Below are 61,247 nucleotides of genomic sequence, written 5' to 3'. Positions count from 1 at the left end.
AAACCTGATTAATTTGTGAACATCCTGGAGCTAACATCTATTTACCTGGGCACCCACAAAACCCTAGGTGTTAACAAATGAAGAATTAAAGCCTTGAGAAATGAAAGAATAAAGGAAGGACCCAAACAGGTGCTTTCTTCAGAGCCTAACCAAAGACATCTAGGGAGAAACGACCTTTGCTTTTCTAGACAAGAGGCCTCCAGCTGACCCCCATCCTACACTGCAGGCGCATTTCAGCCCATCAGCGGGTAGGGCAGCCGCCGTCCGTAGTCTTAGCGTCTTCCAGCCCCCGGCCCAACCCGGAGTCTCACTGGCTTTGGGCACCCTCGCTTTCGACCACCAGCAGCACCACCAGCATCGGGAGGAACGGCGGCATCGCGCGGGGTGCCCGGGACCCCCGGGGTCGGAGGGAGGGCGCCTGGGCTGCAGGCGGGCGGAGGGCGCGGCTGGGGCTGGGCGGCGCGCGTACCTAACAGCCGCGCGCTCACGTCAAGGTTTGTTTCACAATCACCCGGGTGTTCTGGCCGGGGCTCCGGGCAGCCGCAGGGGAGCCTGGAGACCGCGCGGGGCGGCGTATGAGCTGCGGCGGCTGTGGCCCAGGGCACCTCCCTCCGGCTTCCCGAACCCTGCCCCGTCCGACCGGAGAGGGAGGATGGAAACACCAGCCGCGCTCTGAGCCCCTCCAGAAGATAACACTTTTCCCGCCACATCGGCTCGCGGTCCACGAGTCCATCTCCCAGAGCGGGGCCGAGCGGAAAAACGAGCAATGGCGGATAACCTGAGGAAACTGGTCTCCAACGAATCTTTAAGATCGATGCAGAACCAGCTAGAGTCCTGGCTGAGGCAGTACAACGTGAGTCAGGGTGGGAGACCCCCGGGGCTCGCCCCTCCCTCTAGTTCCTCGCACGACCCTCGGCGGGGACTTCTTAGCACTGGTCTCCGGGTGGCCGCTTTGCCAAGTCCCGCGGTTGTGATGCCTAACTAGGGCCCAGCATCGGACCCGCATCGCCGGGAAGGAAGGAAAGTGCGGGTTCCCCTTTCTCCGTGCGAAGCGCGGGACTCGGAGTCTGGGAAGAGAGCACGCATTTTACCCAGCAGTAGCCAAGGACGCTGGCGGCCCTAGCAACGCGAAAGCCCTGCGAGCCGCCGGGGTCTGGTAAAGACTGCCACTCTCCCACCTATCCCCTCCGCCAGCAGTCTACCCTCATACCCCCGACTCGAATTATTATTATTATTTTTACTACATCCCTCCTCTTGCCTTTCCTCAAGTCTCCCACGCTGGGGATAACTTGTGGTTGTATCAGGATGGATTTTTATAAAAATACACCCAGGAGTTAGTACCCAGAAATCAGTGAAACGGGCAGTTGTTACTGTTGCGGGTTTCACTTGTGTTCTGGTCAGCATGGCAAGTAAGGCACAGTTTCAACACCAGGGCAGATTTCAGAAGGCCTGTTGCCAAGGCATGTGTAAGCCCATATTCTCTCATCAAACCCAGAAGGGTTCTTCAAATCTCCTTAATCCCCACTCCCACTCCAGTTCCAGTTAATCTCCACCACCCAGAGAGTAGAACTCCAGTGCTGAATTTTGCTTCGGTTGGTCTGTCTTAAAAAGGGGAGTCCTATTTTCACACAGTAAGTAGAACAGGGAGGCAGAGAGAGCTGGGGACACGGAATCAGTCCCCCTAGCTTCTAGGTCTGGCTCTGCATAGAACTAGCTGAATCAACTTATTTAAACCTCTGGGTCTCAGTACCTCCCCTGCTAAATGGGAGACTGGAATTAGATGATAGGTAAAGTTCCTTTTTAGATCTCAAATTTTTGAGTCTAGATCAGCTTGTTTCTGAAATTCTACCAGGAAAAATGCAACTGGTTGCTGTCATGAGTCCCTGGGCTTTCCTATCCACCCTCTAACCAGGGCTCCTGGGAGGAGGGGAGCTCAAAGCATAGCTACAGCTTTCTTCTTAGCCTTCCTTCCTAGGGTTTACCCCCTTCGCGCACATTTAAAGAACGAGCACTGATTATTCCTTCTCCACCGAGATTGCAGGAAAACTAAAATTCACCTCTAGCACAAAGCCTTGGATTCCCCTTAGCACCTACCTTTAAAAGTGGCTACTTGTTACCTAGTCTCAGAAGGTTGAGAATAACAAGTCCTATACATGTATTCACCCTTCTTAAAACTCCCTCTTACAAGAAAAAATGTTTTTCTTGCTTGTGGTCTAAATTAACTCTGAATATTAAAAAGTGTATTCAGTTTGTCACTAGACAATATTTAACACAAATGATACTAGTAGTGGCTGGACCAAATTAAATGATTGCTTTGAAAATACCTGTAAGTACTGAGAAATGCCAAAGTTTATTGCACTTTCCCTTCTCACTGACACTGGTGCATCCCATTCCTCTGTTCTCACTGAGACCATTTTAATCTAGATTCTTCACCTGTCCCACCCCGCCCCCTAAAACACACACACACACACACACACACACACACACACACACACACACACACACACATGAATAGTAGAGACTGCACTCTAAGAGATAAATGGCTTTCCAAATTTTGTGGCCATTCCCTGGGCAACATCATTTCTTCTCAACTCTTTGGCGTCTCTGTCACATTTGACTCTCGACACCCCTATTCTTCTAAGGCTCTAATAATTTGTCTCCTTGCCTCACCCACTCCCCCCTTGTAACTGTTCTTCAAGGGCCAGACTTTAGAAATCTTCTCTTCTACCTCCATTCCTGCTTCATCTCTTACTCCTATGCTGATCATCTCATATCTATATTCAGGTCCTATTCTCATCTGAGCTCTCTCTTCTCCAACTGTACATTGGACATTTTCAGTTGTGCTATTGTCATCTCAAAGTCAAATCAGCCTAAGACTGACCCTAGCCTCTCCCATGCCCCAAACACCAACTTCTTTCCTAACTTAATAGTCTTTATCATGACATACTCCACTTTCTTCTCGCCAGCAGAATCTGTGGGTACCAGTTGTAAATTCGTGCAGAACCTGATCACTTTCCACCACCCCTGCTGCTGCCACCCTTGTCCACCTTTGGTCATCTTTTATTTGGATCATTAAAAAAATAACCCAAAGTGATTCTTCTAAATGTCAAGTCAGATCAGGTTACTCCTCTGGCAAAACTCTCCAAACTTCCTGTCTCAGCAAAAGAGTTCCTACAATGGCCATCCAGCTCCTATACAATTGTGGTCCTTTAAATTCTGTGATGTCATCTCTTACCCTCTCCCTTGCTCAACCACTCCAGCAATACTGGCAGTCTTAGAGCAAAGCTGTCCAACAGAACTTTCTATGATGACAGACGTGTTCTGTATCTATATCTATATCTATATCTACACCTATACCTGCACTGTCCAATATGGTGGCCATTGGGCACTTGAACTCTGGCAAGTGCAAACGGAGGAACTGAATTTTTTTTTTTTTTTTTTGCGGTACGCGGGCCTCTCACTGTTGTGGCCTCTCCCATTGGGGAGCACAGGATCCGGATGCACAGGCTCAGCGGCCATGGCTCACGGGCCCAGCCGCTCTGCGGCATGTGGGATCTTCCCAGACCGGGGCACGAACCCATGTCCCCTGCATTGGCAGGCGGACTCTCAACCACTGCGCCACCAGGGAAGCCCTCCAATCCAATTTTTATACAGCTATACAGGGGATCGTTTTGCGGGGGCTCCTCATTCCCCATACCAGTGATTCTCAACGCAGGCAAAGCCCTATGCCCTGGGATCGTGTTTTTAAAACTTACCCATAGAAATGAATGCATTTTACATCACGACATAGCACACATACACCCTTATATAACTGAAGTAAAGGTTCATAAATAATTCTTCTCTTTAGTAATTATGATATACTCTGTTTTCTTTTTCATTAATTTTTTTAGGGAGAGCTGAATGAGACTCACTAAATCAATATCACTTCCCATTAACGTTGTGGTCTTGGTGACACCTACAAATCATCTAGAAAGCTTTTTAAGCTTTCTAATGCCCAGATCCCACACTAGAGCAATTAGAATTTTTAAGAGTGGGAGCCCACAAGGCTTCTCGGGTGAAGGCTTTCCTGAATCTTCCTGGCTTCTTACCACTTCCTCCTTTGAGCCTCACCTCTGAATTCCGGACCGCCCTTTATTATAGCAGGCAGTACTCGATTTTGCATTCATTTACATGTTTATCTGAGACTATAAATTCCTTGGGGGCACGAGACTATCTTGGGTCCCTAGCACCCAGCACACCGTAGCCTCCTCCATAAAGATTTGTTGAGAACGTAAATGCATGAGTGAAGCAGAGAGTAAACTATCTTCTTTGGCTTCCTCGTTCTTCATCCTTCTTTCTGGCTGTCCTCTTATTTCTTACTGCTCTTGCTTTGTTTTTCATTCACTGGCCCCTCTTCCTCAGCCCACTTCTGAAGCAGTCAAATTGCCCTCTGCCCCACCCTCAGCCCCCTCCCCACTCTCCCCTCTCCACGGGCCCTCCTCTGTGCACGTGGCTTCCATTCTTCCTCTGCTGGAGGCTTCCAGAGCCACACCTCTAACCTTCACCTCTTTTCTGAGATCCAGATGACTTTCCAACGGCTTTTGGTAAAGCTTCGTGTTAGAGAGCTCGGCTCCAGTTCCAGAAGCTGCAAGGATGGGTTTAGTTTCCAGCTGAACCACCATGTCTTCCAAATTACTTAAGAGCTTTGTCTTCCTCATTAGTGAATTCGAGATGATGGATGGTGTCCAATTTGTAGGGTTGTTTTGAGGATTAAATGAAACGTTTAAACATGTATTTAAAGCTCTTAGCACAGTGCCTGGCTGGCAAAGGGTAGGTGCTCAGTAATGGTTACATACTCTCACTGGACTTCTCTATCTTAAGCTTCTTCAAACCCTTTAAACTGTCTGAAAACAGTATCTTCCCTCTCATACCTCTTACCTGTTTCCAAACATCCTGACTTCCTCCTCAGGTAATGCTAGAATCAGTGGGACCTTGCCTGATACAGATGTAATTTGGGGGCTGGGAAGGACTCTTAGGGGACCCTTGTCATTGCCACAGCTCTCAGCATCTCTCAGCCAGACAGCTACTACCGTCTCACAGGACTCGCTCTCTAATCCAAATTATCTGGTCTGTTCCTGCCAGAGTAATTCTTGTAAAATCAAAGCAAATCTTCCACTTGCTCCATTAAACTTTTCAGTGATGGGATAAAGCCCAAAGCCCTTCATGTGGCAAATAAAGTCCTTCATTACCTGGTTGCTGGACCCTGAATTCCCTTCTCCTGTATAGTATGCCTTACTGTTTCTTGCCTTGGTACATGATGTTTTTCGTTTTGAAGTGTCCTAACCTCTTACCCTCACCCCTCACCAGAGTGTATCTTGCTCCCTCTATAGCTCATTGTCTTCCTAGAGCATTTAATAAACGCTAAGGGAATTATTATTATTATTATTTTTTGCGGTACGCAGGCCTCTCACTGCTGTGGCCTCTCCCCTTGCGGAGCACAGGCTCCAGACACGCAGGCTCAGCAGCCATGGCCCACGGGCCCAGTCGCTCCGCGGCACGCGGGATCCTCCCAGACCGGGGCACGAACCCGCGTCCCCTGCATCGGCAGGCGGACTCTCAACCACTGCGCCACCAGGGAAGCCCTAAGGGAATTATTTATCTTCTGTGTGTTTCCCATTCTCCATCCTGGCTTCACCAGCTGGTGAGCTCATTGACAGCAGGCAACTTTTTATTTTTTAATGTAGTTTTGTTTCCTGAGCTGCCAGCCCAAACCTTACAAATGAAAGGAACTCAGTGATTTATGAATGAATGAGCTTTGGAATTAGGAGACAATATAATTAGTTCATATCCTTGCTCTAGTTATCTTGTGGAAGTAATTGTTTGGTAGAATACTGTGACTCTATTGCAGGTTGAGTGTCTTGTGCAATGCTTTGTGTTAGAAACAGCAGCATGTTGTAACATGTCTTGGGATCAGGAACTGTCTGACGTGGTATATTCTCTTCTGTTATTTAAGTCATGTGTACAAACTCATTTGACAAACACTGAACCCCTGCTTTGTATCAGGCATTGGGCATAGCACAGGAACATATAGTAATAATACTACAATAATGCTAACTATTACATACCTCCTCTACTCTGCACCTAAGTAAGCTGGTGAGATCAACCACCTTCTAAATACGAGTAAATGGAAGTTCATATTTAAAATGTCCTTTCTAAGAGAAAGAGCTAATAAGTGGAGAACTAGATCTGAACCATGGTCTGCCCTATTACTCAGTTCATTGCTCCAGTCAGTTCTGTGTAGTGACTCGCAGGTACCAACTGTTGAACAACTTTTGCCTTTAAGGTGCGGAACGTGCATTTTTTTGGATTTAATTCTCTTAACACTCTGCAAGGCTTTATCCCATTTTCCTGGATAGGAAATGGGATCAGAGAGGTTAAATAACCTGTGCAGGATCACACAGGACTGTGGCAGGTAGCAGAGCTGAGGTCCTCAGGTCTGCTTGACTCCCAAGCCCCTTCTCTGTCCACTTAGCGCATGGCATGATCTAGCCAGAGGGCAAATGGCTGTAAGTGGGAAATTGAAGTTCACTGTGGTAAGTGCAGGGATAAAACAGCAAGGGCAAGGAGCTGCTGGTTCAATGAGGAAGGAATGGAGAGAGCTGTTCAGACTGTGGATTCCATATGTTCTGATCATGTCAATATTATGCTAAGTCACTCACTTGCTCACTCATTCATCAAATATTTTGAGCCCTTCGATTTGCTATGGATACTAGTGATGATTGATACAAACATGAGAAAGACAAAGTCTTTAAAAAAAAACTCAGTCAAAACCAAACCAGGGAATTCCCTGGCAGTCCAGCGATTAGGATTCCGCACTTCCACTACAGGGGGCCCAGGTTCGATCCCTGGTCGGGGAACTAAGATCCCCCAAACTGTGCAGCGAGGCCAAACAATAAACAAACAAAAGAACCCCAACCCAACCCAAACCCAAACAAAAATACTTAGTCTTGTAAGGAAAAGGGGATAGAAAGATGAGACAGAAGAAGAAATGGCTACAACAGAAATCAATGCTACAACAGAGCTAGTCCCCAGGTACCGTTAACCAGGCATGGAAGGCAAACCAGCAGCTTCCTCTCAGTTACAACGAGTCCATTCCATCTGGACTGCTTACCAGGCCTCCTGGGCCCTCCAGGATCTGTCCTGCCAACCTCTCTGACCACCTGTCCTCTGCCACGTGTACTACTTCTGGTTCAAGTTTGCCAGGCTCCTTCCTGCCGTTGGGCCTTTGCCCTTGCTGTTCCCACAGCTTGGCCTGCTCTTTCCCTGGTGTTCTGCATCCGGAACTTAGCTCCAGTGTCTCGTCCTCAGAGAGGCCTCCCTGAGCGCCCTCCTCCTCCACTTTGTCACATCATCCAGTCCTTCTCTTCTTCCTCCCGGCATGAATCATGATCCAAAAGTCACTATAGTTTAGTAGTTAAGAGCATGGGCTCTGAAACCAGGTCTCAGTTCCGGCATTTTACTAAAGTAACCTTGGCCATGTTATTTAACCTCTCTGGGTCTCAGTTTTCTCATCTGAAAATGGGGATGATGACAAAGGCCCTCCAAATCTCCTAGGGTACTATAGTGGGGTTAACTGAGTTTACGTATGTAAAGCAGTAACAGTGCCTGGCATTTAGGGGGGGATGTAATAAAGCCATAGTGAGTGAATCGCCTCATTTTCATTCATCAACCCAATACATATTGAGTTTGAATACAGACAGACAATAGAATGCAGGTCTGGGAATGCAACAGTGGACAGGCCAGGCATATCCTCTGTCCACAAGAGCTTACTGCCTGTCTGCACCATTTCCCTTGTTGACACAGATCTGCATTTTACTTGTAAACTTTTACCTAGAGGTCATCTGAACCTTTCCCCTTCATTCCAGTTTCTAGTTCCCACTTCCTGCCTCGGGATTCGTAGTACCCAGAAGGTACCCCCTGCAAGTGCCTTATTATGGCTTGAGGTCACACATAAATCTATGCATTTTTACACCCACACAATTTGTTGCTTGTAGTTGCGTTCATTCCTTTGGAGTTAGAATCAGTTAGAGGTTTGGCTAACGAGGAATTGGTGAAAGGTCACCAAGGAGATGAGAAAAGCAGAAAAAGAGCTGAGAGGTCTACCTCTTAGCTTCTTCTTTCTGGGGACAGACTTTCCCCAAGTCTGCCTAATTTCTTCTCACCTAGATTTCACTTTGTCTTGGAAGCCTTCCCTGACTTTCTAAGACAATGGGCTCTTGAATAGACCTTGTGCTCATCCCTATAGTAAGACTTCATTCCACTGCAGGGTAACTTGTCTACTCTGCTCTCTCTCCCACTTGTCTGGCTCACCGTATGGCCTGGGCCATCTTTTTGGTCTTATTCTCCATTGTATCCTCAAACCAGCAATACCTTCTTATTGTTAGCAAGTAGTACCCTTTATGCACGTATTGAACTTAAGTAGAGGGTAAGAACCAGTAAAGTGGGTAAATTAGGAGGCAGTGATTTAAATTGTGTTAGAAAAGGACTATTTACTTTTAAAAGAAGTTTTTTCAGGGTTCCATTGAGTAGGGAGTCAGGGTTATTGCTATAGAAACAACCCCCAAGTTTCAGTGGCTTATTGCCCACCAAAAAACTTTCTCAGTGATGTGACAGTTCAATTCAAGTGTTCAGTTAGCAACCTTCTAAATCCTGTGGTCCACCATCCCTTATGCCCTTGGGGTCCTCTGCATTTGGCTAGTAGACGTGGGGAGAGAGGAAGAAGACAATCATTGAGGACAATCACATGACTTCCCATCCCTAACAGGGACTGGTTTACACAGCTGCACCGACCGCTAGGGAAGCTGGGGAAAGCAGTCTAGTGGGTGCCCAGGAGGAGAGGGAAGTGTGTTTTGTGAGCACACAGCAGTTTCTGCCCTGGGAGCACACCAGAGCCAGCTGGTCCTGTGTAAAGTGAAGTGCTTGATCACCTGCAGTGGGTCCCAGAATAAGGAAATTGCACTGATGTCTACTGCTCTGGCTTTGCAGAAGAACTCATGTGATCAAAATCTAAATCATTGCCTCGAACTCATTGAACAAGTCGCCAAAGTGCAGGGACAACTCTTTGGGATCTTCACTACAGCAGCCCAAGAAGGTGAGAATGGCCCATGCATCCCCGTCTTTGCTTTCTTTTCTTTGTCCCTTCTCTGTGCTCTTTGACTGGGTTGCTGTGGTTGGATTTCTCTCGCTGACCTGATTTGTGGATTCTTCTAGGAGGACGTTATGATGGTGTGGAAACAATCAAATCGCGCCTTTTGCCTTGGCTGGAGGCCTCCTTTACTGCCGCTTCCCTAGGAAAACCTGTCGACAGCAGGGTCCCCTCTCTACAGGTAGGGATGCTAAAGGATCCTCCTAGGTGTTCAGCACCTGATCAGGCTCTGGGGACTCAAACATATGTAAGACATGGTTTTTACCTAGTGAGGGGCTCAACTCTAGTTAGTGAATTGAGACATGTGTTGAAAAGGTGAGTTTCTATATACAGTAATACGTGGCATAATGGATTAAGCTTTCTCCTAAGACAGATCGGCATTAAAATCTCAGCCTTGCCTACTTACTGGTGGTATGGCTTCAGGCAACTCAATAAGCCCCTGCTTCCTCAGCTGTGAAAAGGTCCTTGTGATGGTCTGCATCTGGGACATTGCTGGGCCCACATTAGGCACTAAATAGTAACTTTTAAACAACAAGTTAGCCACCCAGACAGGGTACCACCGGGCGGAGTCAGAAGAGAAAGAGATCATTAGATGGGGGAAAGCTCAGTATTCTGAAAGAGTAAAACAAAACTACTTGGAAACTTCCAAGATAAGAAGAAAACTCAATTCTGGTAGATCGATCATGAGTGTCATCATTTGTGGTTGATATTGGTGGTTTCCATGCGACAGTGGCAGTGTTTTAACAGTTGAGGACCAGACTGGAAAGACAACGCATACTTTGCTTAAGGCGCTGGTATCACTATGTCTGGATAGGCAAAACATTTGTAACCTTGATTTTAAATGTTTATATGGATTTACATAAAATCCTTTCAAAAACTGAACCATTTAGAGCAGGCCGTTCTAAGCAAGAGGGCCTTATGAGGTAGTGGCCAAAGCACTCCTGCTTAGAGATCACTGGACAGAATCCTAGTCTATCTTCTATGGTCCTGTGTAGGTTGTCCAACCTGTTAGGTCTCAGTTTCCTCATCTGTTATATGGAAACAATGCTTTTGCTGACCTAACAGGGTCACTGTGAGAGTTAAACGTGATAAACCTGCGAAACAACTTACATGTAGTAAGGGCTCTGGAGACATCAGCTGTTGTTAAACAAATTTTTATGTGGGGATTTTCATATGCCTCTTAGATTTTTGCCCCCTGTGGATGTTATTTTGGGTATAAAGGTGTAGGATGATATTTCACTGTCTTTTTTAAAAATCTGAGGTATCATTTACCGGTAGTGAAAACCATAGGTTGGTGAATTTTGACAAATGGATATATTCTTGTAAGTCACACCACTATTGAGATATAGAACATTTCCATCACTTCAGAGCATTCCCTTATGCCACTTCCCAGTCCCCTCCTTCCACCCTCAGGGCAACCACTCTTCTGATTTTTATCACTCTCCATTAATTTTGCCTGCATGGGAAATTGATGAAGATGGAACTATACATTACGTCCCTTTTGTACTTGACTTCTTTTTTCCAGCGTAGTGTTTTTGCAATCTGCCCATGCGGTTTCATGTATTCAGACTCTGTTTTGATTTGTGTACCATTCCAGGACACGTTTGATAAGGACGGACGTAAAGAGTTTGGCGCTCGGGATCGGGACATACAACAATTAGATGCTGATTTGAATGCAACTCGTAATCAACTCAACCAGGTTCAAGACGAGTAAGAGGAATGCAAGTTATTTTCTTCCAAAAAGAATTGCCTGTTCTTAATTTTTAAGTTTGAAAGGAGAATACTGGCTCATGTAAAATGTAGACATTTGCAAATAAGTCATATGATGTGTGTATATGTGTGTGTGTGTGTGTGTGTGTGTGTGTGTGTGTGTGTGTGTGTGTGTGTATGAGTTGGGAGGCAGTGTCTTTGAATTTGGGGACAGGATTCCTATATTACATTATGATCCCTAAGACCCTGGTCCCCTTGGCTTCATTCCTGGGGCTCCTCCTTTTCCATAGGCCCACTATCAGTCCATATGTATGAAAGAGAAAGATTGTTGCATGAAAATCTAACTTTGGGGAGGAAAATAAGAAAAGAGGCAGAAGAGGAAGGGTTAAAGAGAGTGAAAGATCAGGTAAAGAGAAAAATTAAGAGAAAGAGAGAAAAAGTAAGATGAGGCAGCCTGCATCTATCTGTCAGTTAGAGGTTATACACGCCTAACTGAGAACCATTCAAGATTTTGGAATAACTTTTAGATATAAAAATGTATTTTTAAAAAGTTAAGCAATGTCTGGCAGTAACAGATCTCAGATGTATGCTGTGTGCAAAGCCAGGGTAGCAAGTTCAAGGAATCACTGCAAAGAAAATTGCAAACTTTGGGTTGTACTTGAGGGAGATAGACAGATGTGATGCAGCTGCTTTTAACATATCTAATAAAAATCCATCAGTAAGGTGTTTCTCCTACCACAGCATTGCTCCATGGCTGACATGTAGAGGATGGCAAGGGATTCTTTTGTCACTAGTTAAGGCTTGTGATGGAATAGGGTATGGCATTCTGCCTTGTTCTCTGATTAGATTTCCTTCTAAGGAAAACATCTCTATTGATTGATGTAATTTTGTCCGATTATAAAAGTAATACACATTTCCTTTGTCAAAATGCCTATAACAAATAAAAGTATAAAGATGAAAATCAACTGTTAGTTCATGCCTGTTAACATTTTGGCATATTTTACTCCAGACATTTTTCCTTTCTCACACACACACACGGTAACAGGGTTACCTCTACACACTCCCATTCATTTTTCCAACTGGAACCACTGTCAGTGTGTAGTTTTACAGCTGCAGCAGTCAAAATTTACAAATGAACTGTGCAAGATGCCTAATTCCTCTGAATTCGTATGACTTATTTCAACTAACGTCAACTGATTTGGAGAAGGGTAAGAAGGAACCTTAAATCTGCCACTTCTTTTCTGGTTTATCGTAGTTTGTTTTGTGTAAATATTCAGTTAATTCCAAGCTCTGTTCGGGGCTGTGTTTGCCCTTTCAAGGGGTCTCATTGTCCTCCTCCTTCCTTAGACAGGCATCTAGGGGTGAAGGGCTGTTTCCGTGCTCTCCTGGTGATGGAGGAGAGGGGCTTTTTGTCTTGTACTGCCCTCTGGGTTCTTGCTGCCTTGGTTCTACCTGGGCACTGGAGTCTTGCGCTGATGGGTGCTGAGTTGTGGCTCATCTGGTTAAGTTTCCTCACGCATTCGCTGGCCCCTGCTGCTGCCTCCATTTGCCTCTGGTTGTGAGGCAAAGCTTCGCGACTTGCTGATTCTTGTTTTCAGTCAGAATCCGTAGGAGCCAGGAATTCCTACTTGCCTCTCTTGTCACTATGGCTGTGTAGTTACCCATCAGGGGCATCATGGACCATAAACGAGAACTGCACGCTTTTTTTAAAAAAGCTTTTTATTTGGAAATAATTTCAAATACAGAAAATTTGCAAGAATAGTACTAAGAACACCCATATACCCTTTCATATGCCCCTTGTCCTGTTTGCTTTATCATTTTTAATTAATTAATTAATTAAATTTATTTATTTTTGGCTGCGTTGCATCTTCGTTGCTGCATGCAGGCTTTCTCTAGTTGCAGCAAGCGGGGGCTACTCTTCGTTGAGGTGTGCGTGCTTTTCATTGTGGTGGCTTCTCTTGTTGAGGAGCACAGGGTCTAGGCATGCGGGCTTCAGTAGTGGCGCACGGGCTCAGTAGTTGTGGCACACGGGCTTAGTTGCTCCGCGGCATGTACGATATTCCCGGACCAGGGCTCGAACCTGTTTCCCCTGCACTGGCAGGCGGATTCTTAACCACTGTGCCATCAGGGAAGTCCCTGCTTTATCATTTGTATGTATACTTTCCCTATCTGTATACACACTGCCCTCCGCCATTTGAAAGTTGCACACGGGAAGGTGCTTTTCCCTTTTGCTTTTCCCTGTTTTTGTTTTTTAACCCATGTGTGGTTCATGTTCCATTTTTTAAGGCATCAGAAATGATGGAGGCTGTTCCCCACATTCTATGGTAGCCAGCTCTCTCCTCCACTACTCTGCCTACCTGTCTTTAAATCCAGGGTGCTACCTAATGTGGAATGAGGGGCCCACCCCAGGAGGTTCCCATGGCTAACCCCGTGGAGACCAGTTTAGCTGTGACTCAGTTCCAAAGGTGCAAATTCCAATAGAGTGTTGAATGGGGACAGGTTTGCTCAGGTCTGACGAGCCCTAGACAAGGGAAGACTGCTGGATTTTATGTTGGGACTCTGATTAGAAATCTCACCTGTCCTCATTTCCTATATCCAATCTATTAGAACATCCAGTGGAATCTACCTCCTAAACGTCTCCCACACGTGCTCCTTTCTATTCTACTACCACTGCCCTCATTCAAGTCGCTGTTACCTTTTGCCTCAGCCAGTTGCCTTCCAGCTGGCTTCCCTGGGTCCATTCTTGCTGTACTACAACCCATTTTCCACACAGCAAATATAGATATACTTTTATTGTAGCAAGTCACCCCCTGGCTTAAAAGCTGTTAGTTGCTTCTTTTAGTACTTAGAAAAAAATTCTAAATTCCTTCCCAGGGCTCTCCCAGCCCTGCGTGATCTGACCCTACCTCTTGCTCCACCCTCATCTCATGCCAAGTTCCCCTCACCTAGTCTTCTGTCTACTTCCTCACCTCGAGGCCTTTGCCTGTGCTTTTTCAGAGAAATGGAAGTCGTCTGCTGGCTCTTGGCATGGCTGGCTTTTTCTTGTCCTTTAGGCCTCAGCTTAAATGTGACTTTCTCAGAGTCTGCGACCACTATACATTGAATGGTCTTTCCTCTCCCTCTCCTCTAATTCTCTTTCACAATCATCTAAGAATAGCACTTATTGCAAGTTGGAACTTTGAAAAATTTGTGTGAATATTTATGATCCAGTAGACTGGAAGCTCCAAAGGGTTACTGTCCTGTATCGCTATTCTGACACTTGTATCTCCAGCATCTAGCATCGTAAATTCTCTATAACTTGCTCAATGAATGAATAAATCCATAACAAAAAATAAATATGTTAGCCTGCTTAAAACAATGCTTGTCACATGAAGGTATCTCCTTTCTTCTCTCTGTATATCATCCAAGGGGGACAAGTTCGCATATATATTTGCCTGTATATATATGTGCTCACACATGTATGCCATGTCTCGAGAGAAAAAAACCTGATTACTGTTCACACTCTTGTTTCTTTCTTGGTCTATTTTCTTCTTTTAATTTTCCACAGTTTTCTCTTGATAAAAATGTTCATTTTCCCATATATACTTTAAAAAATCTGTAACATATTCACATTGAAATTAAATCACAGCAATTTCCTTACAATAGCCAGCATCCCTATCGTGAAGTTATTGCTCCTCTGGTTTTATTTTAGACTTCAGACATTTCATTCATGCATTCATTCATTCAGTTTTTCCGTTTTTTAAAAAAATCTATATGACAGGTACTGTTTTGGGAGCTGGGGATAAAGAGATGAATAAAATAAAATCTTTGCCTTCAAGTAGTTCACAGTGTGTTTGTAATGAGATTACAGATGTGAACAAGTGTTGGAGGAGCTCAGGAGAAGGGAAGACAAACTTTTCTTGAGAGTCAGGTGTGGCCTTTGGAGAGGCACTCATTGGATGAGTGGGCGTTTGTTAGAGGAGAAGGGGATGAGATGGAATTTGGGGAAACGCACACCACCTCCTGCATTGCCTCATCGGATCTGTGCGGAATTGATAGGGATCCTGCTGTCCCATTATTTCTCAGTCTGCCTCACTGTATAGGGAAGGCCAGTGTTTGACCTTCCATGCTTCCATCCAAGTGTAGGGAGGAAGACTGGTGTGAGTTTGGATAACAGTTGCAATCTCTTAGCTACAGAACTATGTGATGAAAGATACTTGGTGTTCCAGGGATGCAAGGTCAGAGAAGTCCCAAAACCTTTGCCAATCCGCAATCTCTCACTGTACTAGGACAACCTCATTGAGAACCATTGGTCTTCATCCAGTGGCATCCATCACATTCTCATTTCCTAAAGAAATAGTACGATTTATTATGATTTGTCTACAACGAGGAGAGTCCTTGAAACTAACAAGGACTAAGCTAGTTGAAAACTCAGGAAAACTGTGCTCAATTAGTGGTGGAAGTCAGAGGCAGGAAGACACGAAGTACTTGGTAGTCGAGTGTAATTGTGGAGGACTTTTTTATAGGCGGGCAAATAATTTTTCTATATTTAGCAAATCTGGGAAAATTAAGTCAAATGCAACTCTACAGTGCAAAGTAATAAGAATAGGTATTAGTATATTACAGAAAAATGGAGATTTTATAGAGAGGCAACCTGGGGATTCGGTGTAATTAGAGCAGATGAATTAGGAGGGTGAGAAGGAGAAACTGAACAAGTTTGTCTTTTACATTCTAATAACAGTAATTATTACCTAGCCTTTTAGAGGTAGTAGCTCTGTAATTTCTTTGTGTTTGACATCGAGGAAAGATGCTAGCATGTTTTTGCATACTAGTGTGCCATGATATTTGTAATATCATCTAATTGAATGCAGATGTCTTATAATTCGATGTTGTTTATATTGAATTTATATCATACGGCAAAAGTTCCCAAGAGAACCTATGCCTTGATTTAGAAAGTCTGCCAATTTTGGAAAATCTGTCTTTAGTTACTGATTTCTCTTACAGTATGGCTGAAACTGAAAAGACTCTTAAAGAAACCAAGAACAGATCGGCCATATCCCTTCTGACTGCAGCGGGGGAAATAAATCAGCTAAGAAAGCAGTAAGAAAAAAAAAAATGACAGGATTATTGCAGGCTGCTGATTAACCTTTGAATTTAGCTTTTTTTGGTGCTCCATTACAATACGAAAGAATCTGTCCATAAAGAGGAAAGGCAGCAATGTTTTTATTAATGTTTTATATATTTTTCTTACTACAAAACAGTACTTATCCACTATAGAAAATCTTCAAAGTACAACATGGTAGAAAGGAACCTTAGCCCTCATAATTCCAGAGCCAGTTACTGTCACCATTTTCTATTTCTGTCAATTAGTACATTAAAAATAAAGTTAAGACAACAAAATGTAAGTATACGATTGTGGACCCCGTTTTTTCATTTAACATTATTTTTTTCTATTACTAAGAAAAAATAAAGCAGAGCTTAGTCTTAAATAGGTACATCATATTTCCTCATTTGGGTATTTCCCTAACATGGAATATTTACGTTGATGCCAATTTTCAACATTGGAAATAATTTTTTGTGGCCAATCTTAGTTTAAATTTCAGATTATCCTCTAAAGATAAGTTTCTAGAAGGGGAAAATAAACACTGATCCTTTAAGAGTATACTTTTTTCAATCTTAACTTTGATTTTTCTTTCCCCAAAAAAGAGCAAATGGGAGTTGCAGTAAAAGAAAAAAATATATATATATGTATATATATATATATATACACATATATATATACACATACGAACATACATACCTTTCTATTGCCTTCATACATGTTCCAATTGTTCTGATTTCTTCAGGAACATCCATAAATTTTAGCTTGGAGCACTAATCTCATCTCCTAGTTAACATAGCTTCTCAAATTCTTTGATCATATTACTCAGCAATTCCCTATCGCACCAGTTCTGTTCTTTACTGTCTCTAGGGCAGCTTTGAATTCTGCTATTGCATTTTTAGCTTTTCTACATCCTTCTTAATCTTACGCCTTCCCTTTTCTTCTTACACCATTGTTATTTTCATCACAGCATGTTCTCTTCTTATGGCTTTTGCTCCCTTGTATGATGGCCATACTTCTTTTTATTAATGAGGATGCCAGTTTTATTTCTAAAGCTTTACTCCTTTCCATAGTAGTACATTATTTTCATAGGTCCACACTTCTGCTTAGTGTTGTGGATGTTACTCAATTTCCACTGCAGTTTCCCCCCACATTCCATCTGTTCAGAGAATAGAAGAGCTAGTGAGAATAGATTATCTCTTTGACCAGCTTCTGGACTGGGTTTTGGAGATCACAGGCTTCCAGAGTTTTGTGCAGTGAAGCCGTCCAACGTAGAATAGTATGTCTCTGCTTTGCCTCTGCAAAGACTTCATGACTCTGCCCACTCTGCTTTGGCTAGAGGATTTGCATGCCTATCTTTTCTTCAGGAGCCTTTTTCCATGCAAGCTACAGACATGAAGTGGCACCCTGACCCTGGCAATTCTGCTCTTTGTTCAATTTGTGTTTGATCCTATGTATTTCCATCCGAGTTTCCCAGGGCAATAACTGCACACTAAATAAAGCAGCCTCCTTAAGTAGGCCAATTGCCGTTTATTACCTTTCCTCCATCCCTCCCTTTCTCTCTTTTCTTTCAAACCTTTTTTTCTGTTCAGGCTTACATCTCTTCAAGCCCAGGAGGAATCTCGCCACAGACACTCAGAGCATAGGAGCTCAGAGAAGCGGGGCTCCGAGCGTAGGAGAGAGGAGCTGCGGGGCTCGGAGCCCCAGGGCTCGGAGCAGATGGGCGCGGACAGGTGGAGCGTAGACCAGCGGAAGGCAGAAGCGATATGCGATTATGAGAAACAGCTCCGAACGCTGAAGGACGAGATAGCTGTTCTGTCTGCTGAAAAATCTGTACTCCAAGGAAGGTCTGACAAATTCTCACAGATCTTTTCATTTAAGCTCCTTTTGTTGAGTTAGTCATAAAAGCCTGGCTTGGAAAAGGAAAAAAGAAAAAGAAAAAAGAAAAAAAAATGATATCCTGAGCGCGAACCCCAATAATATGGAAAACTTTGAACCATAGAGGGATTGTTTTCTCTAACTTCACCCTTCCATAGAGAAAATACCTCGTGGATTGACAATACTTGGGCACTAATTAATTTCGGACTGACATTGAAGCTTAAGGAATGAAACTAAGACGTGCCAAAGGAAGGTTCTTTGTCTTGTTACCAGATTTGAGCGCCTATAATGCAAAAGGTGGTACCCATGTTGAAAGACTGTTCCATGATAGGGGGAGGGTCCTGTTCTCTGAGTTCTAGGAGTTCTCTCGCCAGGATGACCAACTGTCATTTCACAGGGTATTGCCTTTTTTACATCTCACTTTGTTTGATGGAATGAGTAGGTAAGGGAATGTGAAATTCCCTTCTACTGATGGAGAGAACGTTAAGACAGGTCATTCAGACAGTGTTAAGTGAGGACAAAGTAGAGTGTTTCTCTCTTTGGAGTTTCTGCATTTTCCTTGTTCTTTCTAACACTTCCCCTCTTCCCCCCCCCCCCGCCCAGCCCCACAGTGTGCCCAGATTCAGGCTATCAAAGCCACCCCTAACCCTGTTCTCCATTCCCCTTAGGCTCACCTTAGGCTTTCATTTTGGGGAGTCACTCCATCAGTGTTGTGCGAGTGCCAGCTTGTACTGGCTCTGGGAACTGATTCTGTGCATTTCTACCTAACTCTGGTTTCAGCGACGTCACATTGATAGTTTGAAATTGGCTATGGTGAGAGTATTTGTTGCATCATGGAAACTGGCGAACACTATAAATGAGGGCTTTTTTTCCCTTTCCACCTTCGGAGAGTCTGCTTTGTACTGCCTTTTGCCCCACAGTTCCTTCTACAAAACTTCTCTTTTTGGTGGCCCATTCCCTTTGGACTAGCTAGTCTGATCATTTACTTTGTACTTGGTAGCAATATACGTTTCACTGATGGAATGCTTTTCGATTCACCAAGTACTTCCACATGTATTAGCTCACTTGATAACCTCCCCACCATCCTGAAATAGGGCACAAATTATGTAGGTGAAAATGGAGGACCTGCGGAGGAGAAAATGACTGCAAATGGTTCCATTGCTATGGAAGGGGAACACAGAATTTCTTTCTCATTGTTCAATCAGTGTTCATCTCATTTTATACCAGAAAGCTCAGTGATGTGTTAGTGGCCCAAGGTTGGGGTAAGAAATACTGAAAATCTGACTTTTTATTTAACTCTCGCTCTTGCTAGCTGTGTTACTCTAGGATAGCCTTCTTAGCATTTCTGAGCCTCAACTTCTTCATCTGTAAAAGGGCCAACAATCAATGCTAACCTTACCTGGCTGCTTGAAGGATAAATTGATGTGCTGAGTGAGTGAAAGTGTGTTATAAATTCTAATGCACCAGGCAAATATAGAGTATTGTTTTTTGTTTGTGGTCCTATTTGAGGCCTTATGGTGACACAGTGCCTCTCACAGGGAGCTGCTCTCCCTGTTCCCATGGCTTCTAGTTTATGGGGAGAGAAGCAGCCGAGTCTAGGAACAAGAGAGTGAAGGGAATCAGAGCGCTTCCCTGCCTGATTCCTGTTCACCAACAGGTCCGCCAGAATCCGGTCTCCGAGCCCTGACCCTCGCAGCCGCGGCCGCAGCCGCAGTCACAGCCGCAGCCGCAGACGGTCCACCAGCCCCTCCACCGCGGTCGCGAAGGTCAGGAGCCCGTCTCCGAGTCGCGCCAAACTGTCCAGCGTGGCGCGCAAGGCCGCCCTGCTGTCCCGGTTCAGCGACGTCTATTCCCAGACCCGCCTGGATGCGCAGTGCCTGCTGCGGCGCTGCATCCACAACGCCGAGACGGTGCAGCGGATCATCTACATCGCGGCAGTGGTACGTGAGCCTCGCGCGCGCGCCGCTGCACTTCCGCGGTCCAAGGGCGCTGCGGCCAGGCAGTGCTTGGGTAAACTGAACAAGACGGCTTAAAAAAGACTTGGTAGGGCCTGAGGTCACTGAAGGAGGGTGGGTTTCCATCTGTCTCCTCCCTCCTTCCCTCCCTCCCTGCCTGCCTTCCATTACAGATATTTGCGATGAATTATTTTTCACACTCAATAACTATTCATATATGTTAATATCTATTTTGACCAGACATTTGTTGAAGCATCCATAAATGTAGGACTATCTCAGATGGGTATATACGAAGTTGATTCGCGCTGGATCTTCTATTGTAATATGGGTATATGTACGCACAATGGATATATTATTGCTAAGGGCTATCATTTGATTGGTTACCTTCTCTTCTTAGAAAAATCAAAAGGCTGTGATTGTGTTCACTCTTCTGTTTATTTAACTAAGAGTAGTTACTAGAACTGCTAACTACTTGAGTACGGCAAGATTAAAAAGTGCTCATATATAATCTCAAAATCCAAAGCAAATGCATTTATTCTGTGGGTACCATACGGAGATACTAAGAGTCTGTAATGAGAACAGCTAAATATTAACAAACAAAACAAAATATTGGTGTGAGAGCGGAATTATCAGAATCTACCGGACTTTATCCTATATTTATTCATTTATATCGGGAGTCAGCAAACTGTGACCCCTGGGCCATATCTGGCCCTGATCTGTAATTCTAAGAGAAATACCACCCAAGAGCTAACATATACGAATGGTTTTACATTTTAAAGCGTTGTAAAAAAAAAAAATGACAGAGACAATTATGTGACCGGCAAAGCCTAAAATATTTACTATCTGGCTTTTTACAGAAAAAAGAATTTATATCATTAAGAATTATTTAATTTATATATAATTTATATAAGAATCATGTACTGAGTTGGTTAAAGTTCTGTAATTGTAGAGGCTATATCTTTCATGCATAACTGAGTTTTCCCCGTGCCTGCTATATTACAAGCATTTAATAAATATTTGTTGAATTAATATATGCCAGGAAACATGTCAGACACTTGATATGTGTCTATGTATGACGTGACCACTAGATTGATAATTTTCTCTTATTTCTTGACCAGTAGTATGATATTGCTGTGGGATCAAAGCATCAACTAGCATATTTCAAGTATTTATGTAACCACAGGTGATTTTATTTCCTTGAATGCCTGCATCGTCCTGCTCCTTGCAATCAGGATTACCAGAACAGTGGTCAACTGTCTTGAAATTAGTGAATATGGGTAGTCTTATATGTATTTATGTACTTTCCAAGATTTAGATATGTATTTTCTCCCAGATTAAAAGTAGTTTTGACCGCTGGATTTAGTTACCAGAAGTCCAATATGATGTTGAATTTTTGTTGGGCATTCTTTCTTCATTCTTTGCTTTGGACCTCTTTACCTCCCTCCTCCCACCAGATAAATTTGCTGTACTTTTATGTGCAGGAGGCGTTCCATGTAGCTAAAACGGCATTCAGACACTTTAAGATCCGTGTGAGGAAATCGCTGACATCGTCTTATGCAGGGTCAAATGACTTTGAGGATGCTGTCTTGGATTATATCGTTTGTCATCTTGATCTATATGATTCCCAAAGCAGTGTTAATGTAAGTGTTGGGTCTTTTATTGGGACTGGTTTGCTGCTGCTGCTGTTTATAATGAATACTAATAACTCAGAAATCCATCCAGCTTAGTGTCGCATCTATGTAATGGAAGAGCGGGAATGAGTATCCAATATATTTTGTAGAACCAGTCATTATTGGCTCTTTCTTTCTTAGACATATTATGAGGAAAATATTTTGAGCTTTCTAGTTTTATTCTTCAGACAGGCTCTTAAGATTGGAAGATAGAATACCATAGTGCTTAGGAGCAATGATTTTGGGAAAGATAGCTATGGATTTGCATCCTGGTTCTGCCACTTACTAGCTGTGTGACCTTGCACATTTATTTAACCTCTCTGTGCTGTAGTTTTCTAATCTTAAAATGGGAGCAACAATGGTCATGACCCCATAGAGTTTTTGAGAGGATTAAATGAAAGGAAGCAGGTAATTTGCTTAGCACAAGAGTTGGCACAGAGTAAACTCTCAATAAGAGCAAGCTATTATAATTATTATTATAGTTTATGAACAAGTCAGAGTCCTGTGTTGGCGATTATATAACTTGCTCAGAATAGAAAAATAAGGAAATAATAAATAAAAGCTACTAAGGTTTTTGCTTTAGTTTTTTGTTTATGGAGACTTTCTTGGCCTTTAGTATGTCATTTGTTCTCTGTCATCTTTCCTCCTTCTCTGTTTCAGCACATGCACTTCTCTTCTAGTTTACCTTGTTTTCACTCACATGCTCTTTCCCCCTCCCAGCAGTCATAACGTCCTTAGGATTTTCAGTGTGTATTTCACAGGTTGGTAACAAGGTGATGCCATCTTTTTGTTTTTCAGGATGTGATCCGAGCCATGAATGTCAATCCCAAGATTTCATTCCCTCCTGAAGTTGATTTTCGCCTCGTCAGTAACTTCATCCAGGAGATATGTTGCATTGCGTTTGCAATGCAGACTTTAGACCCACCCCTCGACATTGCAGTTGGGGCCGATGGAGAAGTTTTTAATGATTGCAAGTAAGAGACATAGGAGCAGAAGCTAAGGGATTCTTTATAAATAAATTATCTTGTCTGTATTCTCTGGGAACAATTTAGGGAAAAGAGCTCTGGGTGGGGAAATCAACAGACATTACCTGATTTTCAGGCCCAGCCATATACTTCTCTGTACTACAGGGCAGGGCCCTCTTCTGGGGTCATTTTCCTTCTACGTCAAATGTGCTTCAGAGGTGATGTTATGATTTCCATTGAACATATTTGTCCTGGGGAGAACTAATGAGTACCTGGAGTCTGTTTGGAACTCTTTAAAATAAAAGTGCTAGGGAGGAGGTATGGGGATATATGTATAGCTGATTCACTTTGTTATAAAGCAGAAACTAACACACCATTATAAAGCAGTTGTACTCCAACAAAGATGTTAAAAAAAAGTGCTATAGAAATACAGACATATATTGCTTTTTATTGTTTAAAATTTTTTTCATTGAGGTATAACTGACATATAAGATTGTATTAGTTTCACGTCTACAACAATAATGATTCTACATTTGTATATATTGTGAAATGATTATCACCATCAGTCACCATATATAGTTACAAAACTTTTTTTTCTTCCAATGAGAACTTTTAAGATCTATTCTCTAAGCAACTTTCAAATTTGCAATACAGTATTATTAACTATATTGTTAACAGTTATACGTCTGCATAACATTTCTTTTGTAACCGGAAGTTTGTACCTTTTGACTTCCCTAACCCGTTTTGCCCCCATGTCCAGCAATCACTAATCTGTTTTCTGTATCTGTGAGCTTGGTTTTTGTCTGTTTGTTTGCTTTAGAGTCCACATATAAGTGAGATTGTATGGCATTTGTCTTTCTCTGTCTGATTTATTTCATAATGCCCTCGAGGTCCATCCATGTTGTCTCACTTGACAAGATATCATTCTCTTTTCTTTAAATAGCAAAATAGTATCCCATTGTATAGATACCACAGCTTTTTAAACCATTAATCCATCAATGAACAGTTAGATGTCCATCTTGGCTATTGTAAATAAAGCAGCAATGAACATGGGGGTGTATATATCTTTTCAAATTAGTGTTTAGTTTTCTTTGGATAAATACCTAGAAGTGGAATTGCTGGATCATATGGTAATTCTGTTTTTAATTGCTTTTTAAAATAAATCTATTTATTTATTTATTTTTGGCTGCTTTGGGTCTTCGCTGCTGCGTGCGGGCGGGCTTTCTCTAGTTGCAGTGAGCGGGGGCTAATGTTCGTTGCGGTGCACGGGCTTCTCATTACGGTGGCTTCTCTTGTTGCAGAGCATGGGCTCTAGGCACGCGGGCTTCAGTAGTTGCGGCACGCGGGCTCAGTAGCTGTGGCTCGCGGGCTTAGTAATTGTGGCTCACGGACTCTAGAGCGCAGGCTCAGCAGTTGTGGCGCACGGGCTTAGTTGCTCCGCGGCATGTGGGATCTTCCCGGACCAAGGCTCGAACCCGTGTTCCCTGCACTGGCAGGCGGATTCTTAACCACTGCGCCATCAGGGAAGTCCCCAGCATGAGAAATCTTATAGGTTGCCTGTGGGACTTAGATGGTCTCTGTTTCTAGCATTTCCCTGAATTACAATTCTTGTAATCCTGAGAAGGAACAAGACTAGTCTGACATGACTTTTTTTTTTGTCAGTTTAAAAAAATTGAAGTATAATTGATTTACAGTATTGTGTTGGGGTGGCTCCATTGTGCAGTGATAGCACATTGCACTTCTACAATGCTGTGTTAATTTCTGCTCTACAGCAACGTGATTCAGTTACACATATGCATCTCTATATACATTCTTTTTAAAATATTCTTTTTCATTATGGTTTATCATAGGATATTATATATAGTTCTCTGTGCGCTACAGTGGGACCTTGTTGTTTATCCATCTAAATATACTAGTTTGGGGCTTCCCTGGTGGCGCAGTGGTTGAGAGTCCGCCTGCCGATGCAGGGGACACGGGTTCGTGCCCCGGTCTGGGAGGATCCCACATGCCGCGGAGCGGCTGAGCCTGTGAGCCATGGCCACTGAGCCTGCGTGTCTGGAGCCTGTGCTCCGCAACGGGAGAGGCCACAACAGTGAGAGGCCCACATACCGCAAATAAATAAATAAATAAAATAATAAATAAATAAATATACTAGTTTGCATCCGCTAACCCCAACCTTCCAGTTCATCCCTCCCACAACCCTTCCCCCACGGCAACCACCAGTCTGTTCTCTATGACATGACTTGTTTTTAGTGAGCCCATGTCGGGTCCTTGTTATCAGTGGTTCCTATTCTAGGAGCCCACAACTATCTCTTTAATAATAGAATCAGGATCCATATTTATCTAAGTGTGAGCAGAATAAAAGATGAGAATTTACACTGATGTCCGCTTCCCTCCCAGTTAGGTTACATAACTGCTTATCTTCTCTTTCTTGTTCTTTTGCGTGTTTAAAATAGGTACCGTCGAAGCTATGACTCCGATTTCACGGCTCCCTTGGTCTTCTATCACGTGTGGCCTGCTCTCATGGAGAATGACTGTGTCATTATGAAGGGAGAAGCTGTCACCAGGAGAGGGGCTTTTGTATGGTGCCCTTGCATAATGACAATTCAGCCCAAGTGTTTGATTCACAAGTTCGAGAACATTTATAAACCCAGAGATTCTATAAAAGAAGTTCATAAAGGGTTATTTGATAAGATTTCGTACAAAGGAGAGGAAAGGGACTGGCTGGGAAAGAACAGATTCTTTTCTTTGATTCTTCCATGAGTCTTCATCATTTCCTGGCAGTCATTTCTTTGTTTATTGCTTTATTTACAAGATAGAACTGGTCCTATTTGCCTCCTCTGTCTTAGAAATATGATGCTATTATAAGGGCAAAGCCCCTTGAGCTCAACTTTTAGAGGCCCTCTACAGTTCTAAGCATTTAAAAGTGATCGATTAACTATCAGAAAACAATTGGCCCGATTTTTACTGATAGTTCTGTATTTTGGGATATGATGAATGTGTCCTGTTTTTCTCTCCTTGGTACGATGTGTAGGGAGGGGAGGGATGGAGAAAAAGAGGGCGGAGGAGGTGGGGAGAGAAGAGCCAATCAGTTTTGGAGGGTTGCTTCCTATATACATTGGCTGTAGAATGTTTTGAACATGTTAAATAATTGGACAGCCTTCAGAATGGAGTCTTAGGTATGCAAGTGTGTAAGTGTGTGTGTTAAGGTGGGGAGAGGATGTGGGAACTGGTTGCTACGGGTGCTTGGATAGTCTATATTGTGTTCCCATTATGGAGTTTTACCCTGCCCTTCCTAGAAGTTAAGTGAATTCAGGAGAGGAGCTCCCAGGTCCAGAGCAAAGCCACCATCTGGGTGGTCTCAGTTCCTGTTCTCTTTGACCTGGAGGATAGGGGAAGTGCTTCATGGCAGCTTTTCACACATGAAGTGGAGAAGCGGAGTAGTGTATTTAAAAGAACTTAAGCTTAAATATCCCACTGTAGCATAAAGTATCTCAATGAAAATATTCTGTGCTGTAAGAGTTGAGCCCATAGAAACTGGGTTGCGTTGACTTGGCAACGTGTAGAGCACGTGCTCTACAATGAATGAACTCATAAAACATGCTTCTTGCCCTTACAACAATTACCCTCTGTTAAGGAACTCTTGTAAACTGTCTGCAGTGCAATTTGGAGGGGAGGGAGAGGAAATAGCCACTATTCTTATGTTCTCCATCAAATAGCAAATTGCCTTTTAACTTCCTTCTTCTCTCCCCTCCAGTGTGTCACCAATATTCACCCCAGCTTAGACTCCTAAAACAAAGAAAATGCCCTAAAAGCAAGAACCTGGGAAAGGGTTGAATGACGGGAATTGATGAGAAGACTTTGACTAGTAAAATCTCATTATAGGAAATAAAATTTTCTTTTTGTTCATTAACTTAGTTGGACAGTAGGTGGGCCACAGTAGTGATTCATTCACTCACTTATTCATTAATTCATTTTATTCAATAGTTATTTATGACCCAAGCTCTGTGTTTAGGCGCTGGGGATTCAGCAACGAACAAAACAAACACAAATTCCTGACCAGATGGAGCTTACGTTCTCCAACACTTGCAAACTTGAATGTAATTTCTAACAGTTTACTCATCAAAACAAAGTTCCCCTAGCATCATGAATTTGAATATCCCAAAGTTCATTGTAATGGGATTTTATTTGAGAAGTACCCTAGAGCTATTGTCAAATATTGGGCAGCTATAGCAAATGAGTGTACTTACTGGCGACCAGTAACGGGCAAGTGTAATCATATCAGGAAAACCTCTTGTTCGTTCTATGGGATATGAGTATTGTTTTAAGCCACCTGGGCTTTCACAAACTATTGACTATTTTTCTCTTTCTCTTTTTCTAGTGGAATTCAGTGCGATCTCTAAGTCGATGTCGAAGCAGGAGTTTAAGTCCCATCTGCCCTCGTAGCCGTGTTAGTTTAAGCACGGTATGTATCTGTCTAATCATTTTTACACAAAATCATCTTATGGTTGACGGGTTTTTTTGTCCACAGTCACCTATAAAAGAGGCGATGATAAGTTTGTAGGTAGAAAGAGAACCTACTACAATCACCCCAGATGGATTTTTATACTACCTTGGCTAAGGAATTTATCAGTCTAGAAAGAAGGAAGTAGAAGTAGTTTTTTTCCATTAGTTGAAAGAATAATAGACTTGAGTTATTTCGTGTTTTATTTTTATCTTTAAATGAAAATGGGCTATTAGCTATAAGTCTCCTGAGCAGAGAATAGGACATCTTAGTCAACTGATCTCTGCACACATCAGTCTCTGGTATCTCTAGAACTTCTTTTATGAGTTTGGAGAAATTGCTCAAATGGTCTGGATTTTAATACTGTATAAAGGGCATTGCAGGTCTTAATTTTCCTCCAAACTTCAAAGTAGGAAGAATTAAGATTAGTCTCTGTGTATTCCTTCTTAGGATTACTAACACATATATCAAAGAAAAAAATAACAGCAAAAACATCTCTGAAAACTGTGGTTATAATATCCCTAAAAACTAACATTATTATGATTCACCACTGTTCATTCATTCAACACATAATATTTAGTCAATGCCTTTTGAATAGAGATCTAGACCAAGACATGTTAAGATACCAGATAGGCTAACAATTTGCTGCTCCTCCAAATAAAAATTCTTTAAATATTTGTTCAAACTTGTTTTAGGGAGAGTGGTAGAGAAGGCAACTTCTCTGAAATTATCTCTAGTGATGCAACTCTAGCCCTAAACTTCTAAACCCCTCTCAACAAAACATTATGTTTGATAACATTCTTTTTTTTTTTATAAATTTATTTATTTTTGGTTGCATTGTGTCTTCGTTGCTGCACGCGAGCTTTCTCTAGTTGTGACAAGCAGGGGCTACTCTTCGTTGCAGTGCACAGGCTTCTCATTGCGGTGGCTTCCCTTGTTGTGGAGCACGGGCTCTAGGCATGCGGGCTTCAGTAGTTGTAGCACACGGGCTCAGTAGTTGTGGCTCGCGGACTCTAGAGTGCAGGCTCAGTAGTTGTAGCACACGGGCTTAGTTGCTCTGTAGCATGTGGGATCTTCCTGGACCAGGGCTCGAACCCGTGTCCCCTGCATTGGCAGGTGGATTCTTAACCACTGTGCCACCAGGGAAGCCCTGATAACGTTCTTATCAAACATTTTTTCCGTTATCGGATGGATGCTAGTGTGTATGTGTGTGTGGGCGATACAGAAATGACTAAAACATGGTTTCCTCCCTGAATGTGTTTCAATATAGGAAGATCAGTATGATTTCAACAAAGTAACTGAATGTTACAGCTGTCGGAGGAGGTAGAGATTCCCTCTGGCTTTAGTTCACGGTGGAGTTGTTATGTGATCTGGCAGAATTTTTGTGGGCTGGGAAACTGGGGACGACTATCCCCATGAAAGAAATGGCCTGAGAATGGAAAGCCATGTGTCAGACACAGTTCTTTAGCTCTTGCTGATTTTAATATAACTTAATTATCCTTATTGCCAAATAGGTATTCACAGTAGGAAAAAGCGAAAGGAGAGTGCATTTAATGGGCTGATAAATGAAAAAGACATATTATGAGTTTTATACTGGAAGAATCACAATGCTCATTCTAAGAGGAAGTGTTCTGTCAGAAGAAAGAGCCATATTAGACACCTGTGGCACTCACAGCCGTGGCAAGTTTTAACTCTGGACCATCACTGGAAAGCTTAGCAATGGGCAATGTTCCTCTGGAATAAGTACCTGTATATGTTTGAACCCATCCTCTCTTTTTCCTACTTTGTGCCCAGGGAGAGCAAACTTAAGCTTTTGATAGACTAAAGTAGATGCTCAAAGGTGAAACTGCTGCCCAAATCCTGTCCCTTTCCAGCATCATCTCTTTACGACGAGCCCGGTACAAACTTTTTTTTTTTTTTCCCGGTACGCGGGCCTCTCACTGTTGTGGCCTCTCCCGTTGCGGAGCACAGGCTCCGGACGCGCAGGCTCAGCGGCCATGGCGCACGGGCCCAGCCGCTCCGCGGCACGCGGGATCCTCCCGGACCGGGGCACGAACCCGTGTCCCCTGCATCGGCAGGCGGACTCTCAACCGCTGCGCCACCAGGGAAGCCCCCGGTACAAACATTTTTGGTTAATCTGGTTGACTTGTTTGAGACCTCAGATCCAGAACAGCTTCCATCTTTGTTAATGTCTATTTATCTAAAGTGCTTGAAAGCTCACAGCAAGAATGATAATTGTGGTCAGTTATTTCCGAGCCATCGCAGGCTTGTAGGTATGGGGGTAGGTTTTCCTCAGTGAAAGCAAAGGTGAGATTTGAAAAATGGCTGTTTTCTGGCTTCCCAGTGACCCTCCTTAATAGGACAGCATTTTGGACACATGACATAATTCATATAAAGGATGTGCCAGAGAGTATTGGATCATTTTAACTTTAATAAATAATAATAATAAGTATTTTCTGAAAGCATAGACTTCAGTATGGCCAGTGAGCATCCAGTCTCAAAGTGTTTAGAGACCACTAAAAACAACCACAGCAACAAAAACCAATAAACAACTAGGCCACGGAGCTCAGCTTTTAGTTAATAATATAATTTAAGCTAAGTTGAGTGTCCATTTACTTCAGGAAGTATAAAAGGAATCACAGCGCTCAACCTTAGGGGGAAACCATCATAGTTCTAAGCTGCTTCAGATAAACTCTTTAGCTGGTCTTAGGAAAAAAACATCAAAAGGATTCTTTCTTTGAGCTCCATCTACTGTGTCATTCGCACTACACTTTTATATTTTCCAGATATCTCGAAGCCGGAGTCCTTCTCCAATAAGGTGTGGATTGCCAAGTAAGTCGGATGGTCTAGATGGAACAAAGTTTCTGCTTTTTATTGTTGCTTTTAGAGCTCAGCATCGTGCAGCAAAGTGAATGTTTTGCTCCTTGGAGAACGTTTCTCACCTCCACTTCACACCTTTTATTTCTGGGCCTTCTTGCGGATGGTACCACAGCAGGTGCTGTGGGTGACACCGGAAGAGGCTCTCATGGAGAGATTTGATTGATGTAAACTTAGATTAACCACCCACCTTTCTTTTAGGTCTTCCCAAAAGAAAGTCTAAGAAATGGACCATAATAATGAACCGTTTACTTTTCTCCCTAGGGTTTTAAAACCACCAGCCATGTTCCTCTGCCCCGGACGTCTGCAACGGCCAACTTACCCAGTGCCTCCACCTGCCTGCTGTCTGCCTCAGACCTCACTAAAATAATGTGAAAAGGCAATTCTGTGTATCACTTCACACAGAGAGTTAAATGTTTTGGCTTAGCGCATTTGTACAGATATATAGCATTTTATTTTATTTTATAGATACAGATTCCATTAATTTGATAAAAAACAATTGCCTAGGGCTTCCCTGGTGGCACAGTGGTTGAGAGTCCTCCTGCTGATGCGGGGGACACGGGTTCGTGCCCCGGTCCGGGAGGATCCCACATGCCGCGGAGCGGCTGGGCCCGTGAGCCATGGCCGCTGAGCCTGCGCGTCCGGAGCCTGTGCTCCGCAATGGGAGAGGCCACAACAGTGAGAGGCCCACGTACAGCAAAAAACAAAAAAACAACAAAAAAACACAATTGCCTAGGTATTTAGGATCATATTCATTTGAAGCAAAGTCCATTACACAGGTTCAGGATTCTCATCCTGAAATACGAGGCTCTTTTATAGCAACTACAAGAACTAAAGTGGAAAATCTTTACCGTGCTGAGTCCAAAAGACAAGAGGAGTCATTTCATTTTATAAACTGATCATAAATATTATAATTGCTGGTTTTAGCTTTAACTGGAAAACAATCTGGGGTGTTTTAATTTTCTTTGGGGGTTTGGAAGACAGCCCTAGTCTCAGGTTGGGGAACTTATAGCATAGCAGTGACTTCAGGCTAAAGGTAGGTGATGATGATTTAGGAGAATATAGTTCATTGGCCTGCTTCCCTGTTCTTACTGTGAAGTGCCCAGTGTGGCTGAGTTGAGCACTGTTTGTTGAAGCTACTTACTTGAGAGAATTCTCTTGCTTCATAAATGCTGAGCTGTGATTTGAATAGAAGCCAGTTTGGAGATAAATGTTAATTACCTTGTGTTTATCTCCCGGGAATATTTCGGGCAGTTTTTTTTTTTTTGCGGTACGCGGGCCTCTCACTGTTGTGGCCTCTCCCGCTGCGGAGCACAGGCTTCGGACGCGCACGCCCAGCGGCCATGGCTCACGGGCCCAGCCGCTCCGCGGCATGTGGGATCTTCCCGGACCGGGGCACGAACCTGTGTCCCCTGCATCGGCAGGCGGACTCTCAACCACTGCGCCACCAGGGAAGCCCCGGGCAGTTTTAATGTACGTGTGAAATATAAAAGCTTCCTGGGACACACCCTTTACCTATTCCACCTGGTTGTTTACAAACTCAGACCGCGTAAGAACTCCATCTGACTAAAAACACTTAAACTCAAGGCTAAAAGCTAAGGGTACCATTTATGGATTTTAAATTGAATGTCTACCCCTTGATTTCTTCACTGTGAAGTACTGTTGAAAAAGTTCACATTCAAGATTATAATGGAATGTTGCTTTCTCAAGATGAATACTGTTCTTTCTGTTTTTGTTTTTTTTTTAAATTCTTTTCACTTTAATGCTGGTTTTAAACACAAGCTTTGCAAATGACAGCTTTTGCTGTGTACCTTTTAGAGAGAAGCGCTGAACTGGTCACAGCTCAGTTTGTGTAATCTCAGCACCAGGACCAGCACCTGGGGCTTTTTAGGTGAAAACAAACAAACCAAAAACCTCCCAAAAAAACAAAAAAAAATCTTCTCTAAAGCATCTTGCCTCTTGTGCTGGGACACAGGGACGGGGAGAGACCTCCCCAGTCTCCACCCTTTGGGTCTAATGGTCACCAACTCATTCTGAAGCGTGAACTTAATTGTTCTCCCTCTGCGTTTATGTAGTCATCACTTTGAGGCAGGGCTGCGTGCTGGAAGGAGAACCCAGTGCCCAGGTAACTCCAGTTCTGACTTGGTCAAGAGCTTGCTTGGTGACCTTAAGCAAGTTACTGCGTCTCTCTGAGCCTCAGTTTCACTGCATAGCGAGGGTGGATGGGATCAGTGGTTCTCTCAACCCTCCCAGACTCACGCCCTCTTTCATAACAAATATTTTATTTTGGCTATTCTGAAATGATGTTCAAAGTTAATATGATTTATAGGCATATATACTTTTAAACAACGAATATAGTACTTGAACTGTAATATAAATCGGAAAAAAGGAAAGCAGTTTTTAATAAAATAGAACGTATTTCAACAAAAAAGCTTGAGTATGACTATCCCAGAAGAAAGTCATCAGACGCTTACGCCTTTATGTAGAATTACTAGCTACAAGTGCAGATCAATGTGCGTTGTACTGGCAATATCATAAACACTAATTTCATGGGTTTTCTGAAATGGTGAAAAACTCTTGGTAAAGTTTTGAACAGAAACTTACAGCTGTGCCTTAATTTACATAGTAAATGCATTCCTGGAGAAGCTGGTGTATATTAAAACCATAGAATGTGTTATATGTTAAAAGGTCTTTTGTAAAATCTCACTAAATAATGAGAATGCCTACATATCAGAATTTTTTAGGAGTGAAATATGGGAATGCATCTGATTGGGAAAAAGGTCACATGTACTCCGTTTATTTGCTTTGTACCCTGTCTGGCCACTTGCCATTTCTCAAGTCTCTGATTTGATCCGTAATTGCACAGGCCATGGCAGTTAGTCTAGACTAATTCTTGGAAAGGATCCACAAAACCAAGGGAGGCTGACCTCTACTCATTTCATCAGGGTGTGCACCTTAACCTTGGTGACTTTGACAAGTGATAAACTCTTTCTTTGTAACCTGGATACATGTTAGTTTTTGTATTATCAGTTTAACATCTAATCATGAAATCAAGAAAAAAAGTGCTTCTGTACTTGTAGGTTCTTTGCAATGAACTGCTTTCCTTGCAGATTCCCTTCACCCATCTCCATTTTCTGAGGTCTGAACCAGGGCCACAAATTCCCTCAATAAATATCTATGGTGCCTCTGCTCTGGGGTTGACTCTATGATGCTGTGATTCCGTGCTGCAGCTTAATTATCAGATTCAGGTTATTTTATTCACAATTCATTGTCTTCATATTCAAGACACTCTCTGAGGAGTTCTATGCTGTTTTTATGTACATTATTTCAGTTTCTCCCCACGAGAAATCCAGGTTGTCTTCAGTGTAAAATAGGTTAGAAACCTGTTCCTCCAATACACCATGTGGTCTTCTTCCAAGCCTTTTTATTTCAGAATAACATTCTCTCCTGTTTTCTTTTGTTCCTCCACGGCCTATAGCATCAGTTCTTTTGTTTATTGGTTTGTTCGTTCATTCATTCATTCATACATTCACAAGTTCAATGAGCACCTCCTGTGTGCTAGACATTCATTCATTCATTCATACATTCACAAGTTCATTGAGCACCTCCCGTGTGCTAGGTACAGTATGTACTGCTAGGGATGTAGTGATGGACACGGTTCGGGCTCTCCTGGAGCTTAATGTCATGTCCAGTTGCATTCCTTTGTGTTTTTCCTGTCAGAGAGAGCATATATGATGGAAGAAAGAAAAAAAAATACAGCCAGTAGAGCAAATTTAAAAGAGAGAGTGCCACATATCAATTGAAGAATTCATTTGGGGGGCAAATACCTATATTTAAGAAAGTTATGCAAGACAATGGGAGAAATACGGTGAACTTCACAAAAGAATGTAACTAAGTTATGTCATCCACAGGTGAATTACTCAGTCCTTTTACAAGTATCTACTGAAACTATAATCCTAAGATCATCATCAACCATAAAATGAGTGCGGGGGGAGGGGCCCAGAGATCCAGCTAATACTTCCAATTACCGCAGCTGTGTCCTTCACCTGCCATATTCCTAAGAAATGGCAAGTTGCAGAGCATTATAATTCACTTTTAGGCAAATCCTTCACAAGGCAGATTGCTGCCAATAGTGTTCTATAAAGTTTGGGTTGAATGGAAGACTTCTTAGTAGTATGACTTTGAATAATATCATACCTATAGTTAAGGGTAATGTGTTATGGAGATTTTAAGAAGCTAGCATTCCAAAATGCATTAGGTCATTGAAATGTGAGCCCAGGAACCATACGGGTAAGTGACATTCCGCATATGCCATTTAAATACCAAAACGGTGAAGGCTGTTGGCCTTAATACATTGAGTGAATAGGGGCATCAAAAATGAAGCAGGAACTAATTTTCTTTCAAATGCAGTGTGATGCGATAATTTCACGCTTAAAAAATTGACCCCCATGGGCTTCCCTGGTGGCGCAGTGGTTGAGAGTCCGCCTGCCGATGCAGGGGACACGGGCTCGTGCCCCGGTCCGGGAAGATCCCACATGCCGCGGAGCGGCTGGGCCCGTGAGCCGTGGCCGCTGAGCCTGCGCGTCCGGAGCCTGCGCTCCGCAACGGGAGGGGCCACAACAGTAAGAGGCCCGCGTACCGCAAAAAAATAAAAACATAAAAATTGCCCCCTGGGTGCCAGCATGAACATCATACTTTCCATAGTATTATTGGCAATTAGTGTATCAAAACCAGGCAGCCAACAAACACATGGAAGGATGTTCAACATCACTAATCATTAGAGAAATGAAAATCAAAACTACAATTAGATATCACCTCACACCGGTCAGAATGGCCATCATCAAAAAAATCTACAAACAATAAATGCTGGAGAGGACGTGGAGAAAAGGGAACCCTCTTGCACTGTTGGTGGGAATGTAAATGGATACAGCCACTGTGGAGAACAGTATGGAGATTCCTTAAAAAACTAAAAATAGAACTACCATATGACTCAGAAATCCCACTATTGGGCATTTTGAACCATAATTCAAAAAGAGTCATGTACCAAAATGTTCATTGCAGCACTATTTACAATAGCCAGGACATGGAAGCAACCTAAGTGTCCATCAACAGATGAATGGATAAAGAAGATGTGGCACATATATACAAAGGAATATTACTCAGCCATAAAAAGAAATGAAATTGAGTTATTCGTAGTGAGGTGGATGGACCTAGAGACTGTCATACAGAGTGAAATAAGTCAGAAAGAGACAAATACCATATGCTAACACATATATATGGAATCTAAAAAAAAAAAAAAAGGTTCTGAAGAACTTAGGGGCAGGACAGGAATAAAGACGCAGACGTGGAGAATGGACTTAAGGATACGGGGAGGGGGAAGGGTAAGCTGGGACGAAGTGAGAGAGTGGCATGGACATATATACACTACCAAATGTAAAACAGATAGCTAGTGGGAAGCAGCCACATAGCACAGGGAGATCAGCTCGGTGCTTTGTGTCCATCTAGAAGGGTGGGATAGGGAGGGTGGGAGGGAGATGCAAGAGGGAGGGGATATGGGGATATGTGTATACGTATATCAGATTCACTTTGTTATAAAGCAGAAACTAACACACTATTGTAAAGCAATTATACTCCAATAAAGATGTAAAAAACCCAAAAAACAAACAAAAAAACCAGGCAGGTAACTCTATTTGTTATTGGGTGAGCAACAAAAAATATGATAAATGGGCATGTTATAGCTTTATTTCAATATAGTTTAAGCCATAATTTTAGGATACAACCAAAATAATGTCTTGAAATGTGATGTGAAATATATTTTGGAAAAGGTAGTAATCGGATAATTGTCAGAAGTTCTTGAACACCATTTGATGAATCGGACCCTTTCACAATTGATTTCTGGTGTTGGGATGCTGGGCAGATGTGGCATTATACACCCCTCCTACTTGCTTCTATCTTAGACCAGGGAACAAAGTTCAGAGCTGTGTCTTCAGAATAACAGACTTTAGGACTGGCCTGGCTCTGTGGGTCACAAAGTTGAAGTGAGAATGGAAACAGTTATTCGTTCATTCATCATTGATTCATTTAGGAAGCATTTGTCTATGCTTTTTTTTTTTTTAATTTATTTATTTTTGGCTGCATTGGGTCTCCGTTGCTGCGTGCGGGCTTTCGCTAGTTGCAGTGAGCGGGGGTTACTCTTTGTTGTGCGTGGGCTTCTCTTTGCGGTGGCTTCTCTGGTTGCAGAGCATGGGCTCTAAGCGTGTGGGCTTCAGTAGTTGTGCTTAGTTGCTCCATGGCACGTGGGATCTTCCCAGACTAGGGACTGAACCCATGTCCCCAGCATTGGCAAGCGGATTCTTAACCACTGCGCCACCAGGGAAGTCCCTTGATGTGTGTTAAATGATGTTCCAGTCATGGTGTTAGGAGGTTTTGGAGTCTTTTCAAGAAGTCATATGGATGGAGAGGGAGATGAAGGACTATTAGGGCCTTTAGCATGTGATTAGGGTTGGCAGGATATATAATGGAATTTTACCCTTTGAATGGGATGGTCAAGGGCATGAAAACCAAGTTACACCTATTACACTCTTGTGTTTGGCACCAGTAGAGTTTTACTAGGCAGGAATCTGTGTTTCCAGAAGGCGGCTTCATCTTAGAAATGGTTGCTTTAGACTGGATATTTGTGTCCCCACAAAATCCATATGTTGAAACCTAAACCCCAATGTGATGGTGTTTGGAGATGGGGGCTTTGGGAGGTGATTAGGTCATGAGGGTGGAGCCTTCATGAATGTGATTAGTGCCTTTATAAAAGAGACCCACTCGAGCTCCCTCAGCCCTTCTGCCATGTAAGGACACAGCAAGAAGATGACCGTCTATGAACCCAAAAGCGGGTTCTCACCAGACACTGAAGCTGCTGACACCTTGATTTTGGACAACCCAGCCTCCAGAACTGTGAGAAATAAATGTTGAGTAAGCTCCCACTCTATGCTATTTTTGTTATGGCAGCCTGAACAGACTAAGATAATGGTTATCTTTATCTAAGACCCGTTTGTATCCTGTTGTTTATGACAACTCTCTGCTGCATATCACTGGCCTGGATGTGACGTCACTGATTTCTGACCTTTCTTGGTTTGATTTGAAATTGCATAACTGAAAATAAAAAGGGTTGGGGGTGGAGGGAGGAAAAATAAAAGAAAAATTTTCAGGTTTTCTTTCATTGGAAAAATAAATTTCTTCTGATGTTAAGAAGAGTGATGGCATCCTTTAATACATACGCTTCATATTGATAATTTGACAGAAAGCTTAAGATGTTTCTCAGAATAGCCTTTGCAGAATACAAGTAACTAGTACTTAATCCAACATTTTTTATGTGCCAGATGTTGTGCTACGCATTATTAAACCCATTTTACAGATGGAGAAGCTAAGGTTAAGTTATTAAGTAACCTGACCCAGGTCACGAAGTACGTAAATATTGGAGCAAAAGTTCAACCCAGGTTTTCTGATGTTGAGCCCCACCCTCTTCTCCCTCATTCTACAGAATGTTAATAAGATGTGAACTGAAAAAATGTGTCCTGTGGCCAACTAAGTTTGGAAAATAATGTGTTAAGTGTGATTCGAACAAATCTCTATAGGACTTCAGAGCCTTTAATCTACTGTTTGTGGGGAACTTCAAGGAGAATGTCATGTGCAGACTCTCCAAATTCATTTTGCCATGGAAACCTTTTTTTTCATGGAATTCTTGAAGAAGTACGGTTCTAGAAGACCTGTTTCAGGAAACTCTTCCTAAAACCTATTGGTTTTCTAGAATTACAGATGCTGCTCACCACTGGGAGTTAGATTTTATGAACTTTTACAAGTGAACGAAGAATTCTGACTCTGATAAACAGACTTTTCACTCAATAAATTCATTATGGAATAAAAGGCTCAAAATGGAAATCTCTTATTTATCCCTATTCTTTATACTTCTGCTTATCTTTCCCTTTTGCCTTATTTTCTTCACCCTTCTATCAAGTGTATCATAAAATAAAATTCCCTTGAACCCAGTATTTATGTCAGTGTTGCTTTTCCAGCATTCATGTTTCTCCTTCAGTCCCTCACATGTTATGCCTTTGCATCTTTACTTCTATTTTCTCTTTCTTGTTCTCTTCTGCTTTATCAGGGTTTTGTTTTCCTAGTTAGTCTCTCTAATGTAAATCTATTTACACTTCTTAAAAACAGGTCCCTAACCTTTAATGTAATTATGAATCAGTGAAAGAGACAAATGGATATTATTCAAAATTAGAACCCACTGAATAGCATTCCCTATAAAGATGAATTTGTATCCTGATTCATATAATGCATGCATTTTATGAAATTTTAAAATAACTATTTTCTAAACTTTTGCATATTTGGATTATTAAAAATGACAATTCTTAACTTATGTGTAACTTCCAATAAGTCTGAGTTGTGATTATACTTACATCTTAAGTCACTTCAATAAAAATGTTGATTAATATTTCCCCAATTTGTTTGATGATGAAAATCACTTGGCATACTTATCAAAGATAGATTCTTGGACTCTACTCCAAGCATACTGAATCAGAATCTCCAGGGGCATCTGTATTTTTAACATTGGCAGACAAGTTTGAAAAGCACTGCCCTCGATCTGGATTTAATGACTCACAAGCAGAATATTGCAGAAGTAATTTATTGCATGTATTATGCTGTCCTTAAATTTCTAAATGGAAAATAATATATTAATTTAAAAGCCTCTGAGAATATTATTTGCCCTACTCCAGTAATAGGTAAGTTACTGAAAATTTAGTATATGTATTCTTGATCTGTGTACATACATATAAAAAGATTGCTATATAATTAGATTTTCAATAAAAGAAAGAGGAGGACAAAAAAGAATAGAAATTTTATTTTTCTTCCCTAGAGGTTAAAAAATGTCCTTTCTTGTGTTTCGTATTTGGATAGCCTCTTTGTTGAGCTGTCAGAATGTGTATTTCATAAGACATTCCCTTCTACCTGTTAGAAACACAGTTTCTAAACTGTGTTAGAAACACGGAATAACGAGTCCCCATTGGCCACAGTTTGCCTACTCGTGATTGTCTGCCAAATGGAGCTTGTCACCTGGATGATTCAGACTTTGGAACAGTTTTATGATTATTCACATGAATCTCTAGAGAAAATCTAAAATAGAGTGAAACTGACATCCAAATATTAGACCTCACAGGTGGCCCAACTCAACTGGAATTTTCCCAAACATTAAATAGAGGAGAGACATTTGGCTTTTTCTGTTTACTCACCAAATGTTCCAAAGAGAAGATTGGAAATGAACCTGTTTCAGTTTCTATTCGTAAAATCTAAAGCACTTTTTCTGTTTTCAGAGAGCAATATAATCTCTCATCACTAGTGTCTTAGTGTTGAAAATTAGGTTCTCAAAAGCTCCAAGAAAGAAATATTGATACAGAGGGGCTAAATGTAACTTCAAATTGAATATGCCAGTATTTGAAATACATGGTGCTTTCGTGGAAATAATGATAGATTTTAAAATTTTTTCTTAATGTTTTCCTTGTTTGGTTCAGCTTTTCTTCATTGAATAGCTAGAAGTGGCCTTGTAAAACAAAACAACACTGATTATTGGAAATAAAAGTTGCAATATTTGGGGGGGGGCAGGGTAATCCCTTTGTCCTTAACCAATTTGATCCACAATTAAAGGAAATTGTGGGACATAAATCAATTCCAATCTTGAGGTCTCTTCAGTTCGCGTAGGCCTGGGAAATGTATGAACAGCCACCAGATGGCAATGTTGCTTAAGAAATAGGCCACTCTCCCTCAGTACTAAGACAAACTGGGAAATAGCGATTCCTTAGGTAAAATCTATAACAATGACCAGTTTTACTGCTCTCCATAAATTTAGAGAATAAGTTAAATTGATGGAGGATGGCCATGCATAAAATACAAAAAGTGAGATAGAAAATGTGAAGTGTTAAATAGCTATCATTATACCTAATAAAGTATTTATGTATTTGATCCCCAAGGCCTGGGAAGAAATTCCTCTGCTAAAGCAAAGCTTTCTGTGTGTTAATTTTTAAATTTCCTTATGCAACCTACCACCACCATCTTGTTAACTTGGAGTTCTTAATGAGGTATGATTCAGTTTGTTAATAAATATTTTGAATATAGTTCTTTGCTTTTAAACATGGAATAGGAGAAACTGAAGGTTTAATCATCCTTGAAGGTTTCCAAACTTTTTCAGATTGTTAGCTTTTCCCATGGTCCAAACTCCCCAGGTCTGTCCTGAGCAGGGAGGTCAGTTTCAGAGACCCTTAGGGTTATTCCAAGCAAATATTTCAGTTTTCACCTGGAAGATGGAATAATATTGCTGAGAAACTCTCTTAAGAAATTACAGGGACTCACAAGAATAATATGGGAGCGTTTGAAAAAGGTCACAAATGAAAGGAAGAAAATTCTATAGCATTAATTAAAACTATTTACTTAAAAAATAAATTTTGAAGAAGCAGAAATGTTTCCTGTCAAAAATGTAGATTTCCAGGATGGGGGGTGGGAGGAGATAAATTAGGAGTTTGGGATTAACATATACATACTACTACATATAAAATAAACCAGGACCTACTGTATAGCACAGGGAACTATACTCAATATCTTGTAATAATTTATAGTGGAAAAGAATCCGAAGAAGAATATATATGCATAACTGAATCACCTTGCTGTATACTTGAAACTAACACAACACTGTAAATTAACTATACTTCAATTAAAAAAATGTAGATTTGCATTTTGGCTTCTCTAGACGCGCTTTGGTATTTTTTTTCTATTTTATTTTTTAACATAATTTTTTCTGAGAGCATTGATCTTAAAATTTATGTCTTTAAGGTCAGTGAATTTATCAGTTAAATATTCCTTCTGCCAATGACCACACACCTAAGTTTAAGTGAAAATTCTAGTCTCCAAACAAAATTTTACAAAGGATTTTATACATCCCCCTCCTTCACTGAGGCTTTAATCCAGGTCTTTAGGCTCTGTATCACCTGGGTCAGACTTTTGGGTGAGGGGATCAAATCCCCAATTTTTCCACTATCCTCAGAGATATAACAGTTTCAGGATATTGTCACTGATGGCTGGGAAAGGAAACTCTTCCTTGGTGTGCGTTTATTATCAATAACAAGGATGCTGTTAATTGATGCTACAAGCCATCAGGAAGCCAAGAGCTTATTTGTATTTAGTTTTAACAACAGAGCATCCATCTACTTAGTATTTACTTTTAATAAATAGACATTGTGCATGGTCCCAAGAGGACAGAAGTCACTGTGGGTAAGGTACCTATCTCTCTTAAACCAGAAGAGTGTAATAGTGACTTTGCCCCAGAGTCAATCCAGGAAATGGAAAGGAAAAGTTCTGAGTGTTAAAGATATAAGGAAAAGGGGTTAGGATTAAAGAAGAAGTTGAAGGGGGTCTGTTTCCAAGGACATCTCTTTGTTACTAGTTTTGCTTCTGGAGCTGTGTCTATCAAGAAGTCGAGGAGAGGTGAAAACAGGATGTCCGCGTTCAGTGGTGCAGATTTTGCTTTTCCCAACCCCAGGGAGCTCCTCTCACTTGGATCACTGCTATTCAAAGTGCCAATCAACAAGGAGCTGGGACCTGATTGTAAATCAATGAACTGCTTCCTTTGTTGAGAAAGTTTTGCTATGGGAAAAAAAAAAAAAAAAAAAGCTGCACTAAACAGCATGCTTAGGGATAGAGTTGATTTAAATTCTGATGCAAGCTCCTTATTTAATGGTGGACCTAAAATCAATAGCTTGTGGGCTGATAGCAGTCCTGAGCAGCACCGATTAGACTCTGATGAGAGCAGTGTTCCCTAGAATTGTGCATTGCCCAACAGTGAACCTTATCCAGCAAACTTGCATAAGAGAAAGTGGCTCTGGTATTGGTTTAGTAGCATCTTCAAAGTTCCTGGAAGGCCTCATATAGAAGAGATTATCAGAACCATTTTTGCTGTTCCCCTGCTGAGGGGAAATAAACCATATTCTTCAAACGGGGCTTCTCCCTTTCTTCTGAGATGCTTTAGGAAGAGAAGTATGCACAGGATCTGGACTAGGGTGAGGCAAGCCGTTGCACTGGGTACCAAAAACTCAGTAATAAAATAACATTTTAATGCAATATTAAAAAAAAGTCAAAGTTAATGAAAAAAATCCATGACAAACAAAGAACTTGCACTTTAAATAAAGATAGGGATGATATTGATAATACATTCTTTTGAATTCTGAATGCATGCTTTGAATTGTCTGCAGATTAATTCAATATGGCTAGTATCTCTGGGCTTTGATGAGAGAATCTCATTGTGATCTGTATCTGTTCAAGAAATCAGTTTGGAAACAAAACAAGACCAAAAGTAACAGGTCTCTTGGAACACATGAAACTGCATTTATCAGCATCTTTTCTCTGTAGCCACAAAAATAAAAAATGCTAGATCTAAGAAATAATGAGGGTTTGCCCAATTTCAGTTTCTGATCACATGAACTTTGTTACACAGGTCTGATCAATACACTTCCTTTTAATCCTAGGCGTATTTCAGACCAACATGGACATTGGGATGGAGGTGCCCGTCTGATGTGTGGACATCCGTACTGGTGGACCTAAAAGGCATTTCTAGTCAAGCATACAGTGAATAAAAATTTAAAGACATTTAACAACTTAGAAACTGTTATTTGAGCAAAATATAATCTCTGACCTTCACACTGAACGAGAACATCTTGTGTCAGGAAGAGAGACATTTCCTTGGAAAAGTCAAAGATGAGGGGGAGTTGTTAATTACTGGATGTAATCCCATTGTCTGTTCTTTGATGGGGTTTTCTGAAATACTTATCTTGTTTGGCTTTAGTCTCTGTGGACTGGAGAGTTGCCTTAAGAAGAGTTAGCCCTCCGTCAATTACAGGATGGTGCAGAGTACTCTAGCACTTGAGTGATCTCTGCTTTGAAGAACAATAAGAACTTCATAAAGAAACTTTGGAAAGTCGTTCCCTTTGGAGATAATACCCATGTCCCGCTAAGCCTCCTCTCTTGGAACACCCCTTTCCCCAGAGCCATAAATAAATTTAAATGAACTTGTTAATTTCTAAATATTCTTAATTATGACAATAGAGTCATTGAAAACAAAAGAAAGCTTATTCTTTCCTTCTTCTTATGAACCTGCAGATCTATGTTTGCTTAAAACCCCGAGGGACAACAAGAATGCTCTGTTTTCTTTTTTTTTTTTTTTTTTTTGCGGTACGTGGGCCTCTCCCTTTGCGGAGCACAGGCTCCGGACGCGCAGGCTCAGCGGCCATGGCTCACGGGCTCAGCCACTCCGCGGCATGTGGGATCTTCCCGGACCAGGGCATGAACCCGTGTCCCCTGCATTGACAGGCGGACCCTCAACCACTGCGCCACCAGGGAAACCCTGTTTTGATTTTTATATTTGGAAGTAGAGGACCAGGACCAATCCTGGGCTGCTGCTAGTCAGACTGACCATGAACTAGGGTATCAGCAGAGCAAGGTCACCTCCCAAGTAAAATAACTTAGTGTCTGTTACTTTCAAAAAGCATTATAAGTAGCTTTAGGGAAAAAAAAATCAGAATTTTGTTGGACTTCCTCAAGCTTTTAGACTGTGAAAAAAATTGAATTGTAAATGGATGGAGGGGATGCGTCATAATTTCTTCAAAGTTTAAGGTCTTTGAAGAAAAAATAACATGTACGGGGCAAAACATGAAGCCCATCTGTCCACTGAGGCTTTTCGAGAAGATGGTCAGCTTGCACGTTTCCCACAGCTACTGTGCTCGCCTCTCTTCAGAATTTCCCACACGGGAGGGGACTGGTTTTGTTACTAGAAACTCTGACCGGAAAAGAAGTTCTCGATGTCTGGACAATTCCCTTTCCTCTTGCTCTTTACTGCCCATGTGATGGTCCTGTTTGCCAGCAGAAGCCCTGTCCACAGGACCCCTGGCAGGGAACTCACTTCAGTACTAGCCTCAACTCCACAGCATTTGTCTGAGGAGGGAATTCTAGCCACAGAGGCAGCGTTGCACACGGTGTCTCTGAGCCTTGCGGGAGCCACACCAACCAATGTGGACACTGAATGGGGACTAGTGTGGCACTGTTTGCGTAAATAGAATACTTCTCCAGGTTTTACTGAGAGAAGAGAGCTGGGTTATCCACTCCATCACTTTTCCTCGGGCTCAGCTTTGAGCGCAGCAGACTGCCGATGCCCTGTGCAAAAGGCAGGGCCAAAGTGACCGAGGGAGGTTGGGAGGTGACGTGAGGACAATACTTTTTCACTGGGCTGCTTCCTCTGCTGGTATATGACCAACAGACAGGCGTTCCAGAGCCAGCCAAATGAGAGATTCTGTCAACTGCTCACAAACACATGGACACACACCCTGTACTGCATGCAAACGTGTGCTGATAAAGGCTGGAGTCTTGGCTGGGGGCAATTTTACTCTGAATATGTAAAGTCTGCCTGCTGGGACCCTGCCTCAGAGAGGAAGTGTCCAGAGAAAGTCTACCCCAGGCCATGACTCTTTGAAAAAAAATTCACTCATGTCTCATGAAGTAAAGTATTTGCTCTTACTGAGAGTAGCATGAGAATTGAGTTGATGCCAGTTTTTAGATAACTGTCAGTTCAGAAACTTCAGAAGTGGGTTGCAATGATTCCTGTGAGAGAAAAAATCTTCCCAGGAATTTGCCCTCTCAAAGTCAAATGAAGTGTCTGGGGGTGTTCTAGCTTTCTGAGGCCTGTCTTTGGTGGTTCTCTTCCTCCTGGGAGCATGGGAGAAGTGACACGGGGCCTCACACAGCTGCAAGTAGAGGTTTGCTCAGGGACCATGTTGTACTCAGGCAGCCCTGTCCAGAGCTTGGGAGGTTTCTGACAGGTCTCAGGCCAACCCCACATCTCAGGGAGGTGGGAGACTTCACCCCAAGGATCCGAGTCTCCAGCCTGGAGACATTGGATGGATGAGAACTTCCACCATTGCCCCACAGGGTGTGTTAGAGGAATGACCTCATCCACAGGTGGTTCCTCCTGCAATTATGTTGGGGCTGGAGGATGGTCACTAGCTAGAGCTGTGCAGGGCCTGGTTTCTGTTGAGGAATGCCGGGCCTTGCAGGGAGATCTGTCAGGAACAAGAGAATACAGAAGGAAGACAAGAAGGGACTCCCTGATGGTGGCCCCTGCAGAGGTACCATCTTGAAGAAATGTGGCGTCAGTTTGGGTTCCTTACCTTCTCTCCTTTCCTTTCTTCCCTCTTCTCCCTCTCCTTCTTCACCCTAACTAAGAAGAATCCTTGGCTGCAACAAGACTTTCCTACCAGTACGTGGGAGTTCCCTTTGGGCGCCAGGAGGAGGGAGAGAGTGATCTGGGTGGATGAAAGAGATGTATTTGAAGCCAGCACAGAGAGAGAGGGGTAGGGAGAGAAACTGGTAGGATAAAAATCATGGATAAAAGGAGTGGCAGACTACTGGGTAGGTCTGGAGGTCTCAGCATGTGCGGCTCCCTCTGAGTTGACAGCCAAACTGTCCACTCCCTCTTGTTACCTCCCCTCACTCCATCCCCCAGAACTGCTGAGCCTTACATAGCTCCATGACTCAATGGGAACCAATTCTTGACCCTCTGGGCAGCATTTCCAGGTTGTTTGGTCTGTGGAAATAGTGCCCAGGGCTTGGCATCAGTTCTTTGGCGGTGGGAATCCCTATGCTGCCTGTGGTTTCCTTTGTGAACTCCGGCAATTCATTTAACTTCCCAGAGACGCACTTTCTTGATGGATAAAATGGGATATTTTAAGAACTAAATTTGAAACAATGCAGAGCAGGTACTAGATAAATGTGTTGAGAACCCAAACTTCCATAGAACATTGGAGAAGCAGCTGGAGAAGTTAAGCTGTCTCTTGCTGACGACCCTCAGCATTCCGTCTCCGCACACCCCACTCCAGCCCCGTCCCTTTCCTCCCCAGTGCTGTGGCCCCTTTCTCTGATTCCCAGGCACTCAGTTTTCTGGTTTTCGTTCCCAGGCAGGGTCACTTCTAGGAGTCCTGGGATATTACTTGTGAGAAGCTGTCAGTGAAGGCAGGATACTGTTTGCCAAGGAAAACCCACTGTAGAGTATACAGGCGGCCAGGGCAAACATGGTTCTGCTCTGGGCTTTGGTGAGAAAACATTACCGCTGTTTCTTTAGAAAGAATTAATATTTTTGAGAATAGTTAAGGATTGTGCATAAGAGAGAGGACTGAATAGCACATTGTTTTGGCAGGAAAGGATGCAGACATCTTAAAAACCAGGAGCACCCTGCTGCAATACTATCGTACTGTTTTGAAATATTCTACACCATTAAAATAAAAAAGCAAACAATTTATGAAGCTGGGGAACTTCACCTCTAAAGCTTTTCTCCTGAGCATAAAGAACTCTGAACATTTAGGACAAGACCTCTGAATCGATTCCTTCTGTAATGAGACCTCTCCGCAAATGCTCTCCCCATGCCATGTCTGTAGAAGTAACCAGTGTAATTTCTGGTCTGGTCTGGCCTGTAGCTTTGATGACAGGAAGAGAAGCTCCATTTCCTCTTTGCACGGCTAGTTCTTGCAGCGTTTCCCGGAAGCAGTGTTTTGTCTAGTCCTAATGGAATTCGAAAGCTAAAGGCATTATTCCTTCCATTCTGCAGATGCAAAAGCTTAGTAACTTGTGCATGGTCTCAGCTCCAACCCCTTCTTTTCCTATTAAAATACGTGACAACAGAGAGTCCCGACCCTCAGAGACAAAGTTTGCCTCTATGTGTTATTGTAATACTGAGCTCACTAAATCCCTTGCCTGGCTCGACTCACTTTTAATAATTAAAAACTCAATTAACTCAAATATATAAACACAGGGACTGTGCAAGCTCATGTTTCATTCAGAGCCCAACTTCAATGCAGACAGTTTATGGGCTCTTACTTTCTTCAGTGTGAACCTGTAGGGGCTGATTGCTCAGTCTCTGCATCTCTGACTGCCGTATGCTTTCCTCACTGCTACTTTAATCAAGACCAGATTTTGCTTGATGCAAAATGAGATCTGAAGGCCCTGAGAAGTCATCCTCATGAAATTTGAGAAGCTGGAGCCCACAGAGTGAGAGAATCTGATTTAGAAACATCATTTCCATGCTAGATTTCCAGTCCATCTTAAAGGGAACACAGCTCACATCTCCGGACTCTGAAAAAGTTGCATGAGATCTGGGGGTTTCCTGTGAACATGAACCTGACTATATAACTAGTTTAGGAAGTGAGAAATAAAGTTTTGGATGATCATACAGTTGGATCTGCAATCTGTTGGGTTCAATGGGTTTAAGTACATTTTTCCAGTAAATTAGCAAAAGAGAACAATGAATATTGTTATAGGTCAAGTCCTTTGTATGAGTTTTCTCAGGAATTTATTTTAATTAAATCAGATCAACAGAGCTACAGTGAGGCCTTGTGAGAGTTGAGAAAGCTGCAAATAAATTGTCCTTGCCACACAATGAAATAAGAAGTGGGGTCTGGAGCTTTAACAGGGTTGTGGACACTTAGGGGGAATAGAACACTGAAACCCAGGGCAGCTGGGTTCTTTCTCCCAGGCCTTGCTTGGCCTGGATGGGGGCATTCTCTGCCCAGGAACTTACTGTCTGGTTGAAGTGAGAAACCTCAGTGTGTCCTGAGAGCAGTGCCCATGACGTGTCCATTGTCCCAGAGAAGCTGTTTGTCCAGTCTTTGGTGGCAAATCTGGAGCTTTTCATACTCATTCACTCGGTGGAAAGAGAACTGCCACTTCCTGGTTCATGACCCACATCCTTTATCTTTCATGGTTTGTGCAAGGGAGGTAATAATGTCTCCAGACCTACCTCAGGAGAGACTCGCATGAGACAGCAGTTATGGAAGGAGGCAGAACATTGGACCCTTAGATTATTAAAGTGTTCAGCAGTTCTGGTGAAGTCACAAAAGGCCTCTTCTTAGTCTGATATGCAAAGGAAGCTCCTGTATTTATATGGAAGCGATAAACTCTGAATCACCATGTGATCCCTGGAGGGCCTCACTCCAGACTTCTTCTACGAAAGAGAATACATTCTTGTGTGATCAATACACTAGTTTTTTTCAGGTATCAGTTTACTCACAGCTGAATATAATGCCTAACTGATAATTATATTTTCTGAAACATAGTTTATGGAAATTTATCAATATTCATATCATTCTGATTGAAACGTATAGAGAAATAGTCTTTATTATTTAAATCTTTATTGGAGTATAATTGCTTTACAGTGGTGTGTTAGTTTCTGCTTTATGACAAAGTGAATCAGCTATACATATACATATATCCCCATATCCCCTCCCTCTTGCGTCTCCCTCCCACTCCCCCGACCCACCCCTCTAGGTGGTCGCAAAGCACCAAGCTGATCTCCCTGTGTTATGCAGCTGCTTCCCACGAGCTATCTGTTTTACATTTGGTAGTGTATATATGTCCATGCCACTCTCTCACTTCGTCCCAGCTTACCCTTCCCCCTCCCCATATCCTCAAGTCCATTCTCTGGTAGGTCTGTGTCTTTATTCCTGTCTTACCCCTAGGTTCTTCAGACATTTTTTTCCCTGAAATTCCATATATATGTGTTAGCATACGGTATTTGTCTTTCTCTTTCTGACTTACTTCACTCTGTATGACAGACTCTAGGTCTATCCACCTCATTACAAATAGCTCAATTTCGTTTCTTTTTATGGCTGAGTAATATTCCATTGTATATATGTGCCACATCTTCTTTATCCATTCTTCTGCTGATGGACACTTAGGTGGCTTCCATGTCCTGGCTATTGTAAATAGAGCTGCAATGAACATTGTGGTACATGACGTTTTTTGAATTATGGTTTTCTCAGGGTATATGCCCAGTAGTGGGATTGCTGGGTCATATGGTAGTTCTAGTTTTAGTTTTTTAAGGAACCTCCATACCATACTGTTCTCCATAGTGGCTGTATCAATTTACATTCCCACCAACAGTGCAAGAGTGTTCCCTTTTCTCCACGTCCTCTCCAGCATTTATTGTTTGTAGATTTTTTGATGATGGCCATTCTGACTGGTGTGAGATGATATCTAATTGTAGTTTTGATTTGCCTTTCTCTAATTATTAGTGATGTTGAGCATCCTTTCATGTGTTTGTTGCCAATCTGTATATCTTCCTTGGAGAAATGTCTGTTTAGGTCTTCTGCCCATTTTTGGTTTGGGTTGTTTGTTTTTGTGATATTGAGCTGCATGAGCTAATTGTAAATTTTGGAGATTAATCCTTTGTCAGTTGCTTCATTTGCAAATTTTTTCTCCCATTCTGAGGGTTGTCTTTTCGTCTAGTTTATGTTTTCCTTTGCTGTGCAAAAGCTTTTAAGTTTCATTAGGTCCCATTTGTTTATTTTTGTTTTTATTTCTATTTCTCTGGGAGGTGGGTCAAAAAGGATCTTGCTGTGATTTATGTCATAGAGTGTTCTGCCTATGTTTTCCTCTAAGAGTTTTATAGTGTTTGGCCTTACATTTAGGTCTTTAATCCATTTGGAGTTTATTTCTGTGTATGGTGTTAGGGAGTGTTCTAATTTCACTCTTTTACATGTAGCTGTCCAGTTTTCCCAGCACCACTGTCTTTTCTCCATTGTATACTCTCGCCTCCTTTATCAAAAATAAGGTGACCATAGGTGTGTGGGTTAATCTCTGGGCTTTCTATCCTTTTCCATTGATGTATATTTCTGTTTCTGTGCCAGTACCATACTGTCTTGATTACTGTAGCTTTGTAGTATAGTCTGAAGTTAGGGAGCCTGATTCCTCCAGCTCCGTTTTTCTTTCTCAAGATTGCTTTGGCTATTCGGGGTCTTTTGTGTTTCCATACAAATTGTGAAATTTTTTGTCCTAGTTCTGTGATAAATGCCATTGGTAGTTTGATAGGGATTGCATTGAATCTGTAGATTGCTTTGAGTAGTAGAGTCATTTTCACAACTTTGATTCTTCCAATCCAAGAACATGGTATATCTCTCCATCTGTTTGTACTATCTTTAATTTCCTTCATCAGTGTCTTATAGTTTTCTGCATACAGGTCTTTTGTCTCCTTAGGTATGTTTATTCCTAGGTATTTTATTCTTTTTGTTGCAGTGGTAAATGGGAGTGTTTCCTTAATTTCTCTTTCAGGTTTTTCATCATTAGTATATAGGAATGCAAGAGATTTCTGTGCATTAATTTTGTATCCTGCTACTTCACCAAATTCATTGATTAGCTCTAGTAGTTTTCTGGTAGCATCTTTAGGATTCTCTAAGTATAGTATCATGCCATCTGCAAACAGTGATAGCTTTATTTCTTCTTTTCTGATTTGGATTTCTTTTATTTCTTTTTCTTCTCTGATTGCTGTGGCTAAAACCTCTAAAACTATGTTGAATAATAGTGGTTAGAGTGGGCAACCTTGTCTTGTTCATGATCTTAGTGAAAATGGTTTCAGTTTTTCACCATTGAGAATGATGTTGGCTGTGGGTTTGTCATATATGGCCTTTATTATGTTGAGGTAAGTTCCCTCTATGCCTACTTTCTGAAGAGTTTTTATCATAAATGGGTGTTAAATTTTGTCAAAAGCATTTTCTGCATCTATTGAGATGATCATATGGTTTTTCTCCTTCAATTTGTTAATATGGTGTATCACATTGATTGATTTATGTATATTGAAGAATCCTTGCATTCCTGGGTTACACCCCACTTGATCATGGTGTATGATCCTTTAAATGTGCTGTTGGATTCTGTTTGCTAGTATTTTGCTGAGGATTTTTGCATTTATGTTTATCAGTGATATTGGCCTGTAGAGTTCTTCTCTGTGACATCTTTGTCTGGTTTTGGTATCAGGGTGATGGTGGCTTCATAGAGTGAGTTTGGGAGTGTTCCTCCCTCTGCTATATTTTGGAAGAGTTAGAGAAGGATAGGTGTTAGCTCTTCTCTAAATGTTTGATAGAATTTTCCTGTGAAGCCATCTGGTACTGGACTTTTGTTTGTTGGAAGATTTTTAATCACAGTCTCAATTTCAGTGCTTTTGATTGGTCTGTTTATATTTCTTCCTGGTTCAGTCTCAGAAGGTTGTGCTTTTCTAAGAATTGTCCATTTCTTCCAGGTTGTACATTTTATTGGCATATAGTTGCTTGTAGTAACCTCTCATGATCCTTTGTATTTCTGCAGTGTCAGTTGTTACTTTTCCTTTTTCATTTCTAATTCTATTGATTTGAGTCTTCTCCCTTTTTTTCTTGACCAGTCTGGCTAATAGTTTATCAATTTTGTTTATCTTCTCAAAGAACTAGTTTTTAGTTTTATTGATCTTTGCTCTTGTTTCCTTCATTTTTTTCATTTATTTCTGATCTGATCTTTATGATTTCTTTCCTTCTGCTAACTTTGGGGTTTTTTGTTCTTCTTTCTCTAATTGTTTTAGTGTAAGATTAGGTTTTTTATTTGAGATGTTTCTTGTTTCTTGAGGTAGGATTTTATTGCTATAAACTTCCCTCTTAGAACTGCTTTTGCTGCATCCCGTAGGTTTTGGGTCATCATGTTTTCATTGTCATTTGTTTCTAGGTATTTTTTTATTTCCTCTTTGATTTCTTCAGTGATCTCTTGGTTATTTAGTAGTGTATTGTTTAGCCTCCATGTGTTTGTATTTTTTACAGATTTTTTCCTGTAATTGATATCTAGTCTCATAGCGTTGTGGTCGGAAAAGATATTTGATATGATTTCAATTTTCTTAAATTTACCAGGGCTTGATTTGTGACCCAAGATATGATCTATCCTGGAGAATGTTCCATGAGCAGAAATAGTCTTTAGTATCAAGAGCTTGGGATAAAAATTTCCACTAGGTCAAGATGGCAAAATGTCCTGTACTCTGAAGACATACTTTTAAAAGTAAAAAGCTCAGTGCAATTTAAGGATTTTTGTTATTTATACTTCATCTAGAAACCTCAAACAGATTCCATCTTCTCTCATACAACTACTTATTCAAATCTTGGATTACAAACTTCTTTAATTGCAGAGATTGTTGGGAAAATACACTATCAAGGCCCATGCATTTATTCTGTCCGGACACTCTGCTCCCCAGCTAGAGTCAAATACCTGTGGTTTGCATTTGCCTGGGGCAGGGCAAATGGAACCAGCTGGGAGATTTCAGTGGGAAATTCTTGATTAAACACAATGGTTGTGTAACTCAGATATCATCTGAAGTCTCCTGAGCCCTTATGATCTAGACAGAAATAGCCTGAGCCCACAAATAAAGACCTCAGCTAAAGTTCAATGTCCACCCAACATTCTGAAATTCATTGTCTCTCCTTCTGATTTCCTGTGTCCTCTGAAGTCTTGTTTTACATTCTGAATCTTAGTGTTATTTCTATTTTCTTTGCCCCATTTTACTCCAAACTTAGAATCTTCCTCTTGATGTCTCTCCCCCAAACAATTGTGAATACACAGCTGTGGACTGTAGTAGAACTTTCACTAAAGGTCTATGAATTAGTATGAGGGAGTTCCATAACACCACACTGCACAGTAATCAGTGTGAAATTACATATTAAATAGTTTTATTCTTTTTTTAAACTTTATTGGGGTATAATTGGTATACAAAAAATTGCATACATTTAATGTATATATCTTGATGAATTTGGACATATGCATACACCTGTGATATCATCACCACAAACAAGGTACTAAATATGTTTCACCTCCAAAAATTTCCTTTGTTCTTTTGCATTTTATTTTTTCTGGTAGGAATACTTCATGAGATCTATCCTATTAACATATTTTGAAAGTGCACAATACCATGTCATTAGCTATAGATACTGTACTGTACAGCAGATATCTAGAACTTAATTCATCTTGCATAACAGAAACTTTGTACCTTTTGAGAAACAATTCTCCATTTCCCTCTTCCCTAGCCCCTGACAACTACCATTCTATTCTTGGTTTCTGTGAGGTTGACTACTTTTTTTTAAAAAAATTTCTATTGGAGTATAGTTGATTTAAAAATTTAACTATTTTTAGATACCTCACATAGGTGGTATCATGCACATTTGTCCTATGATTGGCTTATTTCACTTAGCGTAATGTCCTCTAGTTTCATCCATGTTGTCACAAATGGTGGGATTTCCTTTGTTTTTTAAGGCTGAATAATATTCCATTATGTATGTGTGTGTGTGTGTGTGTGTATATATATATAACATTTTCTTTATCCATTCATCTGGCCATTTGGGCTGTCTCTATATCTTGGCTATTGTCAATCATGCTGCAGTGAACATGGGGATATAGATATCTCTTTGAGATCCTGATTTCAATTCTTTTGGATATATACCCAGAAGTGGGATTGCTGGGTCATATGGTAGTTCTATTTTTTAATTTTTGAGAACTTCCATATTGCTTTCTATAGTAACTGCACCATTCTGAGTTCCCACTAAAGTGTGCAAGGGTTTCAATTTCTCCACATCCTTGCCAGCACTTGGTCTTAGATGTTTTAAGACACCTATCACCACCAGCACCTCTCACTAGCTCTGCCACACCATATAATGCCTAGGCTTCATGCCACTTTGCTAGCTCTTCCTCTCTCTCAATTTCCTTTCCTTCTCCTTCACCAGCATATGGCCCAAGGTACCCATAGGGACTCCATGCTCCTCTAGCTCTGTTCCCTCCAGCCCCTATTCCCAATGTTCCTCCAGGCCCATTTTCTCAGGACCAGAATCCATCAAGGTGTTTGGTTGAGTGAAATTGTCATCCTTTAGGCAGACCATCCTCCTTACAAGGAAGAGAGCTCTCACTTCTCAGTCTGCTGGCCCCTTGATTGACCTCGGACTTCTGGCCTCCGGAACTGTGAGGAATAAATGTTGTTTAAACCACCCAGTCCAAGCTGAGACAACTGCAGTGTGAGAACTCAGGCCTAAAATTGCCACACCCTACAATATTTAAAAGAAAAGCTGAAATTTTCTGGTATTTAAAACAGCAGGTGAGCCAAATGAAACAAAACCGTAGGCTGAATGTGGCCTCTGGATCACCACTTTGCAACTTTTCCTGTAATAATTAAGAGTTTAGGCTCGAAAATCAGAAAGGATGGGGTTTCTGGGGCCCCAGCACTTATTAGCTGTGTGTCCTTGGGCCAATTAACTCATCTGTGAGTTCAGTTCTCTCCTCTGTAAACTAAGCATAATAATAGCACCCTCCGGGGTTAAATGAGATCATTTAGGAAAAGTAACACAGCGCAAGACAAATAGAAACCGTTCAAATGAGCCAATCTGAAAAGGTTACATACTGTATGATTCCAGCTACATGACATTCTGGAAAAGACAAAACTATGGAGACAGTAAAAAGGTCAGTGGTTGCCAGCGACTCAGTGGGGGAGGAAAGGAGGAATGAATAGGCGCACAGGGGATTTTCAGGGCAGTGAAATTACCCTGTATGATACCATAATGGGAAATACATGTCATCATACATTAGTCAAAACTTATAGAAGGTGCAATACAGTGAACCCTAATGTAACTATGGACTTTAGTTAATAATAATGTATTAATATTAGCTCATCATTGTAACAAATGTGCCACACTAATGTCAGATGTTAATAATAAGGGAAACTGGGGGTGGGATGAGAAGGTATATGGAAAAAAACGTGAAAATGAATGATGGTTATTGATGATGTAGATGATTATGGTGATTATGCTTGTATCAGGTAGTTACTGCTGTATACCAAGCCACAACAAACCTCCATAGTTTAAGATAATAACTACATATTATTGCCCACAAGTCAGTGGGGCACCTGTGTGGTTCTGATGATTTGGGCCAGGGTTGGTTGATGTCAGCTGGTCTTGCTCATGCCTGTACACAGTCAGCTGCAGATGAATAAGCTCATCTTGGCTGGACTTTGTCACATGGGGCTATTGGACTCTGTACCATGTGTACCATAGGTACCAGCTGGGATTACAGTTGGTAAATCAAGTCAGCTGACCATGGACCAAGTGGTCTTTCGTTCTCTAGCAGGTTTGCCCTGGTTTGTTCACAAGGTCAAGGAGAGGGGGAGAGTGCAGGTCCTTGTACACTGTCACTTCTTCCACATTCTATTGGCCAAAGCAAGTTACAAGGCCAGGTCAGATCCAAGGACGGGGGAAACAGGCTGCATCTTGATGATGGCAGGGGCTGCAGCATCACATTGCAAAGGGCCTGGATGCAGGGAGGGGAATAACTGCAGCCCTTTTGTTTTCCAGACATCCACCAAACCGATGATAAAGAAGATTTTCTTCTTACCCATCCCAGTGAGGTCACCCCTCATCCACACTCCTAAGACCCCTTTTCCAGATTTGGTTAGCTACGTCTCTAGCACATTTTCTTTTATCTAGCTGGAGGTTTGGATTGGAAAGCTGAACTTGACCAGAGCCTAAGATTTTAATGCGAAGAGACCAAGGGAATACAAAAATCACTCAAGCCTGGTACCCAAGTCTGTGCTGGAAAAAACATGGACCTTAAAATATGGGAGATGTTCTGAAAGGGACCTATTAACCTATTCGAGGCCCTGTGAACATATGTCATAACACTCATGTTTGTATTATCAAGAACAGTGATTTTTGTTGCTCAATCACATAGGAAAAAGAAAATTTGACTCTATTTACCACAATTTGTGAAGCCCTGAGTCACCCAAACATGACTCATAACCTTTGCTGGGGGCAATAAGAGTAACAGCTGCCCTGGGAATAAATGTGGCACACATATGGTGCTTAACTTGGCTGCAGAAATTCGGTGACATTTGAGGGGGAAGTGTTCTTACAACTTACGCACCGAAGGCCACGGGTGCTCATCATTTGCCCTTGAGCTGCTGTTTACTGCTGTGGACAAGCAGTGTGCAACTTACTGGAAAAGTACTTTAAAAAAACCCCAAACACTCACATTATGGGGAAATAGGGTTGAAAATGTTCCCGTTTCGTAGTTGAATTTATGGTCTTAGCCCTAAGAGAATATTTAGCATCATCTTCATGAACCCCGTACTTCAGATGCTTCAAGGGAAGAACCCTAAACACCATTAGCTGCTGAAGCCCAGTGTCGGGTCTACCACTGCCCTGGTAAGCACTCCTGAGGAGTGTTTAAGCAGAATGAGCCCTTTGTGTCATTGGAAGTGAGGTCTCAGAAGCCAGAAATGGACATCCCACTGCAAGTTGTTCTATTAACCCTCGGTAAGGTTATAACCAGTTCCTCAGAGAGGTGGAATACTGAGTGATGCTAGAACTCACCATCTTCTATACTTATTGTATATATGTGCAATAGTAGTATTCTACTAGTATCACTCTAGATGGAAATGTCTTAAAAGCAGGCACCATGTTGGGTTGCTTTTTTTTTTCTGACACTTGCACAACTCTTGGCACATAGTAGGTGTTCATTTTACATAAAAGAAAACCTTGCCGGGACTTCCCTGGTGGTGCAGTGGTTAAGAATTCGCCTGCCAATGCAGGGGACACGGGTTCGAGCCCTGGTCCAGGAAGATCCCACATGCCATGGAGCAACTAAGCCTGTGCACCATAGCTACTGAGCCTGAATTCTAGACCCCTCGAGCCACAACTACTGAAGCCCGCGTGTCACAACTACTGAAGACCAAGTGCCCTAGAGCCCGCATGCCACAACAAGAGAAGCCACTGCAGTGAGAAGCCCACGCACTGCAATGAAGAGTAGCCCCTGCTCATGGCAACTAGAGAAAGACCGTGCAGCAAAGAAGACCCAACACAGCCAAAAAAAATAAAACCTTGTCTAAGATTTCACTTTCTATTAAGTGATAAAGCCAGGATTTAAAGCCGGGTCTTAAGGCTATAGAGTTCATAGCCACCAGGCTAAACTCTTCTCATTGCCTTCACTGGGTGTATGTTGGCAATCTTTTTTATCACCTTCAATCATGTTCCCTCCAGTGAGGTATTTATGTTACATCTCCTTTTCTTTGTTAGAAAATACTTTTAAGTAAATCCCTTACCACATGGATGTTTTGGCCTTGAGTTGCCATGTCTCACAAAATGGGACTTCCTTTCTGCTTTCTTTGTTTTTATTCATAGTTGCTGACTGCCAGATTTTATTACCTTCCCTGCCTGAAAAATATTAGTGTCCAGAAGCTGGTTTCCCCATTGCTGACAGAAGGCAAACTAATTAGAAGTCTGCTGAAGCAAGTTTTATGGGGCAATATGCATTTTTAGTTCAGCCAAAGAACTGAGTTCATCTTAAATAAGAAGTAAAAAGTAAGAATATCTTCTGGATTAGCAAATATGTGAATTAGGAAGTTAACCTTAAACACCCCAGGTGCTTTGATGGTAACATGGGTGCTCCCAAAAGAATTAGAATGTGATCCTTTGGTCTGTGGATATACTTCCAGGTGGGATACTTCATGGGTCAAAGAAATGGGGGCATCCTATAAATTCTGTGAAATCAAACATCTACAGCATACTGGTTACCCAGATAAAGTCTGAAACGAGGGAAATGGGAAATAGAGGCACAAAACAAGATTGGCACTCTGTGATGGAAGCCACATGATTCTGAAATGATCTTTAACTGCTCTCACTACTTTTAACATAGCAGGCTCTGGAGTCAGGCTGTCTGGGATCTAATTCTGGCCCCTCAATTTACTCAGCAAGTGATTAATTTCATGAACCTCTGTGTTTCAGTTTCTGCATCTGTAAAATGATGCCTACAATCACAGGTGCCTTGTAGTGGTTTTCTTAAGGCTCAAATTAATTAATACCCATAAAGTTCTTAGAACAGCACCTAATGCTCAAGAAATGTCCTTTATTTTACTTCATAAGGCCCAGGATACTCTTTCACTAGAACTTTGATGATTGTTTACATGAACTGAGCATGCCTGCTACATCATTTGGGGGGCCCAGCTTAAGATGAAAATGTGAGGTCCCTTGTTCTAATTATTAAGAGGACTAAGATGGCGACAGCAGAGCATTAACTCAAGCATTGGGCCCTTCAGAGTGAGGGGCCCTGTGTTACTGGACAGATCACACACCCATGAAGCTGGCTCTGGAACCAAGTTATAGAAACTAGGTTTCAGAAAAAACCTATGTACAAAATAAACTTATACACTTTCCTACATGGGGAAAAGCCAATGACATTTGTTTTCTTAAAAGAAAAAGGGGGACTATATATGAAGTCTAAACCCATTTAAGAAAATAAACTCAGAATTGTCCCTTTCTAAAACTCAGTGTATTGGCCATTTCTGCTGAAATGTGCAATCTCCACTAGATTCACAGAGAAAATAAAAACATAAAAAAAAAATCATCAGGAGATGATTCCTTCAGAATCCACTTTTTGATTTTTCCACTGTAAATGAAGTAAGAGAAAGAAATACTCTTTCCTCCAAATACTCTTTAAGGCTTTAATGACCAACAAATTCAGTATTTACTCTTGGTTGTTGATTGCCAGGAAATAATCCTGGTTTAATTTTCTCTACATCACATATGTCTTTCCAATAAAACAGATGTTGAGCCAAAGAAATAAAGAACCAAACAAATTGCAAATAATAACCTTGATGAGTGATGAATGAAGAGAAAAATCAAACTTTTATTTATTTCTTGCCAAATCCTTTTAGTTTTGGGATATGGTGAAGGTCACAATTACTTGAAACTTATTACACAGATCAAGGCAATCATGAAGAAATTGAATCCCAGATAAAAAAATGTATCTATGCCACTGGACATTGGGTAACATATAAATATAGATGTATACATTTAAATTCTATTTGGAAAGCTCTTCACCCACTGTTGTCTAAAATTCTTTGAAGGCAACATCTGCTCACAATGAGGCAGCCATCCGTGGGCAAATGTTTTTCAGCTGAATTGTATAGATTTCATGGTACTATAAATGAGATTTAATAATTGCTTTATTTTTGTGTGTGTGATGCTTGCACTATCCTTTCTTTTTTCATTTAATAAGGTTAAGCACAGTTAAGCACTCATTTTCGTATGGATTCTGGAACTAAACAATTGTTTGAAAAAAATAACAATGATTTTATTTCCTTATTTGCCTGCAAGTAAATTTGACATTGACTGTTTAATATCTGACCTACAAGAAAGTAAGACAGGGGCTGGCAAGAGGGGGAAAAACAGAAAAAGAGAAGAACAGATAAACGTCTTGAATATTGGTCATTATCTATTAGGAATATACGAATAACTATGAAGTGGTTAGCACTTTTAATCCATTTTATGAAGGTATTACAAGACTAAAAATTCAGCAGGCTATATCAGAAAACTGGAACTGAAATAAGCTTTGTGAAATTCAGTAAAAGGTCTAAGAAACTAGGCGGAAAAGTCCCCCAAAAGATTCTGCATCTTTGAAGTCTCGTTATTTTATGTACTTTTTCTCTTGGATGAGGAAGCTGTGAGGTCTTAGTTCCAGATTTCTGAATAAATATACCTTTTCAGAGTTTTCATTAGAAATTCTCCTTTTCCTCAGTCCCTAGGCAGAAGTTTTCTATTTTTTTAAAGATCCAGAAAGATTTTGATATAGATTATCAAGTTAATTTTTAAAAGCTCCTTGCTGTGCTTATTCCATCTGCCTATTTCTTTTCCATGGTTTTCCACTTTTTGGAATCCTTCTAGAATATCTTTATATATATATGAGCAAATATATAATATATCGAATATATTGGTAATGAATACAGGTTCTTATCTCTAACATTTAAACACACACATGTAAATATAAACTTTTAAGTTACATTGCAGAGGACAAAAGTCAGGATCCCAAATCAATGGGCTTCTTTAAATAAACACTTGAATATAGTTCCCTAGTATTCTGGAGCCTCCAGACTTCCCCATTCAGTACTCAGGGAAGGGAGTGTGAACGTCTACTCAAGATCAGAGCTCTAGAAGAATCTTCTGACCTTGTCTTTTGCCCTTATCAGAGCATCTTGGAGATCTTTCCATATATATTTTAATATATGGATGCCCCATAACATATTTATCCAGAACTTTATTAATGGTATGGATCGTTTTCAATTTTCTATTAAAAATAATGCTACAGTGAATAAATTCCACAGTCATCGTTTCACAGACTTTTAAAAAATGATTAGACGAGTTAAAAAAAAATCTTCATTGAGATATAACTAACTATGAACAAAGTTATTTAAAGTGTACAATTTGATGAGTTTTTTTTCTTTAACATGTTGCTTCATTTTCTAAAATTTTTAAATTTTTTAAACATCTTTATTGGAGTATAATTGCTTTACAATGGTGTGTTAGTTTCTGCTTTACAACCAAGTGAATCAGCTATACATATACATATATCCCCATATCTCTTCCCTCTTTTGATGAGTTTTTGACATATGTAAATCCCTATGAGACTATCATTACAATCAAAATAATAAACATGTCTACAAATCCCCAAAGTGTCCTTGTGCTCCTTTATAATCCCTCCATCACAGCACTCTCCATGCCCCCAGGCAATCACTTATCTGCTTTCTGTCATAAATTCATTTAAATTTCTAGAGTTTTATATATATGGAATCATACAGCATCTTTCTCTCTCTCTCTTTTATTGGTATAGCTTATTTTACTCAGTATAATTATTTTGTGATTCATCCTTTGTGTGTATCAATAGTGCATTCCTTTTTATTGCTGAGTAGTATACCATTGTATGGATATACCACAATTTGTTTATCCATTCACTTATTAGACATTTGGATTGTTTCCAGTCTTGGGCTATTACAAATAACGCTATAAACATTTGTGTACAAGTTTTTGTTGTGAACATATGCTTTCATTTCTCTTGGGTAAATTCTTAGGCGTGAGATGTCTGGGTCATATGGTAGCTGGATGGTTAAATTTTTAAGAATCTAACAAACTACTTTCCAAAATGTTATACCATCTTACATTCCTTGAGCAGTGTATGAGAGTTTCGGTTGCTCCATATTCTTACCAACTCTTGGTAAGGTCAGTCTTTCTTATTCTAGTAGGTATGTAGTGGTGGTATCTCACTGTGGTTTTAATTCACATTTCACTAATGACAAATGATGCTGAGGATATGCTCTTCTTTCTTCTTTCTTTTTATTGCATCCATATATCTTCTTTGATTAAGTTTCTTGGTTGACTTTTTATTTGATTGCTTATTTTTTTACTATTTAGTTTTGAAGATTCTTTACAAATTGTGGATGTAAACCCTTTATCAGATATATTATTTGCAAGTATTTTCTCTTAATCTGTGAATTTTCTTTTTATTCTCATAACAGTGTCTTTCAAAGGAGAGACATTCCTAATCTTGATGCAGATCAAAAAAAGTTATACATTTTTATTCATTTAAGGCTCTTGCTTTTGATGTTACCTAAGAAATTGTTGCCTAACTCATGGTTACAAATATTTTTTCCTATGTATTCTTCTAGAAATGTTAGTTTTAGGTTTTACACTTGGATCTACGAT

The 61,247-nt window shown here is 41.3% G+C and overlaps 1 protein-coding gene across 2 annotated transcripts; it reads left to right on the top strand.

The window, feature by feature from the left end:
- The first annotated feature begins 601 nt into the window (after positions 1-601).
- SPATA18 (spermatogenesis associated 18) lies at positions 602-30,298 on the top strand. 2 transcript variants are annotated; one of them, XM_060147278.1, is made up of 12 exons: positions 602-853; positions 9,025-9,130; positions 9,250-9,365; positions 10,782-10,894; positions 17,567-17,821; positions 19,510-19,792; positions 21,289-21,447; positions 22,276-22,451; positions 24,899-25,022; positions 26,824-26,907; positions 29,733-29,778; positions 30,088-30,298. In XM_060147278.1, exons 1-12 carry the CDS (start codon positions 767-769, stop codon positions 30,093-30,095), a joined length of 1,557 nt encoding a protein of 518 aa, XP_060003261.1. In that variant the 5' UTR covers positions 602-766; the 3' UTR covers positions 30,096-30,298. The 2 variants fall into 2 exon arrangements, with proteins under 2 accessions (XP_060003261.1, XP_060003262.1); XM_060147279.1 differs by lacking the exon at positions 17,567-17,821.
- Positions 30,299-61,247: the final 30,949 nt, after the last annotated feature.

The sequence above is a fragment of the Lagenorhynchus albirostris genome, chromosome 4, assembly GCF_949774975.1.
Source record: "Lagenorhynchus albirostris chromosome 4, mLagAlb1.1, whole genome shotgun sequence".
NCBI classification, from domain to species: Eukaryota; Metazoa; Chordata; class Mammalia; order Artiodactyla; family Delphinidae; genus Lagenorhynchus; species Lagenorhynchus albirostris.
This window is presented reverse-complemented; position numbering and strand designations above follow the sequence as displayed.

Bases quoted from the DNA above. Each gene is read 5' to 3' on its own strand.
- SPATA18 (XM_060147278.1), top strand. From the start codon at position 767: ATGGCGGATAACCTGAGGAAACTGGTCTCCAACGAATCTTTAAGATCG. The intron at 854-9,024 runs GTGAGTCAGGGT...CTGGCTTTGCAG, and splicing joins CCTGGCTGAGGCAGTACAAC to AAGAACTCATGTGATCAAAA. The intron at 17,822-19,509 runs GTCTGACAAATT...GTTCACCAACAG, and splicing joins AAATCTGTACTCCAAGGAAG to GTCCGCCAGAATCCGGTCTC.